Below are 72,089 nucleotides of genomic sequence, written 5' to 3'. Positions count from 1 at the left end.
ATTCAAACTATTTTAACCTATTAGAACTGCATCATAAGGAATCGTGTGTCTATTATGTGAGTTCACAGCTGCAAAACTGTCATCTGTCATTTCTGAAAATCTACCTTCACGAAATCGTCCGTATCTCTTGAACCGTTTGTGCTAGGAGCGAGGTTTAACTTTTATTTTATAGCTAAGATTCTAGGCTTTCCAAAGAACCCAGAACCAGAAGAAACAGAAGACTTTCTGTTCATTATACCTTTTCCGTAATCGCGCTCGATGAACTCAGAAAAAGTGCCGCGATTTGCGATTTGGCTCAAATTTCTTCACTTGTCAAAATAGCAGCTTCTTGCTTTCCTTTGCTGAAATTCGTTTGCAACCTGATAATCATTCATAGATCATTGCTAAAGTGACCCTGAACTAATTTAAAGTAGCTATCACCCACCCTGAATCTCTTATAGGGAATTAAAATCATTTTTAGCATATTTTTCCCTTCTTTGCATACCACATTTAAAGTACTTTTGCCTGTGTTTAAAATCATTCCTGTTTCTCTAAGCTTGCTGGGGGGAACGGGAACTGAATTGCATGTTGATTGTATTCCTGAAAACTGTGTGCTTTTCTTCCATCTCCTTATATTGCATAAAGGGGGGGAGTGAATTGCCACAAGGGGAAAAGTGAACATATTAGCTTTTGTTGAACCCATATCAGTTTATTCCTGTGCTGCATTCTTTTCCATCACTGCATTCCTTGAAACCATAAAAGTATTCTCTGCTACCTTATCCTTTCCATACCAACTCCTAAGTAATAAAATAAGTGTGCTAGTGTAAGATTATCCATTGTTGATCAACATCATATTCTTAAGTGTGATATCAAATATTAATTTATTATAAAAGTGTGATATATATATTGTTTAATTTTCAATAAATCTTTTAAATTGCAAAACAAACCTACTTCTTGGCTCAGTGAGGTCCGGTGGATTCAAAGAGACGGGTGTTATATAAGGGTTTATCATCCAGATTATAACTTGTCATAAAAATATATAAATAAGGGCTTCCTTTGGGCATCCCAGACAAAGGCACTGACTTAGTGGGATTGCTGAATTGAAGTCACTTGACAGATTAGGGGCTCGTCCGGGATTCTGGAGTAGATCTATCACTTGTGCAGATTAATACAGTGTGCTAACTGACAGGATATATAAATTCTGTTGGATCACCACGCCGTGTTACACTGTAAAAACACCCCTCAAAGGAACGCTCTAAGGAAACGGTCTGTTTTGCAAAATAAAATACAAACTTCTGTAAGTCAGGAAGGAAATCAAATTCCAGAATGACGACCTTGGTAGATATCAAAATAGCCAGAGAACACCTCTTACATAAGCTATTTGTGAGAGGTGAGTGGGCTCATCAGGACCAGGCGGTCTGGTTGCAGGCAATCGCACCCCAGATCACTGAAACAGGGTCAGATATATGGAGAGATCAGGGTCCCTTACATGTGGCCCTGAGTGAACTATATATGGCCCCTAAGGCCAAGGATGAGCACAACAAGATTGCCAGGGTAGCAGCATATTTATATATGGGAGCCATACAGGAAAAATGTGCTGAAGGCCAAGATCTGGCAAATAGGCAACTGATGGCATTAGAGAAGGCCCAATCTGACCTGGTCTCTTCTGAGCAGATGCTGCAGAGGAGCCAGGAGTCAGAAAATGATAGTAGGCAGTATATTATTAAAATAAAGGAGGATATGGATATCCTGCAACAGGAAAAGGCCGGCCAGGATACCAGATTTCTGGCCTTGCAGAAGGAGTACCAAGAAGGTTTGGACTCCCTACTGCAGATCCAGAAAAAGCTGGAGCAACAACTAGACTTTAACAGGGCATGCACAGAGCAGGTAGCCACCCTGCAAATCTGATTAGACAGAGCGAAAGAGGAAAGCAATAACTTGATTTTGAAAGACCTGGATACCCAGGCAGAGTTTGATCAAGAACGCCAGAAAGCTGGTGCCTTTCAAAGGCAGAAGGACGACCTGGCGGCACAGATGCAGGCTCTTTGTCAGGAAAGGGACACCTTAGGCCAGGAGGTCTGCCAATTAAAAGAAAAAATTGAAGAAAATTACTTGGCCCTCCAGGGACCTCCCAAAAGATCATCGGAACGTGTTAAAGCACACCAGGAGGGTGGAAGATGCTCTGGCAAGAAAGGAACAGGCCAGTAGGGATGGGACTCAGTAGGTAACCCTCCTGCAGAAAAGACTGGCCCAGTATTCCAGGACCAATCAGGAGGCGCAGAGAGAAAATGAGGCTCTCTGTCAGCACAATGATAGGCTCCAGCAACAGGTAGCCATGCAGGATAGACTGATAGAGTCTAGTAAGGCCTTAACTGAGGAACTGAAAGCGCAGGCTCTTGCATTGCAACAGGGTGCAGGGGCTGACAGAGATGAAGTTCGCTGGGAAAGGGAAACACCTGAGCATAACCTGAGGAGCCCTAGTACCAGAGGCCTTCATCTCTCTCAGTCCTTGGACTCTGCCACCCCCATGTCCCCTGGCGCACATGAGCACAGGGCCACAGGGAGGGCAGATTACTATCCAGCCAAAAGTATGGGGTTCATAGGCCAGTACCTCCCAGGAATGGATGGGCGGGCATCCTGGTATGGGCACCTAAGCACAGTGCAATTTAGTGGGGAACCCCTGGAGAGTAGGCCCACTAAGGGCATCCTGAAAACCTCTGCCCAGTTAGGTCAGTGGGGGGGGCACCCATCAAATCCTGGCAGCAAGGAGGGATCTGAAGACTCCTCTGAGCGGCCCAGGACACAGGAGACTAGGTCCCCACATTCTGCCAGCCATTCCCAGGCTCGCAGAATCCAGGAAAACCTGGAAGATCAGACGGGCACCTCTGGGAGCAGTGCCTCTGAGTCAGAGGATGAGTGGACCAGGGTTACCCGAACCAAAAAGGCCAATAAGGCAAAAAAGGGCATTGCTTAAGGACCCCTTAAAGCAGATCAAGGCAATAAGGAGTGTCATTAGCCCTTATCACAAGAACGCCAAGTATTCTGTTTGGGAACACTTGGAGCTTTATGAGCAAATGATGGAGACTTTCCATTTGAAAGACAGCAGTAGCTGCATTCAGTATGTAAAATGGACATTCTCCCCAGAATACTCCAGTTTATTTGCGGGGCTGGAGGACAAAAATCATTCAAGATGGTCCACCTACAGGGCGGCCATCTTGAAAAAAATGTATGTTCACAGAAATCCCCAAGAGGCTCGTAAGGCAGCCTACAATTTGCAATGTGGGAAGGATCAGGCCCCACAAGAATTTGTGCAGGAGTTAAAGCGTGCTTTTGCACAGACTACAAAAAGGGTACGCACGGACAGTAAAGAATTTGTTTATACGTTTTTCCATGCCTTACCCAAATACATAATGATTCAGCTCGTGAGAGACTTTCACGAGAAAAGATCTTTAGACTGGGTCATTGAGCAAGCCACCCGCATCTATGAGGTGCAGAAACCAGTGGAAAATAAGAATCAGCCTAAAAACCCCAAAACCAACAGCACCCCTGCTGCTGCCAAGGTGGCAGAGGTAAAGGTTGCCCCTGTGTTAGATTTGGAGATGGGGGGCCTAAAAACCTGCCGGCACCGAATAATTCTAAGCCCAGAAGGCCCTCGGGCCAGTCACAGACAGGGAGTCAAGGAGGTAGTCCCACAAATGGGGTCCCTCGCTCCCCTGACTATGTAAGTCCCCGCTATAAGGGAAAGAGTCCAATCCTGGGTTATATGTGGACTCCTCCGGTCCAAGGGGGGGGATCCAACCAAGTACCCAAACCTGGGAACTTCCCGGAGGGCAGAAATTCACCAAATCCTGGGCAGAACTTGTTCCCCAGGTATCCACCCAACTTCCAGCCCCAAAATCATCCATCATTCTTTCCCCAATTCCCTGAGCCCAGACAACCGAATCCGGGAGAGGGGAGGCCAAGGGTGGAGGGGTACCCAAATCTTCCCAACCCAGGGTACTACCAGAGAAGGGATAGCTACCCTTCCCGGGATCAGCCCCGGGGAGAAAATAGAACCCCGTATCAGCCTGAGCGGGTTTCACAGTTAGAGCGCCAGGTCCAAAATATGGCACGGGATCTGGGTCACATACTAAGGGCTCAACAGAACCCCCAGATGAGCATGCCACCGCAGAATGCCCCAACCCCTGGGCCTGGTGCTCCAGAACAATGACGGGGGCAGCACCCCGATAACCCGCCGGTTCCCAGGGAGGAGGCACAAGGGGAAGGGGGGTGTAAAGGCTTGGAGGAAGCTTCCTTCCCCACTTGTAAACAGCCCCTGGAAACCCAGGAATTGGGAACAAAAGAGCAGAGGGGGGTAGGAGAAACAAAGGACCCAAACAGACCCATTTTGTGGAGGAGGTACAGGCTTTCCAATTTGTCGGAGAGGGATCCTCAGAGGATCAGGAAAAATGGGTCCCAAGAGATTCCAACCTAGACTGGGTAGATGTGGGGATTGAGCTGTCGCCGCCCATCATTCTATCCCAGAACCAACAAGACCGAAAACCCCTGGTTCAAACCCATCCTGGTGACTGCCTCCAAAAAGAGGGGGTGGGGGGGTAGCCCAGAACCGGAGCCAGTGGAACCCAAAACCACATCAATAGACTGGGTAGATGTGGGGATTGAGCTGTCGGCACCCATCATCCTATCCCAGAACCAAGAGCATCAAAATCCCCGGGTTCAAACCCATTCTGGTGACTGCCTCCAAAAAGGGGGGGGGCGGCCCAGGACCGGAACCAGGGGAACTCGAATATCCTCTTACAAGTTGCCAACTTTTTCTTGCAGATTCCCACGACTCTCCACAGAATTCTGCCCAAATCTCTTCTCTCCCAATGTCCAAAACCAGAAAATTAGCCCACCAGTTGTCCAAAAATTTGCATTATCTGTGCCCTCTTGAGGAGAAGGAGGGAAGATACTATGCCCCGGTACAAGTACAGGGACAGGGTACAATTTTGGCACTGGTGGACACTGGATCCCAAGCCACTCTTCTGTCCAAAAGGGCCTTTGATGAACTAAATGCAGGAAGGGGGAGAATTAACGTATTCCTCTCACCTCTCTTCCTGGACAACTCCAGAACTTTGACGGGAAGGAAATTCCCATCGAGGGGACTGCAGATTTGGACATCAAAATTGGGCTACACAAGGTGAAACACCCGGTCATAGTAGTGACTCCAGAGGGCACCCCTTGTTTACTAGGGAATGACCTCCTGAGAAGTTTGTCACCCCTAATAGATTGCATAAACAAGGTCCTCTGGACCAAGACTAGCCGACCAATAAAATTAAAGCAGAGTGTCAACCATGTTAGTTTAAAAGGCACCTGCCACATGGTTGAACAAAAATCTGACCAAGTAGAATTTCACTTCCAGAACAACCAAATTCCAGACGTGACAGTAATAGCAGTAGGACAACAGACTGGTGATGAGGGGTCCTCTCTATTTCGGAAAATCAACCTTCCTTCCAGTTTAAGGTGGTATTCCACACTGGAAGGAAACACTCTGAAATTCTTTACCAATACACAATCAGAAACTCCCACACCAATAGTTCAGAAAGATGTGAAATCAGCTCAGAGCCTGGCTGATATTCAGCAAATTGGAGGGCAGTTGTTCATCCCTGTTCAGTTAAATGATTGGAAGGACTCTGTTCTCACCCGAGTGTGTGTGAACAACGGTAAGAGCTTCATCAGCGAAGCCATGTTCCGCCAACTCCCAAAAGATCCAGCCATTCCCACATTCAAACTGATAGACAAATGGGAAATGGACCTGGAAGCACCCAATTCAAAACATCTCCTGCCAAGCAGGTGTATGCTCAAAATCTCCATTGGCAACATGAGCATAGTCCACAATTGATGGGTCATGCGAGACGTCACAGCCGCCTTTTACTTAGGCAGTGATATTCTCAATCGCTTTGCCATTAGTTTGGACCTAATAAACTTCAAAGCTTGGTCCCGATTAGCAGATAATCCCATGGGCTTTGATGATCCAGAAAAAGCATGTAGGTCAGCTCAATTACTACCTTATGCAGTCGAAATTCAGGTTAAAGAGGAAGTCACCATCCCAGAAAGGACCCGACAATTCTCCCTGGGAGTGAAAGTTAAAGAAGACAAAAATTGAAAAACCCTGATGCTTATATTCATCTAAATGCTTCTCCCCAACAGCAAGGGTTGGGGGTAAACCCAACACCATTAGTCAACATAGAACATGATACCATTCCAATAGAGATAGATAACAACCACTTAAAGAGTATCACTCTAGCCGCAGGCACCATTATTGGAATGCATTTTAAAGAACATAAGCATGCAGTTGCACAAATCAAGTTTATAATTTTCGAACATGTGTGTTTTCCCAGAAGGGGTGGTGACCAAATGAAGTTGTTACAGCAGAGAGAAGTGTATTGGATAGCTAGGCTCGATTCAATGTGCCCTCGGGGGATGAACTTAGATTGGGACTTGTCCTGTTACTTATAGAAATGCAAATCAAGTTGTTTCTCACTGTAAATAATGAAGGGTCAAAGATATAAGTTATATACCTATTAGATCAAAGAGGTTTAAGATGTTAACAACATAGACTGAGAGTGTTTTAATGCAATTGGAACATATTCAGTTATCTATGTCTTTGCCCGTGTTAGCCAGCGTTTTTTTGTGAACAAAATGAGAACACAAATGAAATGAGATGCTACTTGTCACTAATGGACTGATTCAGTTTACTTTGTTAACGGAAGAAACTGGGTATTGCTATAACATTGTTAATCTGTGACAGTAATGTAAATGCTTAGATGAATGAAAGTAGGGTTATCACCTATTATAAATGGTTTACTGTGTAGATATTTTCGCAATATGCAGGTTTGCTATAAACAAACACAGACACCACGAGCTGAGCGAGAGTTACTTAGCACGTGTTTGCCACATTTAAATAGAAAGTTTACATCACCAGTGTAGCGTGAAGATAATCACAATGAGTATCCATATACTCACCTAAAATGGCGAGGTAGGAAACAGGAAGTTAAATATATTCCCCCGGAAGTGCAGGCGCAGGCTAGCTTTGGCAACTGAGATGTATGGCTTTACTCCCGAGCACTCGCCACCAACTTTAAACATTCGGAAGCAGCAATTAGTGGAGTTTTGAACAGCTGTCCCGCTTAGCACATTGAAAGGTCGCGGATGAGACAGAAAAGGAAGATTAGAGCTTTAAGCACGCACTAAAGCCGGCGGCTCCTCGCTCCGTGCTGCACGCTGTACATGAAAGAAGGTGAGTCGAACACCATAGTGGCTTACTATTATGAAATGTAGCCGTAGACTCAAATACATCTCAGCGGGTGTAAACAAAGATTTGTATTATTCCAAATAGGTGCAGTTTCACAGCGACGAACAAAATATATAACGTTTGCGTCGCCAAACCAGCAGTGAAACATACACATACGAATTACTGAGGTTGAAGGGATTTCCTCCATTTTTTTGAGTGGATTACAGTTCTTTAACACAGGTATGATTTTAGATTTTTAATTCCGTAGGAGCTAATTTGGACATCTCGATAATTATTCCTAAGCATACTAACAGAGATCTGTGTATCTCATTGCAGACATTGAAGTTAAAGGGAATTGGCTGGAATCAGTTTTGTCAGAGCTGACAAGGGAATATTACAAGTGAGTACACATGCACTATGAGTTCAGAGTACAAAAATTTAAATTATTAGGAGTTTGGAGGGGACCCGGTGCATAACTTTTGCGCCTGTTCCCACACAAACTCTGTAGATGATTGAACTAGGAAAAATATCAGTAGCAGTAATACATATATATCACTTCACAGGGCTTTGAAAAGAATGAAGCTACTTACAAGAATACTATAGTAGCGGTACTTGGCCGCAGGCTGGCTCACAGTGATGGTTGATGGATAGAGCAACGTTTCTCTAATTTGGTTTTGACAAGTGTGCTTGAACACTGACACATTAATTTTTTCATTTAATGTTTTTGTGAAATATACTTTATTGAATTATTGAACCCAAATACTCCTTTACCTGAAGAAGGGCTGCTAAAGGCCCGAAACGCGTAGTAAATAGATAGGTATAGAATAGAACTACCTATCGGATTATTTGGATATATATATATATTCAGAAAAAGAGTTGAGAAAGTTACGTTTTGTTACCTGAAATTATAATTCTTTTATGTTTGAATTTTCCAAAAAAATGTGTATCAATCGTTCATCTAAGTGTTCCCAAAGTTGTGGAATTCTTCACGTATGTTGTTTTTCTGTGAATAATTAAATGAATTTGAAGACAGATCCGCATCAACTTTGTGTGATGTAATGTCTGAACAAAAATGATATATTGAAGTTGAAAATTGTTTTTTGAATATCACTACAGACATAATTGTCGAATTAAAGTGTATAACTTGTTAGTTATTGTGTGTGCCCCTGGTTGTACCCTGTTGTTTCGAGGTACCTTTCTTTGCATACCATTATTGGAATGGTGGTTGATGACCGACATTCCTCCATTGATTTAGGAAATGAACTGTTAGGACCAATCCCCAAGGACTGTTTTGACAGTGACAGTGATGACAATACAACACCAGACAGGATCTTTACCCGGCATGGGGGGAACTTCCTGGTGTACACTTCCTGCCCTTATGGTAAGGAAGATGTGACTTGTGACTTCAGAAGGGATGAGGTGATTTTCCAGGTCCATGAGGGCTGCCTTTCCCACCTGAAGCCTCCAGTCCAAATCAGCACTCTGACCAGTGACTTCTCCACCCAGCTGGAGGAGGCCGCAGAGATAGCAAAACCAGAAGTCTTTCCAGGCTTCAGGAAGATGGTGGAAGAGAGAGTCAACCTAGCTGATGCCTGCATGACTCTGGAACAGAAGCAAAAGTTGAAACAAGTTTTCTTGGATTTCCAAGATCTCTTTGCGGCAGACTCATATGACTGTGGTTGCACCGACATCCACACAACAACTATTACCACGTACCCTGGCATGACTCCAGTGTTTGTGAAGCAATATTGCTTGCCTCTCGCATCAATGGAGTCCCTTACTGAAATAATTAAGAACCTTGAGTCACGGGGAATAATCCGTCCAGTACACAGCACCTTCAATAATCCAGAGCTGGGAATATTGAAGCCAAACGGCCAGTGGAGACTCTGCGCCGACCTTAGGGAGCTCAACAAACGGGTCCATACTTCCCGATGGCCTCTGCCCTACATTGACCAAGGGCTGGCCCAGATTCAGGGGTCACAGGTATTCACTGCAATGGACCTGACCAATGGATACTGGACCGTGCCTGTCAGTAGGGAGGACCAATACAAACTGGCTTTTATCTTTGGGGGCCAGCAGTACACATGGACCTGGACTCCCTTCGGATACCTCAACTCCGGCAAGGAGTTCAACATTTTCCTACACAAGGCCATGCCCGACCTGGGTGCAAGGGGTAACTTGGCTTATGTAGATGATGTCCTCATCAAAAGTTCATCTGTGGAGGAACATATAGCAGAGATCTGTTATGTTCTGATACAGTTGAGGGCCGCCGGAGCAAAACGTTCCTTTCAGAAAGCACAGTGGTGTAGAACCCGTGTTAATTTCTTGGGGCATGAGATTACTCCTCAGGGTCTCTGTCCCCAGGAAAAGAAAGTGGAAGCAATCCAAAAATTGAAGGATCCCACAACTCTGCAGGAACTAAGGAGCCTCCTTGGACTGACTAATTATAGCAGAAAGTTCATTGAGGGCTACGCAGAGATCAATAGACCCCTGAATCATCTTTTTAAGGGGGAGGTCAAGTGGGAATGGGGTCCAGAACAATCCGAGGCAGTAAGACAACTCAAAAGAAGCCTCTCACAAGCGCCTTGCCTAGCTTACCCTGTCAGAAACAAGGAGTTCTTCCTGGAGACAGGGTTCTCTAATACGTGCTTGACGGCAGTATTATACAAAAAGCATGACAAGGTCAATAAAGTAATATCCTATGCGAGCAAAACTTTATCCTCTGTGGAGGAAAAATTCAACGATTGTGAGAAGGCACTCCTGGCAACGGTGTGGGCATTGAAGAATTACCGCCCGTTTATCCAGGGGGAACACATCATAGTGGAGACTCCACACCAGCCTCTGCAATACCTCCAAAGTGACAGAATCTGGGCCGGAAATGTGAGTAATTCCCAAATTACTTCCTGGATTCTGTCAATGTAAGGCTTTCCTGTGGAGGTCAGATATGGCCAAAACAAGAAGAGTCCCCTCGCGCAAGGTCTGGCTGACTTGCATGATTGTGCCAGAGAAAACTGTCTCGAGGACGAAAGTCTAAAAATCAAGGACAACATGGAGGCATACCTTAATTCCTCACACAAAGTCTTTGAAGAGGACAAGTGTGAGGGAATGCCCATTGTCTATGTGGATGGATGCTCTTACCATGTTGACAACAACAGGGAAAAAGAACTGGTGGCCGGTTTAGGGAATGCATGGGTGAAGGAGTCCCCAGAACCCTCCGCTGGGTACAAAATTGGTCCCCGAAGTAGTCAGGTGGCAGAATTGATGGCTGTGCATCAAGCCATCCTCACTGCTGTCCAACATCAACTCCACAAACTGGTCATAATCACAGATTCAGATTATGTACGGAACGGGTTCGTGGAGCACCTGGTTAATTGGAAAACCAGAGGCATGTTATGTGCTACTAACAAACCCTTGAAACATGGGAAGTTAATCCAAAATATTGATGATCTGGTCACATCGAATGGGATGACCATCTACTGGAAAAATATAAAGGGTCATTCCAAAGTAGAGGGACCAGACAAAACTGGAAATTACTTAGCTGATCAGCTGGCCAAAACCGGGGCCATCCAAGGGGATCTAATAGAGATCGAGTCCCTGTTTGGGGAAATCCAGGTCATGACTATCACTAGGTCCCAGACAAATGCTCACGATGATCTTTCAACTGCACAATGGAGTAAGGAGACCCCGGATGCTGATTTGATTATGGCTCAAAAGGGGGATCCAATGATTGGTAAGTTTTACCAACACATTGAGGACCCTGAGAACTTTCCCCTGACGAATACTGATTACATTGGGAAAGAGGACCTTAGAGTGTTGATCAAATGTCCAAAGATTTTCCGAATCCAAGACGGTTTGCTGGTAAGGAAATCCCAAGCTGGCCATGATCAGTGGGTGGTTCCTACTTCATTCCGAAGCCTGATGTTAAGTCACGCCCATGATGCGGCCACCGCCGGTCATAGGGTGTTTCATATAACACTTGAAATCTTAAGAAAGGTTGCATACTGGCCACACATGGGGCAGGACCTCGACCAATACTTGAAGGGGTGTCTTGTGTGTGCACAATTTCAGCCAACATCCCTCACACACCGTGCGCCTCTCCAGAAGAAGGGGATTACACTGCCATGGTCAGATTTACAAATCGACTTCATAGGCCCCGTGATTCACTCGGCTAGGGGAAACAAGTCCATGTTGATGGTCACATGTTTGTTTACCAAATGGGTGGAATGTCACCCGGCCCCAAACTGCAAGGCAGAAACAGCAGCTGCCTTGATGATCAACCACATCTTTTCACGTTTTGGTCTACCCCAAAGGATTGAGTCGGACAGAGGTAGCCACTTTACCAGAAAAGTAATGACTAAGATGTGGGAGATAGTGGGGTTTAAAAGGAAGCTACATATTGCTTACCGGCCAGCCTCGTCTGGTCCAGTGAAGAGATACAACAGAACCATTGTGAGCATATTAAAAAAGTTTGTAGCAGATTCTGGGCCAAGTTGGGATACCCGATTACCTCTGTCCTAATGGCCATTAGATCTACCCCTTTATCTACAACTAAAATGTCACCATTTGAGATGATGACTGGACGCAAGATGGTGCTTCCCCAGCATTTGCTCTACAGGACCCAAGAGCAGACAATGATAAATGCCTCCACAACTCATGAGTATATGAAGAATTTAAGGAAACACCTTCAACATGCTTTTGCCTATGCTCAGCAGAATCTAGAAAGATCAGCTGATAGCATGAAGACCCATTACGATTTGAAGACCACCCGGAAAGAATACAATGTGGGAGACTGGGTCTATCTATACAATTTCCAAATAAACCAGGCCAAACAGCGAAAATGTTTGCCTACATGGAAGGGACCTTTTGAAATTATAAACAAGATCTCCCCAGTTGCCTACAAGATCCGCATCCCCAAAGGTAGCTTGGCAGAAGGGGAAGACAAGTGGGTCCATATAAATCAGTTAAAGTGTTGCCATCCCAGGCACACTCTGCAGCAACTGGAGGAGTCCTCTACAATACCAGAGGGGGCCGCTCCAGAGTAATTCAGTTCCAACCCTAAAATATTCCACATATAGACTATAAAATTCTATGATTCTTGAATGTAAATTGTCTCCTGATTAAAAAAATGTTTATGTTCGTGTCTCCTGATTTAAAAAAAAATGTATATGTTCATGTCTTTTGATTTATAAAATGTATATGCCGCCCCACTATATCAATAGTGGGGGAGAAAGGTCTACGAATAGGTATTGCTGCTTTGCTTTGTCATCCTAGGAGAAGGAACACCTGGATACTGACCACAGAAGACGACCTGGGGTCCGGGAGCAAAGATCCGAGGGGCCCGGGGTACCGCCCAAAACTCCCATCAGGTTTGGTGAGGAGAACTGATCGATCCACCCTGATGGAGGAAAAGATGCTGAACTTTGTCATCTGCGGAATCGGAAGAAGATGATGCGCACATCCCAGCGCGTGGATCAAAACATCCTTTGCACCCGACTCCCCCTCGACTCGAAATCAAAGCGCAGTCGGGCGGGGGGGCTTGTTGGGTGTCCTGACCCACGTTTGGACTATTATGCTGCAACATTTGGTGCTGTGGCCTTAGGAACTCCAAGTAGGCGGAAAAGCCCACATTTGCGCCAGGATCCAGGAAAACCACGCCGTTTTTGCGCACACCAAAATGGTCGCCTGACCTACCACCCACCAGTGCGAGCGTGATGGGCCAGGAGTGCCATGAGTGGAATGTGTGCCAAAGGAAAAACAGCAGTGCCTGTTAGCTCAAAAAGCGCTTTGAAATCACCTTGGTTTCTCTGAAATGCAAGCCAAAAATGCCTATTTTAAACATTGCAAGATATTCAAAAATCTCACTGAACACCAGCAGACATTTGGCAGAATGTATTCTTGTGTGCATACAAAATCTGGAAAAAGAAAGAGCCTAAAATAATGTTCATAATGAAACTGGCTGAGCTGTGGATGTCCGCAGCCTAAGTTAAATTGGACTGAAAGACACTAAAATCTAAATGTTTAAAAAAATGAGTGACCTACTGTTGAGTGTCACATAGTTTGCAACTGTTAAATGTCGTAGTTTTGAACTTAAAATCAGCGTTCTAGCTGCATTTGTAAACATTGTAAGTTTGATTTGGATGAAGAAAAACTGGGAACAAAAGTGACATTTAGCTGAAGCCTGCTTTAAAGAGTTTGAATTCTGCCTGAAAACTACCTCCGACGGGAGTTGAAACTTACTCAACAAATGTTGCCAGGCCTGGCCTGCATTCTCCTGCCCTCACCAAAAGGAGATGACACCTCCCTGATTGAATCAGGGGAGGAGCACCTAGGACTGGAGGGAAACAGAACAATGAGCCTTCCTTGGCTCAGGCAAATGTTAAATTAGGGGGGGTCGTAAATGGCTTCCTCTTGAGAGAAACTGGGAGGGGCAGTGCCTCTGTGAGCAACTTGAGTTGGAGGAAGTGGACAAACCAGAAATTCCACCATATGCTTTGGGAAACCACACCCCTCTGGGCCAGAGCTTAATTTTAAAAAGATGGATAATTCATAGTACGGACTTGTCAAAATTATATAATTAATATCATTATTCTTGTGATTTTTCTGTGCATATTTTAAGAGGTGTTAGGACTCTGTGGTATGTTCTTGGGGGTAGTAGTGGAAAATAAGGTATTACTCCGATTGTCTGTATGTTAAAAATCTGACACTTTACCATCTGATGCCCATATTCCTTGTGCATGTTTGTGTAAATTCTGGAAAAGTTTAGAGGTTGTGTTCTTGATGAAAAGGGCAGAATTCTGTCATAAGTGGACACCGCATCTTACAAAGACAGGGATCGGATGGTTTGGTGCTACAGAAAATATGTTAACTGGACATATATTATTAGCAGAATTGTACACAGATAAATGTGTATTTGGATGAAATATAGATTTGTGTGCAAAGTGACCAGGAGTGGACCCTCTGACTCATAAACTACCTCATCACGATGACACTCCATTTCCTTCCCCCAATCAAGGGGGACAGGAAAACCTGGCCAATGATAAGTTGTGAGGGGCAGGCTTAGTTATGCCCACGCACACACCCATTTTCAAAAGACATAAAAAAGGAACACTGAAACCCAGGAAGGACATTCACTTTCCACTTTCTTGCGGAGCATTTTGTTGGACGACTTAACATCCAGATTCCAGACTTTACATCCAGAGATCCAGAACATAACTACAGAACTTAAAGCAAAGGCCTAACCCACAAGCTGAGAACTCTTCTCAGCAGGCCTTCAGAATCCAGCAATCCAACCAAACTATTCTACAGCCGGGCGAGCTGTTGGATTCTTTGCCAAGAGCATTTGCCGGAACCGGTAGCAGACCCAGAAAGCAGTGCTGTATCCAGAGAGACCAGACCAGATCGCTGTGAGCAGAACCAGTGATCCACACCAGACCAGCAGAGCAGAGCTGACCCAGATAACTGTGACTTCAGAACCAACCGCCCGGAGTCCAGTCCCAACCTGACCAGACCCTGACGGCCTATTTCAAATTCTTAGTGTGAGTACTCAGCCAGAACTGTGCAAAACCAATCTCTTAGTTTCAAATAATCTAATTCAAACTATTTTAACCTATTAGACCTGCATCATAAGGAATCGTGTGTCTATTCTGTGAGTTCAGAGCTGCAAAACTGTCATCTGTCATTCTGAAACTGTAATTTCATTTCTGAAAATCTACCTTCACGAAATCGTCCGTATCTCTTGAACCGTTTGTGCTAGGAGCGAGTTTTAACTTTCATTTTAATGCTAAGATTCTAGGCTTTCCAACGACCCCAGAACCAGAAGAACCAGAAGACGTTCTATTCATTATACTTTTTCCGTAATCGCGCTTGACGCACTCGGAAAAAGTGCCGCGATTTGCTATTTGGCTCAAATTTCTTCACTTGTCAAAATAGCAGCTTCTTGCTTTCCTTTGCTGAAATTCGTTTGCAACCTGATAATCATTCATAGAGCATTGCTAAAGTGATCCTGAACTAATTTAAAGTAGCTATCACCCACTCTGAATCTCTTGTAGGGAATTAAAATCATTTTTAGCATATTTTTCCCTTCTTTGCATACCACATTTAAAGTACTTTTGCCTTTGTTTAAAATCATCCCTGTTTCTCTAAGCTTGCTGGGGGGGAACGGGAACTGAATTGCATATCGATTGTATTCCTGAAAACTGTGTGCTTTACTTCCATCTCCTTATATTGCATAAAGGGGGGGAGTGAATTGCCACAAGGGAAAAAGTGAACATATTAGCTTTTGTTGAACCCATATCAGTTTATTCCTGTGCTGCATTCTTTTCCATCACTGCATTCCTTCACACCATAAAAGTATTCTCTGCTACCTTATCCTTTCCATACCAACTCCTAAGTAATAAAATAAGTGTGCTAGTGTAAGATTATCCATTGTTGATCAACATCATATTCTTAAGTGTGATATCAAATATTAATTTATTATAAAAGTGTGATATATATATATATATATTGTTTAATTTTCAATAAATCTTTTAAATTGCAAAACAAACCTACTTCTTGGCTCAGTAAGGTCAGGGGGATTCAAAGAGAGAGGTGTTATATAAGGGTTTATCAACCAGATTATAACTTGTCATACAAATATATAAATAAGGGCTTCCTTTGGGCATCCCAGACAAAGGCACTGACTTAGTGGGATTGCTGAATTGAAGTCACTTGACATGGTTTAACAGAAAAGGTCATTGATACTCACCGAAACCACGTAAAGGAAATGTAAGTTCCACGGGGGGACACGGGGCCTCATACCCTGGGCTCTCAGGTCTATCCCGCAATAAGGTTGGAGTCGGCCAGTTGCTGACACGACACTGCTCGCACACAACGAACTGGATGGGTCACGACAGTGCCAGGGCACCTGAGCGCTGCCAGGGAGGGGCAGCAGCTGGGTGCAATTGTTTAGTTTTGTTTACTGTTCAAAGTGTTTGGAGTTCTTCACGTGGAATGCCAGAAGCAGTGGAACGGTTGGTTGGGATGGCAGGGAGTAAGCAGGGGTTGATGACACCAGGAAGGAAGATGGGGTGGATGCGTACGCGCTGGGGAGGGAGTGGGAACATGAGGGAGTACAGAGAAAGACACTCCTGCACAACTATGGCGGCTAACATTAAGGTACTAACGTAGAACATACAGGGTATGGGTACATACCCACACAGTAATCGAGTGACATCCTTCCTCAACAGGAAGAAAGTGTCTGTTGCATAACTCCAAGAAACCCATCCAACAATGAGTGTAATGGCAAAGGTGAAAGAACACTGGGGAGAACAAGTGTATGGGGTGGCATACTCTAAGTATGCATGTGGTGTCTTCACACGGATAAATGATGCTGTGCCCTTACAACTCCTAGGGATGGAGGTTGATGCAGATGGGAGGTACCTGATTTTAAGGGGCCATATAGAGAAAACAGAAGTGTGCATTGTTAAATCCTACTTTCCCAATCATGGGATCCCGGCACATCTTAATATGCTATGTGCTAAAATAACCCCATACAGGGTCTGTTTCTTTATCTGGGGAGGCGACTTCAATTGTGTGAGAGATTTGAACCTAGATAGGTCTAGTCCGCCAGTGAACCGGGCACCGACGGCCTCTGTGGCACTGAACACATTGCTATGGAGCCTTGATTTAATAGATATATGAAGGGAATTACACCCTGATGATAGAGGCTACTCCTATTTCTCTCCGTCCCACGGCCTGTATACCAGGATAGATTACCTATTCAAAGGAAAAAGCACCCGGCACAGGTAGAATCGGCACAGTGTCTGGGCAGGTCGGTCTCGGCCCACTCACGGTTAATGCTAGAGTGGAAGATGCTGGATCCAAGGCCCCCCATACCAATGTGGCGCATGCCCGCAGATGCCCTAAAAGACCAGGCTTTCAGAGAGGGACTCAAAAATAGGCTGGAGGAATACATGGAAAGAAATGTAGGTAGCGTGAAAGAGTGGAGTACAGTGTGGGAGGCAATGAAAGTAGTATTGAGGGGGGAGGTAATCACCAGTGCAGGAGGAATCAGGAAATTACTCAGGGCGGAGCTGGAGAGGTGGGAGGAGGACATAAAGCTGATGGAGTCATGCACACTAGGAGGTTGGGAGGAGGAAATTAACCTAGTGAAAGCTAGACATAACTGCCAGGATGCATGGGGGAGGCTGTCAAAGTTTGATTACACCGTAAAAACCACTAGGGCACATGCCAATGGGGACAGGTTGGGCAGACTGTTGTTGTGGCTATGTAAGAGGGAACACCCAAGACACCTAACAGCAGAACTCAAAGACGATGAGGGCACTGCACACAAGTCGCAACAAACGATCAATGACACCTTTTGGAAATTCTATACCCACCTATAAAGCCATGTTACTCTGATACCCCAAGAGGATATACTGAGCACACTGGAGGAGATAGGATTGCCTAGATTGGATAAAACGTAGCGAGAGGTGCTAGAACAGGATATATCAGCTGAAGACATAGGTGAAGCAATGAGATCACTAGCCACAAACAAAACCCCTGGGAGTGATGGGCTTTCCCCAGAGTTCTATAAAACATATGCGGCAGTCATAACCCCGGTGTTCCTTGAAGTGTTTAAGGAGGCACATGAAGCAGGGGTGTTACCATCAAGCATGAGAGAAACACTTGTGATCTCGATACCCAAAACCGGGCAAAGCCACTGACCAATGTGATTCATATCGACCCCTAGTGATGCTAAATTATGATGTCAAGATACTGATGACTATACTGGCTAAGCGGCTGTCTAGGGTTATTGGAGAACTGGCACATGGGGACCAAAACGGTTTCATTCCAGGTCGCAACGCGGCCATGAATTTGTGCGGATTACAGCATGTCATAGCGCACACAGCGGACTTGCAGGCACAATGCGCAATAATCTTGCTAGACACAATAAAAGCGTTTGTTTCAATATACTGGGAATGGCTGATCGCAGTAATGAGTGAGTTTGGGTTCGGTGAACAGTTTATAAGGTGGATAAAGATACTCTACACTGCACCAATGGCGAGGGTCAAATCTGGGAGAGTGGTATCCTCAGCCTGGGATATACAAAGGGGCTCCAGGCAAGCGTGCCCGTTATCACCCATGTTATATGTGCTGGGGCTAGAGTCGATAGCAATTCACCTTCGAAGCAGTTTCTGGAAGCAGGTATTTGGGTAGGAGGTGTGGGCCACTTAGTATCGCTATATGCGGATGATGCGCTGCTATACCTGAGAGATCTGCACAACAACGTCACAGTGATGCTAAAGGTGTTAAATAACAATGCGAAGGTGTCTGGGATCTGCTTTAGCAGAGAGAAATCATGCATATTTCCACTACCTGGCCTGAGGGGTAGAGACGCAGAAGAGTTGCCAGAGGTGGGGATCCGGTGGCAACTGGAATCATTTAAATACTTAGGAGTGAACATAAGACACATGCCTGAACAAATGCATGAGTACAACACAGCAACAGTTGTCAAAGGCCTACGCAAATCAATGACATTTTGGTCCAGGTTACCGCTGTCACTGATGGGCATGGTGGCCATTACCAAAATGATAATTCTGCCAAGGTTCTATTACTTCCACAATGTCCACAGCTATATCAAGACCTCCTTCTTCCGCCTACTAGAAGTACTTCTAAGAGAATTCCTTTGGGGCGCAGCCCGGCACAAGGTGTCACTTGTCACACTAAGCTTGCCATATACAGAGGGAGGGGTGCGACTGCCAGATCTCAAGAAATACTATCTTGCAGCACAACTTAGTTTTGTAGCTAGATGGCTCTCAGATGAGGTTACATCGGAAACAGAATTACTAAAGCAATTGGTAGCCCCTGCTTGCTTAAAGGACATTCTATGGGTACCACTGAGCTGCCTGGGGAACTCCCCTATGATAGTAAAGCTGGGATGAAAGGTGTGGCATAGAGCTGCGACACTGTTGAAACTAGCGCATCCTTACTCACCGGAGACTCCAGTCGTTGCCGATGTCTGCACTGACTGAATAGATAAAGCGGTGGTGAGGCACTGGGAAAGATGCAACATCTATACTTGGGGCGATATGTATGAGGAGGGTGTTTTTAGAGAGTTTTAATCCCTACGGGAGAAAGAAAGGTTGCCTAAGGGGCAGTTTTTTTGGTATCAAAGGGTCCGTAGTGTGGAAAAAGGAAAATGGGATAAATGGCTTGAAGAGCTGGCAATGAACACCCTGATGGCCCTAACCCACAATCTGAGCGATGGCTGGAAGCCGGTGTCCAGGCTATTTGGCCTATTGATAGACAGACCCAACCCCAAAGGCACAAAGCTGCAAGAATGGTGGGAGACAGACCTGGGAGAGGACATAACAGAGAAGGAATGGGAAAGGACGCTGTTATTCCCCCTAGAAGTGTCAAGAAACCCCTGATTTAGGCTAATCCAGCTGAACATCTTATATCGCACCTATATGACGCCACACAGGATAGCTAAATTCAGTTGCAACACTCAGCCACTGCGTCCCTGTTGTGGAATGGGGGAAGCTGGACTGATGCACATGTTCTGGGTTTGCAGGCCTGTACAGAGATTTTGGGCGTGAATAAAAGAGGCCTGTGTGAAAGCTGGAATAGTGAGATATCAGTGGACTCCGAAGGAATGCTTGCTGGGCGCATACCCTAAGGCTAGTAAATTCAAGCACGTGGTCAAGTTCATGGACATGGCATGTATATTGGCCAAAATAACTATTGCAATGGCATCAGCAGGGGGCCCGCAATATGCTTGCTGGCACAAGGAATTTGAGTATTGGGCAGAGGCAGAAACCAGAGTGTGGAGTGATGGGGTAGCCAGGTCAGGGCAGACGCGAGTGCTGGCTATGAGGCATGGAGAACACTGGTCTGGGACATGTTCCATCCTTCCAATGACAAACCCCCTTGAACACACGCAGACCCTCTCCCATTACAGAAGTAATACAGGGATGGTTTAGCACATGTCCCCTCAGACCACTCTCTGGACACGCCCCTGGCAAGGAAATGGTTAGGGTTTATCGCATAGGACCAGGTTCGCTAGGTCGACAGGTCTTTGTTGACCGTGCAGACTTATGTCCGAATTCGGGAAGCATCCTTTTCTGCCTTTCATCCTTACACAGTCGAGAAAATGAGTAACATTTGGTTAGGTAATAGTGAGTCCTATTGGCGCACAAAAGAAAATACTCGAATTAAACGTTTCTCCTTTAGTTTATGGGGACCCTTGCCCTATGCCCACCTGACACAAATATTTTGGCTATACCGCTACCGGGGTGTCTGCCAGGCATCTAGCTACTTGTCTGAGTCTGTTCGAGAGTGAGGGCTCTGGACCCTCCTCTAACCAAGGCGGTGTTGCTTGGAATAGTGTCATCCTCGTTATTAGGTGGCCGGTCCGGTGTTAAGTTTCAGCATTAACATATACTGGCACTTTACCGGACCGGCCGACTACAGGTCTGCCGGTGGGGCACCTGAGTTACCAGCTGGAGGTAAGGCAGGCATCCTGCCGGCAGAAACTGCCGTTATTACCAGCACCAGTATTGCTGGTGCTGCTAATGACGGCAAATCCCCTTATAGAGTCCTACTCCGTGAATGGGGACTAACACTGTCACTCCGGCACTAGTAATCCGGCGGTAATGTCGCTGGGCCAAGTGCCGGAAACGGTGATAACATTTTCTGGTATTCTGGATTTACCGCCAGAATAGCGGCAACCTATTAGGCAACGCGTGTAATGGCAGCACTCCCCATGCCTGCTCATTGCTTATCCCACCGCGAGTCTCCCTGAGCCGTGGGAAACCGGGTGGGAGGATTGTCAGCAATCTGATCGCCATCGGAGCAGCACACACTGTGCAGATTCCCACGCGCCGGAAGTCGAGTTCCATTGTGCGCGCGCAGGAATTGTCATTCTGCCCTCGCTGTTTCAATGACTATAGCAGACTTCTTAGCGTCAAATTCTCTGATTAATAACCCTGCCCCTGTTTGCTGATTTAACAAATTGTTAACAAATTGCTATTCAATTCTTCACTTGAATCGTTCCTCCGAGGAAGGAGGGGGCGTGGCTGTGTTTTAAAATGTTTTAGAAAATACTTTGCTTCTGGCCTCTGCTCAGACAGAACCTTTCATTTGAGCAAGTCTGTTTTGTTTCAGTGTCCCAGGACAACACAGGTTTTTTGAACCAATGTATCACCTTCCTGGCTATAACAAACAACTTCTTAAAGAGTTTACTGATTTTGTTGCCATATAACAATCTCATAACATTTTGGGTGAATTTAATTTGGCGTTAATAGCCACATCAGCTGGCCCTACTGCAGGGCTCAAGACGAGGGCACACACCCCACTTTTTCAAGGTCCCCTCACTTTATCCAGAGGGTACCGTGATGTGCTAATTTCTGGTGACACCACATTCAATTGGTACGTTAAGGACTCCCCCCACTTCTTTTCTTAGGACAAGACCTCTGCCACACTGGCTGTTAAGGGCCCACTGAGGCAGGCCATTATCACTATTAGCAGAGACGCGTGCATTAGTGTCACTTTGTTAAAAGTGGGACTTCCCAATACAATGTGCCCACCAATGGATGACCAAAGGGCGCGCGACAGGGTGGTTGTCACAGTGGCGTTTCCGGTGACATTGAGAGCAGAATAGATTCCGGGACGACATCTGGGGGTCGCATCGGGTCACACCTGCGACCCTTGAGGTGTCCCTTGCTACCCCTGTGGTCTCCCTTGCTTCCGCAAAAAAAAGCTATATCTTTTTTTTTTCTTAATTTAAGCTCCTGAGCTGTGGCCAATGCCATGTGGGTCTTTGTTTCTGGAGTGGCTGACTTTCTTGTTCAGGCCTCTTAAAAAAAACAAGGGGTTTCACAAGTGTAACACTTTTCGCAGTGACCTTAAATAAGAAAGAATAGGAATAACAAATAATTTGTCTTTCTGGAAATCTATACAATAATTGCTAGACTCATTAAAGGTTCATTTCAGACACACCACAGGGGGTGTGTCACTGATTTAGTCTGTTCTTAAACACCTCAAATTCACAATGCAAACAAAAACTTCCAAAAAGCATTTAGTTAAGAATAAGCATCCATTTCGGACTGTGTATTTTACTTTTCACAAGTTGCAGTCTTAGCATGTTTTTTTCTGCTGTGTCTCTTGTTAAGATCATCACAAGACGTTCCATCTCGGTGTACTCGGTCACTTGACAAAATCCTTGTGCCTAAAAGCTTGTGTACAGTTTGGAAATGTTTGACCATAGCACATACAGTGGCCCTTGATTTCATTGTGCCACAATTAATGCTTTGTTGTAATGTGCTGTCTTTCCTGTCTCCATGTCGTGCTGTTCAGGATGTTTGTTTGCATATATGAGGTAACGAGTGCCCAGAGTACGGAATGCAGTGTGAGTGCGCTGCTTTCGCTATTTTTTAATACACAGTTATGAACCCTCCCAAAGGTATATTTCTTGCCTACCTCTGAAGCCTGAAAAGTAGATCCACGCAGGCTTGACATGTGGCCAACTTTGCACCAGACCTGCAGATGAACTGGCCTGCTGTTAAATATCAGTTACCAGTATATTGGTATCCACTACAGAGTGTAATTTGTTTTCTAACTTTGAGACCATTCAGACATGTAATTGCTCATTTTACTATAGCTGTTAAGATAGCTCTGTGGGTTGAGCGCTCACTGCTCCGATTTGAGTGTGTGTGTGTGATCTGCATGTTTCATGTTCGAATCCTGTCAAGGCCTACTCTGCCTGTCATTCTTCTGAGGTTGAGTACTAACACAGCTTGGGTGATATTGGATGTATATTTGTTCTATATAAAGCACTTAAGTGTAAGTGCTATATAATAACACATTATTATCATTTGGCCTTGTGCGTCTGCTTGCATTCATAGTAATTTGGGCCTATACACACTGATATTAACGGTACATATTTCCTAATTGATTTGCCGTGCTAAAATGGTGATTTGATCATCCATGAATCATTCATTTTTTGATTGCTGTCTTGTTTATAATTTGTTATGACATTTCACACTTGGCAAGCACGAATATGGTAATGTTCTTAACATCATTTTTGCGTCCCCTGAGGTGTCTGCTTCTTGTGAGCCTACACAAATCTGGGGCAGAGTTGGTTATTTATCTGGATGAAGTTCTCTATGGGCCACGCAGAGGTGGTGCTACATTTCCACAATCAGGCCAGGAATGTGTGTGTGCCCACACGCATGCGCATACAAACACACACACACATACCACCACCCCCAAAAGTGGCTGTGGAAATGTTTTTCAAAGTTCCCCCATATTACACCATGCGAGCAAGACCAGCCCTTCTGACAACTTCTGGAAACAAGCATTGGCAATGCCAACAGTTTGGGCTTTTGTATAGGCATGGGAAAGGCACTTGCCAGTCACTGCCGTAGTGGTATTATGATATGATATGATAAGTCATTTATAACGTGCCTGTGCACAAGTGTTTCTAGGTGCAACAGGACAAGGAGGGTTAACAGAAGGAGGACAAACAATGATCTTACTAGGCCTTTTGTCATTCAGATCACGCACGTGGGGTGAAGATGGGAGGGGAGAAGTGCCAAAGGGGGCTAAAGGGTGAGGAGAAGTGCAGGTGACTCATAAGGTGCTGCCAGAGGGTGGCTCTTAAGTGCAAAGAGAAGGGACTGTAGGGTTGCAGATACAGACCCTTAAGTGCTGGGAAGCCCGGAGGCAGTGCAAGGGGAACTGGACATGCAGGAGCCTGGGCCCGAGTTCAGGGGTGGCCAGGTGTCCAGTGTGCAGCGCTATCAGGGCCATTAGCAGGGGAGAGGAAGAGAGAAAGCTGAAGCAAAAAATAAGGTCTTGAGTTGCTTCCGGAACCAGAGATCGTTTTGCTCAAGTTTGAGAGAAGCAGGGAGGATGTTCCAGAGGGAGGCTGCAGCAGAGGAAAGAGATCTGCCCCCCATTCTCTGCTTGGAAAAGCATCTGATCCTCAAAGACTTGGAGGTGGATGAGTTGAGAGCTCGAGAAGGAAGATATTTAGGAAGAACAAGTTGGAGGTAGTGTGGTTCAAGGCCCCAGAAAGCATGCTGGACGATGAAAAGGGTCTTGAATTTGATCCTTGCAGCCACAGGGAGTCAGTGCAGAGATGTCAGAGCTGGAGAGATACAATCACTGGGCTTGAGGCCAAGGACAAGTCTCGCAGTCCTGTTCTGGATGAATTGTAAAACTGAGATGTATTAACTACCCATTGATGGTAGCAGGTGCAAAATGGTGTGAGTGCCTGGGCATCTAATAGCAGTGCCTAACAAATGCCTAATACGTTTACACAAGCCATAACCGTTGGCTTTGCCAGTGCTTGTTTTAAACAGGACTTCAGTGAAGGACATGCATAGTGCATATATATCCAGTGGCTCAAGGTAGAACAGGAAAGAAATCTTTATTACAGTAGTAGCTTGTTTATATCTCCAATTAAGTCATTAACTCTCAGATGACTGCTTTGAACAAACATTGGCAGGCACTTCCAGTTTCATGTTAAGGCTTGGTTAAAGCAAGCTCAAAGAGTTCACATAAGGTGGTGTTTGGGGGGGGGGGCAGAGGCAGGAATGGCCATAGGGATTAGCATGTCCATGGGCATGCAATGGGTGGGAAAATAATCAAGGCGGGTAACGTTCGATTTATTGCGAATATCTTACTGTGTGCATTACGTTGATTCATAGGGAGGAGATTCAAGTCAAAAGTAAGAAGGTATGGAGCGTATGTTGTTATACCGTTCGGATACATGTAGAATGCGCAATGAGATTAGACAACAACGAGGGGCTTAATATGCTTACAATGATGTTTTGTTTTATTTTATTATTTTCTTTCATTTAAACAATGTCAACCTCTACAATGAACTATGTTATGCATATGCATTGAATATATTATTATGTGTTATGACTTATGTGGTTAACATAGCCCTAAGGATGGAGTATTGTACTACGAAATGCATTGGTTTGTAGCTACTTTTTGACTTAGGAGTCAGGTTTGCCATTAGCCTGTCAAACTGGAATATTAATTATGCCTCCTATTGTAACGATTGTATGTATATTGGCCTACGCCAAGTTGCTTAAAATTGTACGCAAATAACTCTCTTAGGCAAGGTCTTGACCTTAGAAATTGATGTAAGCTGCCATCTTAAATCAAGCCTCCATTTTAGGTTAGAACCGCCATTTTGGAGTTTTGTACAAAGTCACCCTGCAATCTAAAATGGCCGTCTCGTGTGCTCTTATTCTTGCCCTAACCTCTTCAACCTCTGTAGGAGAGTAATGTCCAACCTGCCTTCAGGCTACATGTTAGGGTCATGTAGACCTTGTCCTTTGTTGACCTCGGGAGCAGGGGATTACCTGAATGAGCAATGTTAAACTACAAGTATGCAAGAACAGTAAAGCTATCCAAATACGATATGTGAAACATTTGGTTGATCTGTTTTAAAATGATACGTAAAGAGTGTAACGTTAAATTAAAGAATAATGGAGTGTGTTAATAAAAGTATTCAAACGTAAACCGCATGCACGAGATATGTAAATTAGGAAAGTGAACCTGGCGCGACCCTAGCCCAATGTATTATTAACTTGTAAGAGGCTGGACATCATTTTTACAAATTGTATAAATACGTCGATGTCCAACTAGGAAATTCTGTTCACTGCTCACATTGAACCCTGGTGGTGGTCTCTGTGATGTATTGACGGCCAAATAGCTATTTGTGTACTTTGTTGAATACTGTTCAGTTTTGTAATAAAGATTCTGGGAATCTTTACAAGCCTGTGTCGGTGTATTTTCCTTTGCTTGGTATTACAGCCGTAATATTGTATTTTTTATGATTCCACAGATGGTGCCCGAATAGGGACCCTCAAGATTGACTTCGTCTCGTTGAAGGTTGGCTCGGCTATCGGACCGGGATCGGACGGTGCCAACAGAAACGGCTACTCTAGACGAGAAGCGAATTCCTCGACGAAACTGCACGATCCGATCCCTGAACGGTGAGCTGTAGCCCGAGACGATGTCTTGACGAGGGTCCATATATTTGAGGTGGGTAAATTTGCCGAAAATCACCAGACACGTGGGTCCTTAGCATTGTCCTTAGTAACCAGATCGGGCCTCCCAGTCCTTTGGTCAGGCGAATCGTGTCCTATTCTTAATCTAACCCTGACATTTTGAATTTGGAGCATTGTACTCACGAGTACAATTATTTAACCAGGTAACACCAGAACTTGGATATGCCTGGGAAATTGTCTGCCTGCTTTCGGGCATTATTCCACAGCGACAGACAATCTTTGGAAGATAGCCGTCCTGCACCACAGGAGGGGTCGCCGGCATTTACTATGTACTGTAAGAAAGGCTTTGGTAGTATAGCATTTAATGACATTTGGCACAGACAGACCAGACATAATTCTAATCTTCGGTGGCCAACCAATGGTAGTTTTGAAATCCCTCGTATAGAATATTTAGAGTCTGTATTAGTAAAGAAAAAGGCTAGACCTGCAGCATTTGACGCATTGCACAGTTGCAAAACAGAAGCTTTGCAGCAACAAAAGAGTAGAGAAAAACATATGCATAGACATATGACAAGTGTCGAAAAGGCACGGTTATATGATCAAAATAAACAATTGGAGTTAGTTAGGAACACGGACAGGGCGTTTCAATTAGGCATTCAGAAAATCTACCCTTCAAAAGATTTTCATACGTCAGATGAATTGATTAATAAACTTTTGCATGAACGAAGGCCCGATGCCTCCGCGCCACCTCTGTATGTCCCTCCTCCTGGCGCTTTGCCCCTTCCCGTTGTTGTTCCCCCTCCTATACTTCCTCTGGTCCTCCCTGCTGTTCCTCCTGTTGTTCTTCCAGCTGTCGTTCCTTTGCCTACCCCCTTGCCTTCACCTGTTGATATTCAGCATGTGCCTACTCTTCTTCTTCCAAGTGATTCTGCATCGCTTATAGTAGACCAGGGAGCGAGACCAAGGGTTGTGACTCGTAATACTGTGTCCCCAGACAAAAAGAGTGAATTGATTGCTTGGGCTAAACATTGTATGGAGAAGGGTGAACAAGCCAATGTTTTTTCCACACTTGAAAATTGAAAAAGTATTCCTGAGAAAAATGTTTTTATTGAAGGATTAGGGACTCATTTGAGTATAATGTGGAATAGACTAAATGATGTAGATTTCCCACAAGGGTTACAGGATTTGAATGCCTTAGCGTTGTCCAGAGATACTGCGGAGAAGGTATATGAGCATGTTGAGAGGATTTTTGAGTATAGGAAGGAGTTGGAAGAGTAATAGAATGAGGAAGCAGATGGTGGTAGTTTAGGTATTATGTACTTACAGAAACGGTTTTCTCCTCGCCGAGAATTAAAAGGAGAGGAAGCGCGAATTTGTATAAAGGATGCGATAAGATGGATTTCGGATATGTCGATAACTCCAGGTGAAGTACATAATACATATAGTCAGTATACGTTAGAAATGCAAAAGAAAGTGATACAGGTGATGGTAGAGCACCTGCAGAATGAGTGTGTAAGAAGAAAGATTTGTTGTCCCGCAGAATTGTTGAGTGTTTATAAGAGAGCCTTTTCGATTTATACTTCTTCGACTGCCTTAGCGCTTGATTTGGCTCTGTTGCTTAGTACGTGTTCGGAGCTGCCTACTTCTCAGTTGCCTATGAGAGAGGTCCCTCCGACATTTGTCCCAAAGGTTGAGGTTGCGGCCTATGCTGCACAGGGTATACTCGCTGTGAACATTCCCGCACATTACATATCACAGTTTGTTCATGTCCCGTTTTCAAGACAGGAAGTGAACACCATAAAGCAATCTATTCCCGATATAAGAAAGAATCCGACCGGATTCTATAAAGAAATAGAGTCAGTCTTACAGTCGTTGGTATTCACCTTAAGTGATATTGACCTATTATTTCCCGTACTCCTGCCAGTTGATTTGTGGAAACAGATTAGGACTATAGATGACATACCTGGGTTGGCAGATACATGGGATAACATGGTTAGGCTAGATAGAGAAAGACCAGCTGGCGAACAACCATCTCAAGTGATATTAACCTTGCCTGATAGAATTATTGTAAAATTGAAAACTATGGTTCCTGAAAAAAGAATCATTTGGGACAAGCTTACGGCCTGTGTCCAATGAAAGTCTGAGGGTGCTACTGATTTCTTCAATCAGTTTGAGCAGGTATTCTCAGATTTCAGTGGACAAGACTTAGGCAAAGAGTCAGGGAAAAGGCTGTTTGTCGACAAATTTGTACGTGGATTGCTGCCTGACATCCAGTTACAGATTATGTCTTCTGAAAGCGCTTGGCAGGCGAAGTCTCAATCAGAAGTACTGCATATGGCTTAGTACTATGAAAATCGTGTAAATACTGAAAAGGAAAACTTGAGAAAAAGAAGGGTGACCTGAAAACTAAAGTTTTATTACAGCAGATTGTTAGAAGCCCTAGAGGGGGTAATCAATTTAGAGGTCAGTACATTCCACAGGGAAGAGCGCCCTTGGCTCCGGTAACCATTAACCAGTGTGCCTATTGTCGGCAAGAAGGCCACTGGCGCGCACAATGTCCGACCTTGCAACAAAGGTCATTTGGGAACATGGGTAGATGATCCAGAAGTCGCCCAGGTGCAGGGGACCCTGGGAGAGGTCAGTTTGCAACAGAATCACAGCAACCTCCTTCACAAAATAAGCAAGTTTCGAATGTGGATAATAGAAACATTTTTGATCACCCTTCTGCCGCGTACCTCTCTGAAGAGCTTCCTTTTGTAATATTCTGTTTCGCTAGGATTGCCGAAGCAGGATTTGGAACCTACGCCTATTCCCGTTCATCAGAAAGGCCCCTACGTTGAGATGGCGGTGGGAAATAGGAGGCATCTATTTTTAGTAGGTACGGGAGCACAGAAATGTTCCATTGATCATTCACGGGTTCCAAATATTCCCCTGTCAGGGCAGTCCAACATTTCCGCAGGGTTTCCAGGCACACCTGTAGTTTGTTCGGTCTCTTTGCCGGTACCGATAACGCTGGGTCCCTTCACGGAACAGTGTCCATTTCTACTTACCACAAACTGTGGGGAGAACTTGCTGGGGCTAAATTTGTTGAAGGCATTGCATGCAGTAATACATTGTTCTCCGGAGGGAGTTCGGTTAACAATTTCACCTCAGCAATCACTAGCCTCTCGGTTTTTCACTCGACCTTTACCGCCAGAATTTAGTAATGTACCAGAATGCTTATGGGCAATTGATGATAATGATGTGGGCATTCTTCAAATTGAACCTGTTAAAATTATTTTGAAACATGGAGTAAAATTGCCTCACATCCCGCAATATAAGATCTCAGTTGAAGGCGAACAGGCTTTGAAATGTATAGTTTCTGATTTTGTACATCGTGGAGTAATTGAGGAGATTACGGGTAGCATATGTAACAGCCCCATTTTGCCAGTATACAAAAAAGGTGATAATGCGATTCCCTTTCGTTTTATAATGGATTTACGCGCTATTAACAAAATTGTGGCTTCTCAATTTCCTATTGTACCTGATGTTACAACGATACTAACCATGATTCCGGCTTCTGCCACTCATTTTAGCGTTGTTGATCTTAAAAACAAGTTGTTCAGTGTTCCCATACACAAGGATAGCAGGTATTTGTTTGCGTTTACCCTAGGTGGACCCTCGTTTGCATTCACTCGTGCACCACAAGGCTACACTGAGAGTCCACGTATTTATAGTAGGGCATTGAAAGAGCAGCTCGATACTCTCGAGTTGCCTAATACTTGCACATTACTACAGTATGTAGATGACCTCCTCTTGGCTGCTGATTCTGAGAGCACCTGTAAAGAAGGCACCGTGTTGTTGCTTTGTCATCTAGCAAAACATGGCCACAAAGCTTCACTTAAAACATTCCAATATTGTTGTCAGGAGGTCGCCTATTTAGGCTACCTCCTGTCAAAGGAGGGAAGATGGCTGACACCTGAACGAATAAAAACTATTTCTGGCATGTCTGTCCCAAACACGCAGAAGGAAGTTAGAGCCTTGATAGGTATGGCTTCTTTTTGTAGATTGTGGATCCCTAACTTTTCGTTAACGATTAAACCAATGCTGGCTTTGACAAAGAAGGGCATTTCTTTGCCATTGCCATCCATGGACTTTGGAACACCAGACAGCATTTGATTTGCTCAAATCTGCGCTGTGTTCAGCGCCGGTTTTAGGAACTCCGAATTATGACAAGGCCTTTGTATTGTTTGTGCATGAACGTGATGGATGTGCTTTGGCTGTATTAACGCAGGAGCATGGAGGGAAGAATCGGCCGTGCGGTTACTATTCCTCCACCCTTGATCCTGTAGCATGTTCTTTGCCAAGATGTTTGCGCGCTGTTGCTGCTGCGTCTGTAAAACAGAGTGAGGGAATGGTCCTGGGTCATGCGTTAACCCTAATGGTACCTCACTCTGTAGATATTTTATTGAATAGAACTCAAACACAACACCTCACTTCTGCACGATTGACAAGATATGAACTAATCTTGTTTGCCCCCCACATTCAAATTCAGAGGTGTTGTGTATTAAATCCGGCTGAACTTTTAGCTGTTTCGCAAGATACTGTTGATGGTGACGACACGTCACACGATTGCCTCCATATGACAGAACAGGAGACTAAAGGCAGAATTGATCTGAATAGCCCACAAGGAGAGCTATTTTGTGATGGCTCTTGTTTTAAACTTCCAGACGGTGCATCCACGGCTGCTTATGCTGTCACCACTCTGAGCACAATTGTGGAAACTAAAAGAATTATGCATAACTCTGCACAGGCCGCAGAAATTATAGAGTTAACTTGAGCTTGTGAACTTTCTGAAGGGCTTACAGTGAATATATATACCGATAGTCAGTATGCTTTTGGGGTGGCCCACAATTTCGGTAGACTTTGGAAAGAACGAGGGTTCTTGACCTCGCACAGGATGAAAATCCAGCAAAGCACTTTAATAGTGCGATTACTTTCAGCACTCGCACTCCCTGTTCAGTTAGCTATCATAAAATGTTCAGCACATCAAAAGGTTACCGATGATGTAGGAAAAGGGAATGCTTTCGCCGATCAGATAGCTAAACAAACTGCCACTGATTTCATTTCAGAAATGTATGCTGCAAAAGAAATTGTAAACGTTTGCACTTTGGGTGAAAGTATCGATGCTGTAAAAGATATTCAAGCAGATGCTACCATAGAGGAAACTAAGAGATGGATCGAGGGTGCAGGAAGATTGGATGACGATGGGTGTTGGGTAGACAATATTGAAGGGAAATGGTTACTCACTGACGCCTACATTACAATGATGGTTATTATGGCTCATGGTCCGACACATGTTTGTGCGCGAAAATTGACAAAAATGCACAGTGTATGGGCCAATGATAAGATTTTCAAAACTGCAGAGCGTTTTGTCCAAAGCTGCATGGTCTGCTTGCAGCACAATGTAGGAAAAGGTACCTCGACTCCTAGAGGAAGTTTCGCTCCACCTTCTGTTCTGTTTGAGGTTATTCATTTTGGTTTTATTGAAATGGAACGTTGTAACAATCTGAAATATGTGTTGGTTGTCATTTGTGCCTTTAGTAAGTGGGTCGAGGCCTTCCCGGTTAGAGATGCAATGGCCATAACCACGGCAAAAACTCTTTTGAAAGAGTTTTTTCCTAGGTTCGGGCTGCCGAGAGTCATCTGGTCAGATAATGGGCCACACTTTATTGCCACTGTAATCCTACAAATTTGCAAAGGATTACAGATTGACAAGCGGTTCTATTCAGCCAGACATGCCCAAAGTGCCGGATTAGTGGAAAGGCACAACGGCATTATAAAGAACAAACTCGTTAAGACGTGTGCTGGCACCAAGCTAAAATGGCCGTAGGCCTTACCGATCGTCTTACTGTCGATGAGAACAACCCCTCAAACTAAGACTGGGCTCTCTCCCTTTGAGGTGGTAATGGGGAGACCTGCTAATATTTGGGTTATGCCAAAAAGTCACTCATTGCGGGACATAGAAAATGTGCTTCTTTCAGATTACTGTAACCAGTTGACTAAAAATCTGTTTTCAATTTATCACCAGGTGCAAGAGGCATTACCTGTGCGCTACGAGGGTCCTGGTCACAGTCTACGACCGGGGGACTGGATCCTCATGAAGGTTTTTGAGAGGTCGTCTTGCCTTGCACCTCGGTGGAGGGGTCGCTACCAAGTCCTGCTAGTCACCCAGACTGCTGTGCGGGTAGTGGGTCGTAAGAACTGGATTCATGCGACGCACACCAAACGGATCCCACAGCCCGTGCCATACGATACAGAAGACACAGAATCCATTCCCACTGTTGTAAGTAGTGTACCTGAAACAGCAACAACCAACAAGGGAGAATCAGAGACCGCTAGAGAATCCGCAAGGCCAGACAAAACGGCCATCTTGTCTCCGTACTCCCCAACAGTGGAACTTCCGGCCTTTTCTGATCCCATTTTGCCACTTCCGGGAGGAAGTGACGACACTTTGTCCTCACCAGAAACTGCAATATATAATTTGCGCCCAAGGAAGTAAATGTACAGCATGGTCTGACTGTGCGATTGAGAAAATCATTTGAGGGCTTGCCTTTTGGCCTGAGTGTACGGGAAGATTCTGTTGGCTAAGGGTTGTGGGAAAGACATTAAGAAGACGTGCGACTGGAGTCGCCAGCAAACGAACAATTGGTGTTTTTTCGGTTGAAGACGACAATGCCTGCACCCGCTACCGCTCATACCGAACTTTTAGATAACATTTGACTAGCAGAGACAATGATGAAGCATGTGAAGGGACCCCCAAAGTGTATTGTTGCCTTTTCATGATAATTACTGGATTTTTAGTAACTTTTGGGTTTGGGTTATGGTATCTGGAGGAAGCATATCCGTTAGAGGACTTTTTACCTATTGAAAATGTATCTGTTATTCCCACTCCTTCCGTGCAATTGCATACTATCACCTAGAGATTCTTTGCATAGACGGAACTATCAGAATAACACTCTTTTGTTAATAATGAATGCAATCATGCAATTTTTAATAAGACCAATTGCTGGATCTGCTCGCATCTACCGCAACATGGGGATAAGGGGCTAGGTTGGTATATTTATCCCTTACCTTTGACAACTGCCTGTTACGCTTCTCTTAGAGCAATATTTTTTGGTCGATGGAATGACAGCATCTCAGGGAACTTTGATGGTACAAATTTAAATAGTTTTGAAAAGAATGTTTTGATGCCCCTGGGATGCTCTCTTTTTGCAAATAGAAGTAAGCCAAACGTTGCTTCTGTTAGGCCCTCTGATAGATTGTCTCGTCCCTTTCAGTCTTTAATCTCTTTCAAAATGGCTCCTATAGGCAATAAGGATGCCACGCCTCCATCTTATTCTGTTAATCATAGCCCCGATTCAGTATCCTTCTGCATACAGAGGAATGGAGCACGGTCAATGGGTAATTTTAGAAAGTGCGCCAACATTGCGAATTTGACTAGTGAAAACAGACCTCTGTACGTAGGCGAACCTGTCTATTTTGTTTGTGGTAATGTGGCATTTCCATGGTTGCCCAGGGATTGGCAAGGAACCTCTTATTTAGGGATTCTATTACCTGGGGTATTTATTGCCAGTACTGTAGAAATTTCGAAGACTCGTCCACGCAAACTCTAGAAGATATTATGAAATCCTTTGTGCCATTTTTTGGGCAAATTACGAATTCAGAAGATATCAGGGGACTATCGAGAGTATTGGAGAGAACCATCAACCGGACCACTGACATACTCTATAATATGACGTTAGAGCAGAGAGCGATAAGATTAGTGGCTCTTCAGAACCGGATGGCATTAGATGTCATTCTGGCCGAGCGTGGAGGAGTATGTAAATTAGTGGGGTCCGCTTGCTGCGTTTACGTACCAGACTCCTCTCTGACGATCTTTAGGGCTATCCAAAATCTACATGTTCTTAGTTCAGAAGTACATGTTCCTGAGGGAAACTGGGAACTTAGTACATGGTTTTGGGGCCTCCTATGGTCATGGGGATGGAAGTTGTTCTCGGCCCTGCTGATTATCTTGGGAAGGTTTCTGTTTCTTTGCTGTTGTATACAGTATCTCCCTGGTATATGCTCAGTATTAGGGGGATGTTGCGCGCAAGCAACAAGTGTACTAGGGCATAAAATATACGCCCCAGAGAAGGTTTCCAAAGAGTATGTGTTAAAAGAAACTCTGGTGTCAGACCTAATGGCAATAGATATGTCAGACAATGATTCAGGGTGTACGGACGATGACGTATGGAGTTACTTGCAAGGAGATGTTAGCACTTGGCATAGGCCAAAAGGAGGGTTTGTCAAACTGGAATATTAATTATGCCTCCTATTGTAACGATTGTACGTATATTGGCCTGCGCCAAGTTGCTTAAAATTGTACGCAAATAACTCTCTAAGGCAAGCTCTTGACCTTAGAAATTGATGTAAGCCGCCATCTTAAATCAAGCCTCCATTTCGGTTAGAACCGCCATTTTGGGGTTTTTGTACAAAGTCACCCTGTAATCTAAAATGGCCATCTCGTGTGCTCTTGTTCTTGCCCTAACCTCTTCAACCTCTGTAGGAGAGTTAATGTCCAACCTGCCTTCAGACTACATGTTAGGGTCATGTAGACCTTGTCCTTTGGTGACCTCGGGAGCAGGGGATTACCTGAATCAGCAATGTTAAACTACAAGTATACAGGAACAGTAAAGCTATCCAAATACGATATGTGAAGAGTGTAAAGTTAAATTAAAGAATAATGGAGTGTGTTAGTAAAAGTATTCAAACGTAAACCGCATGCACAAGATATGTAAATTAGGAAAGTGAACCTGGCGCGACCCTAGCCCAATGTATTATTACCTTGTAAGAGGCTGGACATCATTTTTACAAATTGTCTAAATACGTCGATGTCCAGCTAGGAAATTCTGTTCACTGCTGACATTGAACCCTGCTGGTGGTCTCTGTGATGTATTGACGACCAAATAGCTATTTGTGTACTTTGTTGAATACTGTTCAGTTTTGTAATAAAGATTCTGGGAATCTTTACAAGCCTGTGTCGGTGTATTTTTCTTTGCTTGGTGTAACAGCCGTAATATTGTATTTTTTATGATTCCACAAGCCTACTTGGCTTACAAAGCATAGAATAAATTATTTTTTACAAACTGGTGGATATTTGAATTAATGATACCACAGAACACAAGGATGTTAGAGTGTGACATGTATAAATCATACAGAACAAACAACAAGAAGGAGATTTGAGACACATATGTAAATACTTGTAACTCAGATTATTGAGTTTGGTGAGAGCATCAGGCAATACCAGGTGGTTTCACTTGGTGTTGATTAGTGGAAATTATCAAACAACACCTTCAAGCTCTGTGTCTCCCTCCCCCCATATGCCATTCCTCCCTATCTGTACTCCATTGCAAAGGTTTCGGCACATCGGTAGCGCAATCAACACCTAATAGCCAAACTAAATTGGGTCAACATTTTGAATTTGAAAGCACATTGGTCCATATATAGGGGTTAAGAAGTAGTTGATAATAACTAACGCATGGCACAACATTTGTTAAGAGTGAGGCATTCCATACTGAAAGCTTTATAAGAATTCTTTTCTTCAAAGGAATGTGGGGGATGAGAAGCGATGAAAAGAAGGGTACAGGGTTCATTGGTGAGAGGGTAATTAAGAGGAGAAGAATATGAAGGTTCCCATACAAAAGAGGCCCAGGGTGCAGAGGACCACCGAGAAATCTCCTGAGTTCCCTGTAAATGTCTTTCCGCAGTGCAATGTTGCAGTAAAAAGCAAGTAAAAAGCAAGATAGTGAGCTAAAGACTCTGGGTAAGTCCGGGTAAGTCCCTCGTAATCAGGACTAATGTCTGGCAGATGGACTCCCAGGACCCCCCTTGTCAATTTGCACAATTAAGTAACTTTGGGTCTCACCCTAAGTTACTAGGGGAATGCAGACGTGGACCACTTGCTCACTATTCTTAGATAGGCACAGCTCCTCCCTACTGATGAGGTCCAACCAGACCGAAACACGTGTCTGGGGATGCTGTTGGTACTCTTGTTCAGAGGAGAATTGCCTAGCATTTCGGTGCTGGACTGCCCCAGGGCAGGACAAAGACTGATATGTTTGGGATATTTCTTCTCTGTGAAAGATAGTGAGCTAAAGACTCTGGGTAAGACTCTCCTAACCAAGACTAATGTCTGGCAGATGGACTCCCAGGACCCCTCTTGTCAATTTGCAGTAAAAAGCAAAGGCAAGCACTGGGCTGTATTGGGAATAGTGGTGATGGCTCCTGCAATGCTGGTAGGGCTGTAGGGTGGAGAGCAGAGAGGAGTACATGGCCCTATCTTCTTATATGACCCTGACACTCTTAATTGGACTCAGCATTTTTATGGCCAGTTTTGTTTATGTTCTAAATAAATATTTTTGGAGGGGGCCATCCCAAAATTGAGAATTTGATTTGATTTTATTTTGAATTTGTGATGCACTTATCTCAAATGGACCTGTCAGCGAACTGTATCTAGGCGCCGATGGAATAATATAGTACTAGTAACTTAAACTATTCCAGAATAGACAGAGGACTACGCAAACAAATACGTTTTCAGATGTTTACGAAAGATGGTTAGAGAGTTTATTTGACGTAGGTGTATCGGTAGAGAGTTCCATGCTTGAGGGCCTGCAAAGGAAAACTGTCTGTCACCCCAAGTGGTGGTTCTAGAAGAGGGGACTGCCAGCAGACCTTTATCCATCGAGCCCAGAACACGAGAGGGTCGGTGGTTTACAATTTTAGATGTTAGATAGGCAGGGCCGCTGCCATGAATGGACTTAAAAACGAGGCACAACCATTAAAACTGTATTTGCTCCTGCACTGGGTGCCAATGATGGCTCCTCCGATAAGATGATATCGATATTTTTTGAGGCAATGAGAATGTCAATCGCACTGCGGAATTCTGGGTAACCTGAAGACGTTGAAGTTGATATTAAGGTTATCTGACAAACAGGCATTACAGTAATCCAGCTTGGTGTTTGTAAGGCATTCCACCACAATAGGACGATCCTTCTCAGAAATGAGCGGGAGTAGTGGTTTAAGAAATGTCATCTGATAGTAGCATGTCTTGATTATCTGGTTTGCCTGCAGAATACAGCTCATATTAGATTGCCAGATGACACCAAGATTTCTTACTGTGTGAGCATAGTCAGCAGCCAGTCCAAACAAGGTTGGACAGGGTATTGAGTCCAGTTCCTTGCTCAATTTCTTTTTAGGACCAAAGACAATAATCTCCATTTTAGAAGGGTTTCATTGGAGTTTGTGATCCTGCATCCAAATCTGAATTTTCTCAGTGCAGTTTAGCATGCGTTTGATTGCCTCCACTGGCTGTGTTAGCCGAACATATATTTATGTGTCAATTCCATATAAGTGATAACACAGATTGGATTGAGCAAATATATTAAGTAGTGGACGTATGTATGAATTAAACAGTATTGGAGACATGGATGAACCCTGCGGAACTCCACAACTGATAGGCAGGGATCCGGACAGGTATATGCCCGCCTTAACTTGCTGCACACTATTAGACAGAAAGGATGTAAACCATTGACTAGCTGAATCAGACATCTGTGCCAAAGATGAAAGTCTGGTTTGAAGTATACCAAAATCCACTGTGTCGAAGGCTGCCGACAAAGAAAGCATGGCCAGCATGCTAATATCTCCTTTGTCGGCGGTCATCCCAGACAGTGAGTAGTGCGGTCTCAGTCCCGTGACCTGCTCTGAATCCAGATTAGTAAGGATCTAGAATGTCACTTTCCTCCAAAAAAGCGTGTAGTTGGGAGGTAACAACCTTCTGCAGGATTCTTGCAGGCCACAGGAGAACAGCAATGGGCCGATAGTTACCTAATACTTTCTGATCCGAAGAGGGCTTTTTTAGAGTTAGATAGGATGTTTTTTATTTTTTTTATGAACCCTGCGGAACTCCACAACTGATAGGCAGGGATCCGGACAGGTATATGCCCGCCTTAACTTGCTGCACACTATTAGACAGAAAGGATGTAAACCATTGACTAGCTGAATCAGACATCTGTGCCAAAGATGAAAGTCTGGTTTGAAGTATACCAAAATCCACTGTGTCGAAGGCTGCCGACAATCTAAAAAAGCCCTCTTCGGATCAGAAATTATTAGGTAACTATCAGCCCATTGCTGTTCTCCTGTGGCCTGCAAGAATCCTGCAGAAGGTTGTTACCTCCCAACTACATGCTTTTTTGGAGGAAAGTGACATTCTAGATCCTTACTAATCTGGATTCAGAGCAGGCCACGAGACTGAGACCGCACTACTCACTGTCTGGGATGACCGCCGACAAAGGAGATAGTCAAAAACTGGGATGACCGCCGACAAAGGAGAACAAAAACTTGTGTAAGCAAGACATCCACCAAAAGCTGGATAGGTTTGCTCAGATCATGAACATGCTTCTTTGCCAAATATGCCGGGATAGGGTCATAATTATGCATGGTAGGTTTTAACAGGCCTATCAGGGATTCAATGCTCTCAGTTGTGATTGGGGAAAGGGTACATTTGGGTACATTCTTTGGATTATCCAAGGCTATATTCTCAGTGGCTACCTCCGTGGGTGATGTCATTTTATAGGCATCAAAGCCATTTCGAATTAAATTGATTTTATCTGTGAAGAATATGTTAAAATCCTTAGCTATCTTTTGAGATGTTGGAAGATCCCATTATGCAGCTATAACATTACTAACTCCGTTTACCAGAATAGCAAACTAGCCCTCTGCTCCACCATTCAGGATAACATGCTAGCCCTATTCCCAACCATTCAGGATAACATGCTAGCCCTCTGCTCCACCATTCAGGATAACATACCAGTTCTCTGCTCTGCCAATCAGGATAACATGCTAGCTCTCTGACCCACCATTCAGGATAGCATGCTAGCCATTCTCTCCACCATTCAGGATAACATGCTAGCCCTATTCTCAGCCATTCAGAATAACATGCTAGCCCTATACTCCACTATTCAGGATAACATGCCGGCTCTCTGCTCTGCCAATCAGGATAACATGCTAGCTCTGTGATCCACCATTCAGTATAACATGCTAACCCTCTGATACACCATTCAGAATAACATGCTAGCTCGCTGCGCCGCCAATCTGGATAACATGCTATCCTTCTGCTCCTTCATTCAGGATAAAATGCTAGCTCTCTGCTCCACCATTTAGGATAACATGCTAGCTCTCTGATCCACCATTCAGGATAACGTGCTAGCTCTCTGCTCCACTATTAGGAATAACATGCCAGCCATAAACTCCACCATTCAGGATAAAATGCTTGCCCTCTGCTCCACCATTCAGGATTACATGATAGCTTGCTGCTCCGCCAATCAGGAGAACATTCTACCTCTCTGCTCCATCATTCAGGATAACATACTAGCTCTCTTCTCCACCATTCAGGATAACATGCTAGCTCTCTGCCCCACCATTCAGTGTGGCATGCAAACTCTCTGCTCCACCATTCAGGATAACATACTTGCCTCTGCTCCATCACTGAGGATAGCATGTTAGCTCTCAGAATTCATCAAACAATTTGAAAAGAAAATAAATCGACCAGGAGAAAATGCTGAATTTGGCACTGAAAAAAAGAACAAAAAATAGAATATTGAGTAAGGGGAGCATGGGTGTGCCCTGCTCTTCTTACTTGGCAATAATGGAAATTAGGGGGTGGAGTCCCACGCTTCCCTAAAAAGGAAAAGGAGGACAAATTAAAAAATTTTTTTAAAAAGCACCCTTCGGCAGAAGTTCGCCTCTCAGCGGGAAGGTGGAAATTACATTGCAGGGAAAGAGCTGTGCAGAGGAGTAGCAGGTAAGTCAGCTGCAGAGGTAAGTGTGGATGGTAAGTGGGTGGAGGGTGGGGGGATAGCGGGTGGGGGTGATTTGCATGATTAATTCGTAACAGGCCTTTCAAATTCATCATTTTCGAATTCAACATTTTTGTGTACGAAATAATCACATAGATCCTAGCTCTCTGCTCCACCATTCAGGATAACATAGTAGCTCTCTTCTCCACCATTCAGTATAACCTGTTAGCTCTCTGCTCCACCATTCAGTATAACATGCTAGCCCTCTGCTCCACCATTCAGGATAACATGCTAGCTCTCTGCTCCACCATTCAGGATAACATGCTAGCCCTCTGCTACACCATTCAGGGTGGCATGCTACCTCTCTGCTCCACCATACAGGATAGCGTGCTAGCTCCCTGCTCCACCAATCAGGAAAACATGCTAGCTCTCTGCTCCAACATTCAGGATAACATGCAGGCTCTCTGCAGGCTCTCTGCTCCACCATTCAGGGTGGCATGCTAGCTCTGTGCTCTGCCATTCAGTGTAGCAAGCTAGCTCTCTACTCCACCATTCAGGATAACATACTAGCTCTCTTCTCCACCATTCAGGATAACCTGCTAGCTCTCTGCTCCACCATTCAGTATAACATGCCAGCCCTTTTCTCCACCATTCAGGATGACATGCTAGCTCTCTTCTCCACCATTCAGGATAACATGCTAGCTCTCTGCCCCACCATTCAGGATAACATGCTAGATCCCTGCACCACCATTCAGGATAACATACTAGCTCTCTTCTCCACCATTCAGGATAACATGCTAGCTCTCTTCTCCACCATTGAGGATAACATGCTAGCTCTCTGCTCTATCATTCAGGATAACATGCTAGCCTTCTGCTCCTTCATTCAGGATAACATGCTAGCTCTCTGCCCCACCATTCAGTGTGGTATGCAAACTCTCTGCTCCACCATTCAGGCCAGGATTACATGCTAGCTCTCTGCTCCGCCATTCAGGATATTATGCTAGCTCTCTGCCCCACCATTCAGTGTGGCATGCAAACTCTCTGCTCCACCATTCAGGATAACATGCTAGCTCTCTGCTCCATCATTCAGGATGGTATGCTAGTCATCTTCTCCATCATTCAGGATAACATGCTAGCGCTCTGCTCCACCATTCAGGATAACATTCTAGCCCTCTCCTTTGCCATTCAGGATAACATGCTAGTGCTGTGCTCCACCATTCAGGATAACATGCTAGCTCACTGATCCACCATTCAGGGTGGCATGCTAATTCTCTGTGCCACCATTCACGATAACATGCTAGCCCTCTGCTACACCATTCAAGATACATGCTGGCTCTCTGCTGCACCATTCGAGATAACATGCTAGCTCTTTTCCCCACCATTCAGGGTGCATGCTAGCTCTCTGCTCTGCCGTTCAAGGTAGCATACTAACTCTCTGCTTCACCTTTCAGGGTAGCATGCTAGCCCTCTCCTCCACAATTCATGATAACATGCTAGCTCTCTGCTCCACCATTAAGGATAACGTGGTAGCCCTCTGCTCCACCATTCAGGGTAACATGCTTGCTCTCTTCGCCGCATTCAGGATAACATGCTAGCTCTCTGCTCCACCATTCAGGATAACATGCTTTCTCTCTGTTACACCATTCAGGGTGGTATGCTAACTCTCTGCTTCATCATTCAGGATAACACTCTAGCTCTCTGATCCACCATTCAGTGTAACATGCTAGCTCTCTGGTCCACCATTCAGGGTTGTAGGCTAACTCTCTGCTTCAACATTCAGGAGAACATGCTAGCTCTCTGCTCCACCATTAAGGATAACGTGGTAGCCCTCTGCTCCACCATTCAGGATAACATGCTTGCTCTCTGCTCCGCCATTCAGGATAACATGCTTGCTCTCTGCTCCGCATTCAGGGTAACACGCTAGCTCTCTGCTCCGCCATTCAGAAAAACATGCTTGCTCTCTGCTCCACCATTTAGGATACATGCTAGCTCTCTGCTCCGCCTTTCAGTGTGGCATGCTAGCTCTCTGCTCAACCATTCATGACAACATGCTAACTCTCTGCTCCACCATTCAGGGTGGCATGCTAGCTCTCTGCTCCACCATTCAGGATAACATGCTAACTCTCTGCTCCACCATTCAGGGTGGCATGCTAGCTCTCTGCTCCACCATTCAGGATAACATGCTAGCCTTCTGCTCCACCATTCAGGATAACATGCTAGCTCTCCGCTCCACTATTCAGGACACCATGCTAGCTAGCTCTCTGCTGCACCATTCAGGTTAATGTGCTACCTCTCTGCTCCACCATTCAGGATAACAGGCTAGCTCTCTGCTTCACAGTTCAGGGTTGCATGCTAACTCTCTGCTCCACCATTTAGGGTAGCATGCAAGCTCTGTGCTCTGTCATCCAGGATAGCTGGTTTGCTCTGTGCTCCACCCTTCAAGATATCATGTTAGCGGTGTGGTTTGTCATTCAGTGTGACATCCTAGCCCTCTGCTCTACCATTTAGGATAACATGCTAGCTCTCTGCTCCACCACTAAGAGTGGCATGCTAACTCTCTGCTCCACCATTCATGATAATATGCTAGCTCTCTGCTCCACCAGTAAGGGTGGCATGCTAACTCTCTGCTCCACCATTCAGGATAACATGTTAGCTCTCTGTTCCACCATTCAGGATAATGTACTAGCTCTCTGCTCCAACATTCAGGATAACATGGTAACCCTCTGCTCCACTGAACTGGATAGTCCAGCCCCTTTGATGAGTAGCAATTATCCTGGAGATGGATGGGGATGCAGACTTTACTCATACATCAACAATAGAGCTGACTCAGGAAGTTGACAAAGGGAAGACTGTTTTAATAACAATTTTCCAAAACAGGGAGCATAACGAACATCAAGCAATCGCTCGATCCTCTTAATCAATGCATTTGCAATATTCGTCATCAATGACGTTACCCTACATGTGTACTAATGTCATCCTACGTGGCAGACTACAAAAACGTATAAGCATGAGTGATTGGCTCTGAGTGAACATCTAAGTATATAATCCTTACTAGTCTAAGACAGTGTAACTATGTGATTGGTTACTTAACATCAGATGGGGCAACTAAGCCCTCCTCTAAAAATTACCACTACGAAAGTTACTAAATACACAACGTCACATTGGTTTACACACTATAGGACCCCTACATACACTGGTCCTCTACAATTGGTTGACACTCTATCCTCCTTCAATACTTTTCCACCTACGTTAGCAGCCTGCAGGCTGGCCATCCATATGCTGGTGAGTTCGCCTTAACTTTAGCTTCCCACCAATTAGCATATCAATCTATCATCACCTCAGTGGTCTACTGTCAATTAGGCTTTTGAAGCTCGTCCTTGAAAGTGTTCTTAGCTCTGAGAAAATGAGGGAGTGAGAAGCACAGTTTGCCTTTTGGCGTAGGTGTGACCATCTCGTTCATCCAACTTCATGCTTCCATGTGACTGGAGACCATGGAATCAAGCCTTTTTGTGCATTTAATATTATTTTTTAATAAACCTCTGACGTCTTACTTGTTATGTTCGTGCCTTCTGAACAGGAGTCTTGTTCTTTCACACGACTTTGCTTTTTAACTGTGACACACTAAAATGAGGCCTTTTTTGCTACTGTCCAACCTGCTATAATACGTTTAGTGGAAACATCCATAATTCTCTCATTCCAATATATGTATACGTTGGCGCTTGCCGCAATCTATTCACTATAAGCTTAAAGCTAGCTTCACAATTACTTTGCTGCTTGCGTTTCTTTTGCATCTGTACACGTGTAAAATAACTTGATATTTTCATCTGTTTCTGTGGCATAAGCTTATTCACCTTGAGCCCAAGTTGTCACTTATCCTTATTACTTTCTTGATGCCTTCTAGAATATCTGCATTCTCTGGTCACTGCATCTCTTTTATGTACGTCATCTTCAGTTCCATGTAACATATACTGGCAATGGTTAGTGACATTAGCATTCATCCTTGCCGCTTATTGGCTCTGCTTCTTCAGGGATTTTATTCAAATGGCCTTCATATTTCTTTGTGTACAGATATGGTTTTCTCAATGGGTACCTTGGCTCCCAGATTCTCCTAGGTACTGGCCCTTTCACTGGTACTGGACTGAGTCCATACTCCGCTCTTTGTTGATTAAACTGTTCTGTAAACCTCACATACTCTGGTTTCGAGCATACAGGTAAAAGGGGCGGGTCAGTTGAGGTGGGGTACTTGGCTCCTCCTCTACACTCCCCCCTCTGGGCGATTCATTGAACACTCCCACATCATCCTTCACATCCAGACAGCTTAGCCTGAAGAAAAGCTTCTTTGGGACCCATATCTTTATGACTCCCTTTAGGCATTCTGCTGTTCTCACATGTTCATCTTTGTTCCATGTCATGAGACTACATTGTCCACTTGGACTACAGTAGATCCATCGTCCCACATAATTCTTGTGATTCTTTGGATACGGGAACTTCGTCCCCTCAGTTGCATTCACAAAGTCTCTGATTTCTTCATCTGTCAGGTCTTTGGGCTTCCACCCTGATTCAACATCTATCATAATCTTCATCCCTATGGATTTCTTTGCTGTCTTCTTGCATTGTGAGATTATTATCTTGATCACACAAAATCCAAGCAACACCAACACGATCAGGGCTCCAAGAAACTTGATTGAACATGTCTGCCATCCATTGTGGAACCGAAGAGAAGAGTGATCCGAATCAACTGTCATCAGCAATGTCTTCCACTTCATCTATCACCTGGCCATGAAGTTTTGTCAGCCTGTCTATGGCCAATGTCTGTTCCATTCTCGTCATCATGAGAAGGTATAAATGTGCAACATGATTCTCCGATTTTTGCACCGGCACCTCCATCCATTGCTGTAATCATATTCAAGACGTATTTGTTCTGAAGAGTCATCAGTCTTATAGCTCTGATCTCTTCTCTGATCGCATTGAATCCCTTTATTGCAGTGTTAATTGTCTGCAGCAATTCCCATGTGGTGATCTGGAGTCACTTGGTGTTTGCTCCAACCTGGATACTCGGCATGAAGATCAACGTGAACACAAATGAGGTCAGCCCGTGCTCATAGGGTATGGCATTAAAATCTTCTATTGACTTAGCTGAGAAATAGTTCTCTCTCTTCATCTGCTCTATCAGCTCCACAGGTCTCCTCTTCCTCAGGTGAGCATCTGCTGTTGGAAAATTATCAATGTGCAAATCACATTTTGGAATCACCAATGCTGGAACAAGGACATTCACCAAGGTGCATATACCTCCCCAGATTTTGGGCAACCTCATGTATGCCTTGGATCCACAAGCCCAATAATGATCCATGATCACTGCTGTACCATGTACCATTCCTGGAACATCAAAGATTCAGCAACAATTCTTATTCTCTCCAACTCTTTTTGTGCCATTGTTCTTGAAGCACAGCTTCGAACTTTCCAGAGGTACTATCTGCAAGGGCCGTCCTCTATCTTCGACCCAAGTCAGTAGCTTAGCAAGTCTTGGCCATAATGGCTTGCAGCCATTCTGCACAATGTCTATGACTGGTGTAAAACATCCAATGATCACCCAGGCTCTACAGATGACTACTCCTTCTTCCCATCCATCTGGTGATAACACAGATCCCCAGATCTGCATTTGTCCTCTGTTCTTCAATCTTCAAATGTCCTCTGCAGATTTGCCTGCAACCTCCAGTTTCTTGTTCACCTCCCATCTGATTCCAGCTCCTTTTACTCCAGGCTTCTCATATCTGATCACATGATTCTTAGTATGGGCTCTGTTTCTTTTTTGGTATCCTGCACATAGTCATCTTCATCTTGATCTGTCCATTCAGTTTCCCATTTGAGGTTGGCATCTCGACCCATGAACTGGCCTTTGGTTTTGCAAAGTGCTATGTGTGAAAGACAATGAACTGTCTGGATATCTATTCCAATAGCTATGAAGATTTTAGACTTCCCCACACTGTATGGAAGGAATGCACACACAAAGCATTCCAAATTTGACGTCCTTCTTCCCACTTCTTTCATGTGTTGATACCAAATGTTATCTCCTAAGTGAGGTGTACTGTCCAGATAATCATTGTAAGTGACTCCAATCAAGCAATCCCACTAAGTCAGTGCCTTGTCTGGGATGCCCAAGGGAAGCCCTAATTTATATATTTTTATGGCAAGTTATAAACTGGATGATGAACCCTTGTATAACACCCCTCTCTTAGAATCCCCCTGACCCCACTGAGCCAAGAAGTAGATTTGTTTTGCAAATTTAAAAGGTTTATTTGAAAAATTAAACAGTATATATATATCACACTTTTATAATAAATTAATAATTGATGTCACACTTATGAATATAATGTTGATCAACAATGGGTAATCTGACACTAGCACACTTCTTTACAATCAATGAGGAGTTGGTATAGGATGGATAAGGCAGCGAAAATACTTTTATGGTTTCAAGGGAAAAGCAATGAGGAATGAAAGGCAGTACAGAAATAACTTGATATGATTTTAGCAAAAGATAATATAATCACTTTTTCTCTGGCAATTCATCCCCCCGCCCTATGCAATGTAAGAAGATGGAAAGAGGAGCACACAGTTCTCAGGAATGCAATCAAACACAATACGAAATTCAGTTCCCCCCCAGCAAGCTTAGAGGAAAACAGGTAGAAGTTTGAAACACAGGCCCAAAATGCTTTGAATGTGATGACAATGCAGTGAGAAATGTGCTAAAAATGCTTTTAATTCCCTCTACAGGTTCAGGGTGGGTGATATCTAGTTTCTATTAGTTCAGGCTCACTTTAGCAATGCTCTATGAGTAGCTAGCAGGTTAAAATGAATTTTAGCAAAGGAAAGCAAGGAGCTGCTGATTTTTACACGTGGCTGAAATTGTGCAAAATGTCAAATCGCGGCAAATTCAATCGCGTGCGTTGAGCGTAATTACGGAGGCCCTATAAGGAGTAGCAAGTCCTAGCACAAACAGTTCAGGAGATACGGGCGATTTAGTCAAGGTCGTTTTTCGGATTTAAAATTTTAAAGCTCAGAATGACAGATGACAGTTTTCAGTTTTAAAGATGACAGAATGACACGATTCTAGGAGGCAGTTCTAATAGGCTTAAATAGTTTGGATTAGATTATTTTAAACTAAGAGATTGGTTTTGGCACAGTGAGTACTCACACTATATTTTTGAAATAAGCCGTCAAGATCTGGTCAGGTTGGATGGGACTTCCGGCGGGTGGTTCTGAAGTCCCAGCTATCTGGGTCAGCTCTGCTCTCTGGGTCTGTCAAGCACCGGTTCTGCTCACAACGGTCTGGTTTGTGGTTCTCTCTGGTTCTGGATACAGCACTGCTTTCTGGATACTGCTACAGGATCTCGCAAAAGTTCTTGGCAAAAAATCCAAACAGCTCGCCCGGCTGTTGAATAGTTTGGTTGGTTTTGAGGCCTGCTGAAGAGGATTCAGCTTGTGGATTCAGGCCTCTCTGCTACAAATTCTGGAGTTAATTTCTGCTACAGGTTCTGGAGATTGATGGATTTGAAGTCTGGATCTCTGGATGTGAAGTCTCAAGTCTCCCGGCAAAGCGTCCCGCAAGAAAGTGGAAAGTGAATGTGTCCCTACCTGTCCTGCACTGTCTGCTTTTATGTGTTTAGAAAGGGGGTGTGTGCATGGCATAACTGAGCCTGCCCCTCTCTACTTGTCATTGGCCAATTCCTCCTCTCTCCCTTGATTGGGGGAAGGAAATGTGAGTCAGCATGATGAGGTCTGTTTATGGGTCAGAGGATCCTCCCCTGGTCAATTTGCCCACAAATCTATATTTGATTCAAATACATATTTCCCAGATACACAAGTGGTTGACATTACATGTACATATTACAGATGAATTAAGACAGGTCTCTGTTCAAGCCCCATGTTCCTGCGAGCTGGGATTCAGAAATGACAACATTTTGGGCTTTTTGGTCGGTTTGCCAATATCGGACATTTACCAAAAATTACACAAATGTGCGCAAGGAGTATGGACATTAATTGATGAAGTGTCAGATTTTTAACATGCAGACATTTGGAGTAAGACCCTATTTTCTGCTAGCAACCCCCCAGAATACACCACAGGGTCCTAACACCTCTTAAAATGTGCACGGAAAAATCCCAAGAATAATGATATTATGTATATAATTTTGACCAGTCCGCACTATGAGTTATCTATCTTTTTAAAATTATGCCCTGGTCAAAAAGGGGTGTGGCTTCCCACATCACATGGTGGAATAACTGGTTTATCCACTTCCCCCAAGCTCAGCTGGCTCTCACAGGCACTGCCCCTCCCAGTTTCTCCCAAGACGAAGCCACTTTACGGCCCCCCCAACATAACATTTGCCTGAGTCCAGGACAGGGCTTTCTTCAACTTCCTGCAGTCCCCTGGTACTCCTCCCTTAATTCAATCATAGAGGTGTGATCTCCTTTTGGTGGGGGCAGCATGATGCAGCCAGGCCTGGGAAGAGTTGTTGAGCCAGTTCAACTCCCGTCGGGGGTAGTTGTCAGGCAGAATTCAATTTCTTTAAGTCAAGCTTCAGCTAAATGTCCTGTTTGTTCCCAGTTTAAATCAAACTTACAATTTTTACACATGCAGCTAGAATGCTGATTCTAAGTTCAAATCCATGACATTTAACAGTTGCAAACTATGTGACACTCAAAAGTAGGTCACTCATTTAATTTAAACATTTCGATTTTAGTGGTTTTAAATCCAATTTCAATTAAGCTGCTGACATCCACAGCTCAGCCAGTTTTGTTATAAACATTGTTTTGGGCTCTTCATCTTCCCAGATTTTGTATGCACACAAGAATACATTCTGCCAAATGTCTGCTGGTGTTCATTGAGATTTTTGAATATCTTGTGATGTTTAAAATAGGCATTTGAGCTTGCATTCAGGGAAACAAAGGTGATTTTAAAGCGCTTTTAGTCTAACAACACTGTTATTTTTCCTTTGACACCACCTTTCACCCCTGGCGCTTCCCGTCCATCATGCTGGCACTGGTGGGTGGCAGGTTAGACAACCATTTTGGTGTGCGCACAATCGCGTGGTTTTCCTGGTTCTGGGATGGAATGATGGGCGGCAACAGCTCATCCCCACATCCACCCAGTCTATTGATTTAGTTTTGTCTGGGATAGAATGATGGGCAGCGACAGCTCATCCCCACATCTACCCCGTCTAATAATTCAACATGGGTCAAAACCCTTGACATCATTCAGTTCAAAATCATCTTCTTGAGCGTTCCTTTTAGTACTCATTCTCCTCATGTTACCTTCCATATTCATTTCATGACATGTACCAGCATATCTTTCTTTCTGGATAAATCATAGGCACATCTATCAGTATACGGGGTACACCTACATGTGTTCCTTGAGTAGGAGAAATTTCAGAATGCCTTTTCTGCTCAGCAGACCATTTAGGCATGAAAATGTCTCGCAAAATCTCCATCTGTGCTTTCTTTTAGGAATTTACTTTGGATTATTGTGTTTGCATGCTTTACCTGTATAGGCTCATCACCTAACAACCTCTTGTCTCGCCTGTCTTGCCAAGCCTGCTTTTTGTGTCCAAACAAAATTTATACAACCTTTCTTGCATGTGAATGATTGCTAATGACACTTATCTCAGACTCATGTAATTGGTCATCTTTCTTTGGAACATGAATAACAACATAGGGCCTTGGGTGTCTAGTAGTTGCCCCAATTGTTCCTTCCTTCTGCTCAGGAATATTCACTGGAGTCTTAGCTCCATGTACATCAATGTAGTATGACGTTCGAACCGTGAGCGAAATCAACACTGTGATAAACAAAATGCAAGCAGAAATGATGCAAAGGTATGTTAATTTGCAGCATCTACTTTGTGGACAACATGGATTTCTCTCTGCATCAGGCATTACGAAATTACTGTTGGTGCTGCCCATCTTTTACTACCTAAGAAAGGAAAAAGTAATCTTTGATACATCTGCATCATGCACTACTTCGGGAAGTTGCTGTCTTGACCTTGGCAATTTCATCCTCGATCCACTGTCTGTTTACTGGATGACAAGAACAAACTCTCAATCTTTTTCTGGAACCAGTTTTAAACCACATGAAATGTAGACGTCTTTCCAGCAAGAAGAAAAATCACTCTCCGTATGTCTAGACTGGTTCAATGACATACACTAGCTCCCTGTCTACTCCTCGAATTTGCTTTAGCCCAGATGACATGATGAACTTCTTTCAACATGAATCAAGAGTCTGTCTTTTATCAGCAACCTCTCGATCTGTCCCTCGAAAGAAAGTCTCACACCACCATCCTGTGAGTTCACTCGGAGTATAGGCTCACTTGAATTATAATAACTTCCAAGATCATATTCAGAACAAAGAAAAGATCTTCAAATACGATCCTTGAAACGTTGTCATTAGATAACACCATGGGCAAATTCAAACAAAAACTCAATGTGAAAAGAGTCGGAATACTGCACTCTCTTCCAATTGTCGAAACCACGATCAGAATCTGGCATATTCCTCTTCTTATCAAGGCTTAAACATGCCTCAGTCCAAAGTTTTTAACACGCTCCTCTGCTTTAAGACAAACAATTTTACTTTCACCCTGAAATGACAACACAGAGTGTTCGTATTAGCTTCCCGTAACCCTTTCAGAGTTGGCTAAAAGAGTGTCCCGAACCAAGCCACAGTCCAATTAACTCTTTGTCTTTCTACTTGTCAGCTTCTGCGTCCTTCTTCCTCGTCATTGATCCCGTCTGCACATGCTGTGGTTCTTCCCTGATGCTTGTACTTGCTTCCAGTAGGGATGCGGGCAGAGAGTTTTTTCCAGCAAATATCTTAACATCGCTGAGGAATATCCAAGCACGCCTGCCCTGCATTTTGCCAACAGACGGCATAACATCTTCCACAATGAACGGACCGTTGAAACGGGGATCGTACCACTTTTTCCTCATGTGGTTACGTATCAAGACCTCATCTCCGGGGAATAGTTGGGGAAGACAAAATTCTTGAGATTTATTTGTTGAAGCATCTCCTTATGTGTTCTGTACTGCCCTGCACCCTTGTCTGTCGCTGCAGCTGTCCTGAAATGACAGAAATACTGGAAGTCATACAGTTCAAATAGTCACACATTTCCATTCAAAATAAATCTGCAGTTGACTGACCATCACTTCTAATTCTGGATGGAGGTATTAAGGGTGTTCTCATTCGCATCCCAGTTACTATTTTGTGGGGTGTGAGATGGTGCTCAGAACCCGGTTGGTTCCTTAAAGCATATCATGCCAGTGGTAGGCAATGCAACTACCCTTTCTTTAAGGTAAGCTTCAATTTGGCTTCAATTTGGCCATTGAGCCTCTCACAGATCCCATTTCCTTGCAGATGACAAGACGAAGAAAATTTGTGCTTTATACCAAGCAAAAAGCTGATTTGCTCAAATGTTTTATTCACAAAATGTGGGCCATTATCTGCCCTCATAACTTCACATACTCCCCATCTGGGAAACACTTCCCGCACTAAGAATGTAGCTGCACAGGTAGAATCTGGGTGTGTACAGGGACCTGCTTCAATACACCTTGAAAAGGGACACACTACAATGATCATGTATCTATATCCATTACATAATTGTATCATATAGACATATTCGATGTGTAAATTCTGAAAGGGCCAGTGGGTTTCGGAATAACCCCCCTAACTGTGCGCAGAGTATGCCCAGCTGTGGATTTTTGACAAACTATACAATTTGTCATAAAAAATGCAACATGCTCTAACAGATTTGGCACAAACCAATCTTCAGAAATCGCTGCCGCAAGGTTCTCCCTAGTTGTGTGCGCAGGGTATTGTAGCTGTTCCAGCGCTACCCTCAATAAGGCTACAGGCATCACCAGTTTGCCAGTGCTGTCTTGTCACCACAATGCTTCAGAGGGGTTTAGAGAACACCTCTTCGTGTCCACAAATCTTTCTCATCTTGAGGTGCTTCCCCCTGAACATCCATAAGCTGCATTTTTAACAGATCACTATATTTTTCAACCACGTTCATCAACACAACCATTTTCTCTTTTACATCAGGTGTTTCAAAAGTCATTACGTTTTCTGAACAAGCAGCAAGTTTTGCCTCATCATCTGCTGCTTGGTTTCCATGTGAGATCAAATCTGCCCTTTTAGTGTGAGCTGCCCATTTAACGACCGCAATAGCCACTGTGAGTTGCAGTGTCTCAATAAGCCTGTCCAATAAGGCGGCATGCTGCACTAGCGTGCCATCAGCTCGTAGGTAACCCCTCCTTTTCCAACGTGCTAACCCTGTGTGCACCGTTGACGTCACAGCGGTGGAGTTGCTGTACACTGTTAATTCTTGATCTGCATGATTCTCGAGCCCGACAATCAGTGCCACTAATTCAGCAGCTTGTGCTGAATAGTGAGAGGGGAGTCGTGCACTTACCAATGTCTGAAACTCCCCATTGGCTGTGTGCTTTACCACAGCGGTACCCGTATAGCTCTGTCCATCATTTTGATTGATTCTTGAAGAACCATCAATAAAGACAATTTCTCCGCCTGGCAAGGCATATTTTTTTACTTTTGGAATTTCATCATAGAACTCTTCATAGTTTGATCAATCATGTGCATGCTCATCCTCTGCCAGTTCAGCTACAAACATGGCAGGATTAACCACTCTGCATCAAACTATTTTCATCGCTGGACTTGATATGACTACCTCGTAGGTAGAAGCCCTTTGAGAAGTCAACGTTCCTTTTGGTTCTCTGCGTAAGGACTGCAGTCATAACAGTGCCATCTGTATGCGAGAATAAAAATAATTCCTCAGCATAATTAGGAATCCCTAAAACTGTAGCTGTGCAAATTTCCTTTTTTCATCTCTTCAAACCCTTCTTCCATTTCCTTAGTCCACACAATTTTTTCATGTGTTGCCTGTGCTTTCTTTAAAGCCTGCAATAAAGGCCTTATATATGAGCTGTAGTCAAAGACCCATACTCTGACATAATTACATAATCCCAAGAATCTATGCATGTGCTTTATCGTGTGTGGTTTTGCAGTTTTCAAAATAGCCTCAGCCCTCTCAGGAGTAACTTTCTTTCCTTCATGTGAAATCAATTGGCCAATGTACAACACTTCTTGTTGACAATACTATAACTTCTCTTTGTCAACCTTATATCCTTTGTCAGCAAGTATAATTATCAGCTGAACAGAATCACATCTGCACTCTTCCTCTGATGTGCTGAGAACCAAAATGTCGTCCACATATTGCAGGACAACGCTTTCTAAATCGATATTGCTCAAGTCCATCCGCAGGACTCTATGGAAAATTGTGGAGACTCACAATACCCCTGTCGTAAACAAGTGATTTTCAGATGTGTTTGTCTGAATGTAAATGACATCAGATCCTGTGAAATATTGTGCTTCAACAGGTATATTGAATAGAATTATAGACGGGTTAGGAACTAGAGGGAACTCGGCTTCTACAATCTGGTTTATCGGCCATAAATCTTGAAGTAGTCTCCAAGACACCCCCTCCCTTTTTTCACAGGATAAATTGCCGTATTACATGGTGGCTCGGAGCAAACAAATTACTCATGTTCTTTTGGAAGAATTATTCTTATTTTATCACTAAGATACCCTGATCCATCATGGCGGAAATTGTCTTAAAAATGCCTTTATCTGCCTCTCGAGACATGGATACTGTCGTGCTCGAGGTAAAATTGCTCTTGCTTTTAATTTAATCTTCACTTCTCCAACCCCCTTCAACAGGCCTACGTCATAGGGACCTGTAGTCCATAGTGAAGCTGGCACTTTTGCCATATCTTCATCGAAATACTCAGGGCGTTGTTGTGCTATCATCATTTTCTGAGGCACTTCTCATTTGATTGCTTTTACCCAATAAGTAATGTTCATGTCAAATATCACTTTGTCATCAACTCGATGATCGCCAAATAGATCATCATCAGTGACGTCAGTTAATCTGTAACCTTCCCCAATAGTAATTACTGCACACCATTGTCTGCCTTTGTCATCATTGTAATCAAGCAAAGCCATTTCACCTTGCACTATGGCTGCTTGCAACGTTAAGGGAAAAACTTGTTCTTCCTCTACTCGCATAGGTATTTTTGGCCTAAACAAAAATATGTCAGGTATTCTCATTGCTCTGCCCACTAGGCCTAGCAGAGATGGCAATAAAATGCGTACTCCATAATGAAAAACTTCTGGTATGGCTCTCATGGCTATTTGTCTTGTAAATGCCCTAATGATTTCGCACACTTTTAAGTAATGCATTCCTGGTGTTGAGCATACTATGCCTTCATCGGTGAACGAGATTGTCATGTTCAAATTCATCATTAAATCTCAACCCAATATATTGACAGGTGTCTGCCTTCAGTTTAGCAGAGGCACCTTCATTGCGCATTCTCCTATAGAGACTGGTAATTCTTCAGTGAAAGGAACTCTACGTGTAGCTCCTGAAAAGCCTTGAGTATTCATGGCAGTGCCAGACATTAAAAACTTTCCTTCTCGTATATATGAGTGCATTGCACCTGTATCTACTAAAACCGAAAAACTCTTGCCTCCTATATTGACGCCTACCCTCAGTTCCACGTGAGGGTTCGGTGTCACAGATAGTACTGAACACATCACGTCTCCCATTGAGCTGTCCTATTGCGGGTACAGCCTCATTCTGTTACCTGTGAACAGATTCCATCCATCGGCAGTGAGACCCCCATTCTAGGAGTTGTTAATTGCCCTGTACTCATGCTCTGTTGGATCTGCATGGGCGCATGCTGTGACTGCCCTTGTAGTGGGGCCACTTTTACCTGCTGTTTCTGCAAGCCTTGCTGCATTCTCTGCGTTTTCTGCTGCTGCATCATTTGATTCTGAGCAAACCCATCACCACGCTGCTGCGAATATGCAGGCGGGTTTGTAGTCCCCCCCTCTTAAAAAAGGATTGTTTCACACAAACCCTTGACTTCTACACATACAAGCAAAATGCCCTGTCATCCTGCATGTCCAACATATAGGTGGCCTCCTAATCTGCCCATCCTGTATGTTTTGATCATCATTTTGCATATTTTGAAACCCTCCTTGATTGTTCTGGAAGCCTCCCTGATTATTCTGCCAATTTCCTTGATTATTCTGAAAACCTCTTCCTCGAAATCCACCCCTTCCTCATTGAGTAAACCCATTATTACTCTGATCAAACTGCCTTTGGATATTCACCTGTGGCATATTTGCAATCTGCTGTGAATTTGATCCATCTACACTGGTCAACATCGCCCCTTCAAGAACATACTTAGACAGTTTTTTCTGCACTAATTTCGCCTCCTTGATCTTTTGGGCATCGTCTTTTTTATGATTCTTTTCCTGCAAGAGCCTGCAATAATTCTCATTGGTCAGCTGTATCTCTGACCATGGTTTTGACTCAATACCTACTAACTTATTGAGCTGCTTCTGTACAGGGTCTGGTAGCCCTTGGCACAAAATACGATAAAACACAGGTATAGATTTTCCCCAAGCCTCTCGTGTCTCCGGGCTCCATGCCTCTTGAAAATTCTGAATGTAAACAAGTGGATCATCTCCATCCTGCATCTTCTTTGTCATTATAGCTCCCATATCAGACGTGTCCGGATACAGTACTCTAAGCGCTTTCCAGACTGCTGCCCTATAGTTATTGAATGGTGCTCCATCATGAGCAGTGTTGAATGTAGTCACAACAGCATATCCTGCCCTTGTCCATACGTCATGAGCTCTCTCACCACGTATGGCAATGAAGAGACCCTTAATGTCCCCTATAGCACTGTGTTTCCTCCCATCATTTTTTCTTACTCATGTATTCACTTTCCAGCACCATAAGTTAAACTCAGGAGTTTACACCTTAAATTATCCTTGTCCATCTTGGGCCAAGGTATACACCGTGGTCTGTTCCCTCCTTTCTCTAACAAGGGAAATTGTGATGCCCCAAACTCATTCTCATCTCTCATCATTTGTCTGTCCACCGCAGGGACAATATTACCACATTGTCTTCTTCCTGGTAACGATCTTAATCTGCTCATATAAGGCGGCGACTCCCCCCCTCACCATGGAGTTGCCTTTTAGGTTTGTTTGGCTGTGTCAATGGTTCTGATGCCCTAGTTACAGGGGTGTTTAAATCTGACCATCTGACTTCTTTTTCCATTGAAAAACATCCCTCAGGACCGCATACATTCCCTCTTTCTTCCCCATGGAAGGTGTCTCTGTCTTCGTCTGACATATCCTGTGCCCAACTCGTGCAACTTCACTCCTCGTCATCTCTATCTAGAGTCGATCTATGTAGAGACAGATCTTTTAGCCTCATACTACACAAGGCTCCCTCTATGTCATATAACTGAGTCTTTCGAGTCAATCATTTTTTCCCTTTCCTTTTAATTCTTTCTGAGATTTCATATCATGATATACCTTATCGATCGCCTACCCAATGCTCCTAGAGTCAAACTCGTCTTCTAGATTTACTCTAGACGGGCCTGGTAATGACTCGTATTCTGGGGAAAATTCCTCTATGTCCTCCCATGCTACTTCTGGCTCAGGATTTCTTATCTGTTTTTCCAAGCGATCGAGATCGCGTGCTCTCTGCCTTCTTTTACGTTCCATATCATCGTCAAATTCTCTTTGTTTCCTTGCTTCCTCTCTAACTCTGTCTTCTTCTATTTTCATCATATCCCTTCTCTCATTTGCCCTGCGTATTTCCTCTTCCTTTCGTCACTGTATTCTCTTATCCCTTAACTTCTGTTCCGCTGCTTCTATTCTTTTTCATCCTAACCTCTCCTGCTCATCGATCGCTCTCTGTCTGTTATCACATTTTCTTTGTTCTTCTACTCTCTCTTGTTTTCTTGACGGCTCCTCTTGGTATAACTGCTCTCGTCTTTGTCTATCCTTCCTTTTCGCTCCTTTGTCTTTCAATAGTTCTTCTCTTTCCTTATCTTTTTTATCTTGCTTGTCTTGATCTTCCCGTTGTCTTACATCCTCAATGCCTTTACCATCGAGTTTAAGTAAAATCTGACCACCCATCCATTTGTTCTGTAAAAGCGCTATCTCATCAGCTTTTTCTCTTTATTTCGCTTCCTATATCTAGAGATGTGCTTGCTCTATCACTTCACTCCTTATCGCGACTCGCCTTGTCCCTCAGGATCTTAGAGATTACATCTCTCTCAGTATTTTTCTCTGTGCCTTCGTCACTAATTTGAACAGGTGACTGATATGCTCGGTTGCTATACCCTGTTGCTGCCTTAAATTCCCTCAATAGGTATAGCCCATCATTTTTCTTGTTCTCGTCTCCTATTTCAGTTGGGGCGGGGAGAGCAGAGGGCTCCTCACCCCCCTCTTTGCATACATTAAGTATCCAATCTATAGGAGGCGGTTCATCTCACTCCTCTTGGTACATCTTCCAAAGCTCTAGACTAGCTAATCGTTTGCCCAGCTTCTTTCCCGTGTATACTACATGCAAATATGTTGACATATGCTGCAGGACTGTCTTCGACAGTGACCCTCCTTGAGGCCACAGCATGAACATTTTATCTGCGGTCCCTTAAACCCATTCCGTGCTATACTGTCTAAGCTTGTGTGCATGCTTTTCGGCAACTGCTTGCAGAGGTGCACAAGTTTCATAAAAATAATACAATATGAGCAAGCACTAATCGTCACAGCAACAATCCCGCTAACCAGAATTTTTACTTTAATCATGCTAAAAAGCAACCATCAGGTTCAATTCTAGCCAATCAATTTATTTTTTCCACTTATGACGTCATCGCTTCAAAAAACCCACATGAAACAGACAAACTCAACCGGTTACATAAATCTTGTACGATATTTTCTCTAAGACTAGTCTTGCCCTCTAAAATACTTCATATGAAGTGCAAATTACCCCTTTAGATCTGCCTTTAATCAGATCCGTCGTCTACGTGTTCCACTATGGGACTCTGGGTTCAAAATTTCTTCTGTTACGTTTGTGAAAAACACAGGGCGTATTCTCTTATCGTGGCCTCTCTTACGATTATATATTGCTCGGCCACACTCGAGTCAATATCTCATTCCCCACATAATTATTTTACACTCTTACTCTCACGTTATATTTTATCCCACCACCCTCCTTTACTTACTTTTTCCTTTACTCATCACCCATGCTTTTGTCAACTCACTTCATTTTTACTCACCAATATCATTTTCATCTTCCGACTCTCGGGATCGTCCGCCGTTTTTTTCTGCCTCTTCAACCTTCCGTTCGATCCGCTTCATGTAGAAGTGGGAGGGGATTCTATGGAAACTATGGGACCCGTCACACCCGGTCTTGCAAGATTTTTAAATTGCACTAACCACTATCTACGGGGAGCATCACATCCTTTCAACAGAATGGCAAAGGTCGTCCGATATTGCCGAAACTCTAAAGTTTACTCAATGGCTCTGAACCATCATCTCTCTGCTACCAAGTGAACTGGATAGTCCAGCCCCTTTGATGAGTAGCAATTACCCTGGAGATGGATGGGGATGCAGAATTTACTCATACATCAATAATAGAGCCGACGAAGTTGACAATAAGAAGACTGTTTTAATATCAATTTTCTAAAACAGGGAGCATAACGAACAATCGCTCTATCCTCTTACTCAATGCATTTAAGAAAAAACTGAATGAACATTTATAAGCAATATCCGTCATAAATTACGTTAACCTATGTGTGTACTAACGTCATCCTACATGGCAGACTACAAAAACCTATAAGCGCGAGTGATTGGCTATGAGTGAACATCTAAGTATATAATCCATACTAGTCTAAGACAGTGTAACTATATGATTGGTTACTTAACATCAGGTGGGGCAACTAAGCCCTCCTCTAAAAATTACCACTAGAACGTCACTAAATACACAACGTCCCATTGGTTTAAACACCATAGGACCCCGACATATGCAGGACCTCTACAATTGGTTGGCACTCTATCCTCCCTTCAATACCTTTCCACCTACGTTAGCAGCCTGCAGGCTGGCCATCCAGGTGCTTGTGAGGTCGCCTTAACTTTAGCTTCCCATCAATTAGCATATCAATCTATCATCACCTCAGTGGTCTACTGTCAATTAGGCTTTTGAAGCTCGTCCTTGAAAGTGTTCTTTGCTCTGAGAAAATTAGGGAGTCAGAAGCACAGTTTGCCTTTGTGCGTAGGTGTGACCATCTCGTTCATCCAGCTTCATGCTTCGTTGTGACTGGAGACCATGGAATCGAGCCTTTTCGAGCATTTAATATTATTTTTTAATAAACCTCCGACGTCTTCCTTGTTATGTTTGTGCCTTCTGAACAGGAGTCTTGTTCTTTCACACGACTTTGTAGCCAATGTCAGTTCAGCCCAGTTTGATAAGACCTTGGCTGCTTGGCTCGTCCAGCCTCGCCTTCTGAAATACACTTGTAATTCAATCTTGCCTTTTGACTGCAACACACTGAAATGAGGCCTTTTTTGCTACTGTCCAACCTGCTATAATAGTTTTAGTGGAAACATCCATAATTCTCTCATTCCTATATATGTATACGTTGGGGCTTGCCACAATCTATTCACTATAAGTGTAAAGCTAGCTTCACGATTACTTTGCTGCTTGCGTTTCTTTTGCATCTGTACACGTGTAAAATAACTTTACATCTTCATATGTTTCTGTGGCATAAGCTTCTTCACCTTGAGCCCAAGATGTCACTTATCCTTATTACTTTCTTGATGCCTTCTAGAATATCTACATTCTCTGGTCACTGCATCTCTTTTACGTACGTCATCTTCAGCTCCATGTAACATATACTGGCAATGGTTAGTGACACTACCATTCATTCTTGCCGCTTATTGGCTCTGCTTCTTCAGGGATTTTATTCAAATGGCCTTCGTATTTCTTTGTATAAAGATATGGTTTTATCAATGGGTACCTTGGCTCCCAGATTCTCTTAGGTACTGGCCCTTTCACTGGTACTGGACTGAGTCCATACTCCGCTCTTTGTTGATTCAACTGTTCTGCATACGTCACATATTCTGATTTCCAGCATACAAGTAAAAGGGGCGGGTCAGTTGAGGTGGGGGTACTTGGCTCCTCCTCTACACCACCATTCAGGATAACATGCTAGCCCTCTGCTCCGCTATTGATGATAGCATGCTAGCCCTCTGCTCTGCCATTCAGGATACATGCTAGCTCTCTGCTCAGCCATTCAGAGTGCCATGCTAGCTCTCTGCTTCACCATCCAGGATAACATGCTAGCCCTCTGCTCTACCATTCAGGATACATGCTAGCTCTCTGCTCAGCCATTCAGAGTGCCATGCTAGCTCTCTGTTTCACCATCCAGGATAACGTGCTAGCCCTCTGCTCCACCATTTAGAATACATGCTAGCTATCTGCTCTGGCTTTCAGGGTGGCATGCTAGCTCTCTGCTCCACCATTCATGATAACATTCTAGCTCTCTCCTCCACCATTCAGGGAGGCATGCTAGTTCTCTGCTCCACCATTAAGAATAACATGCTAGCCCTTTGCTCCACCATTCCGGATAAATGCCAGCTCTCCGCTCCAGCATTTAGGCTAACATGCTAGCCCTCTGCTCCACCATTCAGAATAAATGCTAGCTCTCTGCTCCACCATTCAGGATGACATGCTAGCTTTCTGCTCCACCATTCAGGATAACATGCTAGCTCTCTGCTCCAAAGTTCAGAGTGGCATGCTTGCTCTCTGCTCTGCCATTCAGGGTAGCATGCTAGCTTTGTGTTCTGCCATCTAGGATAGCCTGTTAGCTCTGTGCTCCACCCTTCAAGATATCATGTTAGCATTGTGGTTTTGGTCAGTGTGACATGCTAGCCCTCTGGTCCACCATTCAGGATAACATGCTAGCTCTCTGCTCCACCATTCAGGGTGCCATGCTAACCCTCTGCTCCCTCATTCAGGATAACATGCTAGCTCTCTGCTCCACCATTCAGGATAACATGCTAGCTCTCTGCTCCAAAGTTCAGGGTGGCATGCTTGCTCTCTGCTCTGCCATTCAGGGTAGCATGCTAGCTTTGTGTTCTGCCATCTAGGATAGCCTGTTAGCTCTGTGCTCCACCCTTCAAGATATCATGTTAGCATTGTGGTTTGCCATTCAGTGTGACATGCTAGCCCTCTGGTCCACCATTCAGGATAACATGCTAGCTCTCTGCTCCACCATTCAGGGTGCCATGCTAACCCTCTGCTCCCTCATTCAGGATAACATGCTAGCTCTCTGCTCCACCATTCAGGATAACATGCTAGTCCTCTGCTCCGCCATTCAGGATAACATACTAGCCGGCTAGCTCTGTGCTCCACTCTTCAAGATATAATGTTAGCAGTGTGCTTTGCTAGTCAGTGTGACATGCTAGCTCTGCGCTCCACCCTTCATGATAGGCCTGTTAGCCCTTTACTCCACCATTCAGGATAACATGCTAGCTCTCTGCCCAGGCATTCATGGCGGCATGATAACTCTGTGCTCTGTCAGTCAGGGTAGCAAGCGAGCTTTCTGCTCCGCCATTCAGGATAGCATGCTAGCTTTATGCTCCCCCATTGAGCTCTGTGCCCCACTCTTCAATATATCATGTTAGCAGTGTGCTTTGCCATTCAGTGTGACATGCTAGCTCTGCGTCCGCCCTTCATGATAGGCCTGTTAGCCCTTTGCTCCACCCTCCAGGATAACATGCTAGCTCTGTGCTCCACCATTCAGGGTAACATGCTAGCTTAGCTCTTTGCTCCACCATTCAGGATGGCATGCTAACTCTCTGCTCCACCATTCAGGATAACATGCAGGCTCTCTGCTCCACCATTCAGGATAACATGCAGGCTCTCTGCTCCACCATTCAGGATAACATGCAGGCTCTCTGCTCCACCATTCAGGGTGGCATGCTAGCTCTCGGCTCCACCATTTAGGATAACATGCAGGCTCTCTGCTCCACCATTCAGGATAACATGCAGGCTCTCTGCTCCACCATTCAGGATAACATGTTAGCTCTCTGCTCCACCATTCAGGATAACGTGCTAGCTCTCTGTTTCACCATTCAGGTTAGCATGCTAGCTCTCGGCTCCACCATTCAGGGTGGTATGATAGGTATCTGCTCCACCATTCAGGATAACATGCAGGCTCTCTGCTCCACCATTCAGGATAACATGCAGGCTCTCTGCTCCACCATTCAGGATAACATGCTAGCTCTCTGCTCCACCATTCAGGATAACGTGCTAGCTCTCTGTTTCACCATTCAGGATAACATGTTAGCTCTCTGCTCCACCATTCAGGATAACGTGCTAGCTCTCTGTTTCACTAACCAGGTTAGCATGCTAGCTCTCGGCTCCACCATTCAGGGTGGTATGATAGGTGTCTGCTCCACCATTCAGGATAACATGCAGGCTCTCTGCTCCACCATTCAGGATAACATGCAGGCTCTCTGCTCCACCATTCAGGATAACATGCTAGCTCTCTGCTCCACCATTCAGGGTGGCATGCTAGCTCTCTGTTTCACCATTCAGGATAACATGCAGGCTCTCTGCTCCACCATTCAGGATAACATGCAGGCTCTCTGCTCCACCATTCAGGATAACATGCAGGCTCTCTGCTCTACCATTCAGGATAACATGCAGGCTCTCTGCTCCACCATTCAGGATAACATGCAGGCTCTCTGCTCCACCATTCAGGATAACATGCTAGCTCTCTGCTCCACCATTCAGGATAACGTGCTAGCTCTCTGTTTCACCATTCAGGATAACATGTTAGCTCTCTGCTCCACCATTCAGGATAACGTGCTAGCTCTCTGTTTCACCATTCAGGTTAGCATGCTAGCTCTCGGCTCCACCATTCAGGGTGGTATGATAGGTATCTGCTCCACCATTCAGGATAACATGCAGGCTCTCTGCTCCACCATTCAGGATAACATGCAGGCTCTCTGCTCCACCATTCAGGATAACATGCTAGCTCTCTGCTCCACCATTCAGGGTGGCATGCTAGATCGGTGCTCTGGCAGTCATATGGGATTCATACATATGCGATATATTGTGCTTTTCTGACATTGTACAACGCTCCACCAAGCTACTCGTGGACAGGTTGACGGATTAGTAATTAATATGAATACAATATTTCATAGGTGGCGTGTGGTGGCCGGGAGAGGGAGGTAAGCTTTTGAAAGAAAGGCCCAGTGACTTAGTAGCATCGAAAGCACAGCGTTTACATTCCTGTTACTCGCAGACAGAGCTGTCCAGAGTAATACTTGACTTTCTCGCACTTTACTGTACGATTAGGCCTGGAGCTTTTCACAGAGCTCAAACTGTGCGTGTATGTGTGTGATGAACACACGACAGGCGTGGGGGTTTAGTACACACGTTATTTCATAAAGTTAATCACATTGCATGGCGGGTACGTGGTCGTTTTCTGATCAATTGAAATTCTCGTATTTTTCATGTTATATTAAACATTTAATAATTCGTCAGCCTAACCCGGGGCCATCATAGGACACAGAAAAACGAGAGTGCAACAGAATAAACAACAACAAAAAAACATGAAATGCAGACTCACGCGGATTCTGAAATCCACAATACAGACTCTAGTAGCCTTGTGGCGAGCGAGGGCTGGCGTGAAGATTCAGAATAAAAATCATGCACTCAAAGCACATTTTATTTTCATTATGGTTAATATGAGAATACTAACTTTACCGGATGTATATTAAACAAACATAATGCTCTCTCTCTCTTTCTCTCTCCCTTTGTCACTCCTCCTCTTTCGCACTCTATTTTAGTCTCTGCATGTCTCTCTGTCTCACCTATGTCTGTGGCTGTCTCTCTGAGGGTGAAGGTCGTGTTGCCAGGTGGGTGAGGGGCTGTTTGCGCGCCACTCTAGATGCTGCTGACAGCAGCGGGACCAGATAAACAAGCATTGGCAGTGCCAACAGTTTGAGCTTTTGTGTAGACATGGGGACGGTATTTTCCAGGTACTGCAGTAATAGTACTAACTGGCCTTTACTGGTAGCAGCTGGAAAATGGTGCGAGTACCTGGGCATATGATAGCGTTGCCTGGCAAAGGCTTAACTAATTCCTAAAGACAAGCCGAAACTGTTGGCTTTGCCAATGCTTGATTTTAACTGCTGATAATTCAAGTGGCGAAAGGCAGACCTGGTTAAGACATTTGCTATTATGCGAGTAGCGTGCTGAGCACCAATTAAACAATGAGTTCTCATACGACTGATTGAAAAATCCATGGCAGGCACTTCTAGTGCAAAATATGATTTTAAGGCTTGATAAAGAAAGGTCACAGAGATCCAAGGAGGGTGTGTTTTGGGTGAGGAACGGCATGAAGTGGGTGGGAGTGACCAGACGGATTACCCCGGCAATAGGCAATGAGTGGGTGGGTAAATAGCCAAACAACACCTACAAAGCTTTTTGTATCTCCTTTTTGTATCTCCTTAAATGTCATCTCTCCCTAGCTTTACTCAAATACATCAGTTTCGGCTAATAGATGGCGCTAGAGTGTCACCTTATAGCCAAACCTAAAAACACACACTTACTGAAAAGGGGAGTGCAATGTTTATCTATGGTTAAACGTAGAATGAGACCACCTGTGACAGAGAGCCCCTCCCCACCGGCCTCTCTCCCACCCCCACCCCCCCACAAGGTAGGGACCAGCCTGGTGTTTTGAGACATGCATTGTCATTGTGTGTTTCCTGTAGGGATTTTACCATCACATTGAGGGCACTGTGGAGGGTCAGAAGAAGGACACGGACACAGTGTTGACATTTCTATTTGTATGTTTACTAAATGATAAGAAAAGGCCTAACTTCTCCTATTGCTATGTGGGTTGTCCCTGCCTATATAAATACCTAAGGTGTTTGTCCGTCGTCGGGAAGTCACAAAACACAAGAAAAGTCTGCTGTCCAAAAACTAATTCTAACTGACCTACTATTATAACAAAATCCTGATTGTCTATTCTCTCAAGATGTTCTCCTTGGCTTTAAGCTTCTTGTAGGTTAATTTCAAATAGTCTCTGTTCACCCTCTGTATAAGTTCTCGTAACTCTTTCACCCACTCTTTGGGGTTTCTCTTCTTTGGTAGCATGTATTTCCTCAGCTCTGGTATTCGTTCTTGATAGTTAAGGTTCCCTCTCCCCTGGGGTGGTTTGTTTGGCTTATCTCTACCCGTATGGGTCTCTCTTGCCCTCCCCTCATAGGATTCTCCTCATGGTTTACAGCCTCTTCCTCTTAACTTATATAGTCCGCTCCGCTCTTCCCTGGGTATTTGTATCTCAGTCTTCCTGATATCTCTTGCAGCATTTATCATGATTCGATCTTTCTCATTATTATAGTTCCACTTCCTTGACATCCATGTTACTGTCTCGTCAATTCTACTGAGACAAGTCCCGACTATTCCATAATGATCCCCCGGCAGCCTCCCGGGTTCTCCCGTTCTCCCTGTTACCTTGGATTCTGTTGGGTGAACGTCTCCGGAGCCTCTCTTCACTCAAGGTGTGTTTGGTTGCTTGTTTTCTCAATGTCACCATCTTCTCTGGTGTCTCGCTCTCCATGCGAGCTGGTAACGCTGTGGGTATCCGGACGATTTTGATGGCATAGTGGTTTTGGGGTTGTTCTGTGGTCGCCCTGTCCACCACAAAGTCGTCCTGGTCCCGCCACAACCTTCTGTTTCTCTGGTTCTCCCTCTCCATGGACGCTGTATGTCCGGTGCTTTGCTGTTGCTCCGAGAGCAGTTTCCAAACTTGTGGGCTCTGTGGCTCTCAAAGACTCCCCCCCTCTCAGGCGTTATGCTGCCAGGGAGCCTCCCTTGATTGCGTACGCATCCCTCTGCCTCGACGCACTTCGGCGTGTCCTCCTCTGCCAATCTCCTTGTCCCAGATAAATGGAGATTTCTGTTTAAAGGGATAGGTATGCTTTCTTAGTTGGTAAAAGTATATTTTAGTTTTCTCTTGAACCAAATCTCTGGATTGTATACTGTTCTGTGCATCTGATAGTCCCATGTATGCCCCCATGGGGTATAACTTAGGGAGTTCCTCACAGGAACGAGAGTCCTTGTCCCCAAAGGAGAGTCTCTCCCAGTGAGGTCCCACTTGCCTTGACCCCTAGGCAGGATGTTGCGGAGAGGGCTGACTGCCGTAGCCTCACAGGGAGGGGGCTCCCCATTGGGGAAAAGGGACGAATTCCCTCGATTCATCACCACATTTTGTCCTTATGAGGGGAGAGAAGCAGTGGGATGTGTGGATACGCTCCGCTGCGGAACGTGGGATCTGACAGACTTTGTAAGGGACCAAAACACCAGGCTGCAGGGCCTACAGTAGAGTTTGTTATTGTCTATTTTATTTTTCATTTTTGTTGTTTCTCATCATGTAACTTTTGCTTCACAGAAGAAACAGATCATTGGTTTTAAACTGAGCACCACCCTTTCCAACAAGGAAGGACATGTTGAGAAAGGGAATAGTATACATTATTGGCAAAAAAAGCTATTAAAAAGGAAAATAATGAAATTGTATTTATATTGTAAGCCAGTTATTTTGAAAATGTTATAATAGTATTTGTAATGATAACATCCAGTATATATTGTAGCCATAAGATTGTCACATTTTCTTACTGAGCAAATCACTATGTCATATTCTATAATAATCTTTTTTTTTTTGGATAGATTATCATTCCTAGATGGACATTCTGGTACATTCCTATTGTACTTTAAAAATAAAACCCTTATGAGAATGAGGAATGGGACGAATAACACCGATGAGGGTTCCTGGCTGCTTTGCATAAAATCAAAGATCATTTTCAGAACATAGGAATTACCGCAGATCTTTATATTTGACACATATGTCTGTGATGAAAGGGTTCCATGCTTGATGTTTCATGCATGCTGAGTTGCTAATGCGCAGACATCGCAAGAAAATGATATACATAGGATTCACAATTACTACTCCTTATAACAATTTCATGAATCATCATTTGATTCAAATATGTAGACCTCACATAAACACGCATTTAAAAAGTGAGAATTCTTAATTAAAAATGTACGTATTATAACAGAAGAGTTGTTAAAGTCTACGCCAGCCTCACAGGAACAGGGTAGACGAGTGATTTGTATCTGACATCAATAAATAGTAAAAATGTAAGTATTTCGTTTCATGGCTCCATCACTCATAATGCTTTTCACTATGGCTGCTACAAGGAGATGAACTTCAAGGGGCGCCTGCTAGGTCATGATGGTACATGTGTGGGTTGTACACTTAAATCACCTTGCATCACATTTAATCTTAGCATTTTGTATTACATTTTTAAACTCATAATATTGTAGGTGTTTGATCTACATCTATGTATCTATTACTGGTGCATTAACCAACTGAGCCACCTCGCTGATTTGGGGTTATGTCCATGGACGGAACAGGCAGTGGTGTTTTATGCTTGCTCAGAGAGGGCAGTGTCAGCAGTCTCGGAACTTGGAACCCTGTCATGGGAGGAGGCGCAGTGCCACCCAACCACAGGCTGTAGCAAGGTCCTGCGGCCAGTGTCAGCGCTGCCACAAAGGACCTGCTGTCCGCCCTCTGTGATCCTAACGCTTGGAGAAGGCACTGGAGGAAGTGGCTTTCCTCGTGGCGAGTCATTCTCTGCCAATGTTCCCCCAGGTCCTCCCTGTGGGATGTGAATGAGTGCAATGTAGCCTGATGTTTGTGCTGCGGGCAACAGCACAGCTGGGGGAACCTGTGCCGCACATTAAAAGTAAATAACAGTTCTAATTGTGGTGGAAAGACAACACACACTCTGTATCAGCTGGACTGGGGACATGGGCCCCTTTACCTGACCCCAACGCTCATATGTTTGGATATATTGCAAAGCTTCAAGCACCTGCAGAGATGCATTTCCAGGACTGCTAAAAGGAAACCGTGTACGGTGGAGCCTACTGTGTTTCTCTCTCATGGCTGTGAGTGCCATGTGCAGAATAAAGGCGTCTGCCACATGTGGCTCTCCAGATCTGTAGGACTACGACTCCCATGATCCCTCACCCTGGAGTTTGCTGGTTATGCAGCAATATCTGAGTTTTGTTGACCTATAAGTGGGGTCCACAAACAGTAAAGGCGCCTGCCACCTGCGGCTTTCCAGGTGTGTAGAACTACGACTCCCATGATCCCTCACCCTGGAGTTTGCTGGTTATGCAGCAATATCTGAGTTTTGGTGAACTTACAGTGGGGCCACAAACAGTACCATGTGCAGAATAAAGGCGTCTGACACCTGTAGCTACCCAGGTGTGTAGGACTACGAATCCCATGATCCCTCACCCTGGAGTTTGCTGGTTATGCAGCAATATCTGGGTTTTGGTGACCTTACAGTGGGGGCCACAAACAATCAATCAAAAGCCACACAATTAGCTACAAAGCACTGGAGGGATACAGTTGCCCGGTGATATAGTTGAACTATCAAATGTTTGCCACATAATGATTGTTGCCCCACTGGATTTTTCTCCCTAGTGTTCTAGATTAGTCTGCTGCCCCATTGTTAGCAAGTGTTTGCACCAGAATAATTTCACCCTCTATTAGCAGGTATTGCCTAAATTATGCCCCCCCCCCATAGTACACTACCATTGGTCTCTGCCTCGTCTGTCCATCTTCGTCCACGTGGGTGATGTTGCAGCCATCACTGGTCAGCTGATGATCATGTAGCAATTAAAATACTAACTAAGCAAACACATCTATCTCTATCTACCAGGCACCTGGCACAAAGCAGACAGGGGCCCGGTGAGAACGCCGAGGTCGCACTAGCTAACACACACTTCTCTTGCTCCCAGATAGGCTGGCATTCCTCCAAGGTCTCTCATCCTTATTCGGGGCTATAATTTAATTCCACTCTACACCTTGCAGCACAAATCAGGTGACCTAGGAGTGAAGGTAGAAGGGTCCTACTATCTGATCTTTTGATCTATCGGGGGTCCAGCAGGTTTTATGGCCTGGGGTGTGGGATTATCTGGTACATTGAATTCAGGGGGCCTGAAACCAAAGCAGTTGGGACTATAGTTTAGGATTAGGGCTGGTGGGCTCTCCTTCTCATGTGATCCTGCTGTTCACAGGCATCCAGCCCCCCTGTGGCCTTGCAGGGCACATTCTTCCCAGGGCGCGAAGGTTGGCAACATTTGAGGACAATGAAAGGTTTTATGGATTTTTGTAGCTCTGGGCTTTCTCATCAGTGTTTGTGATACAACCTATTCCTGCGCTCATGTTCACGGCCTATGCCTGGGGTGCTGTCTGCCGCACCACGTTTAGCTGTGTGCTATAATATGGCTGCTAATATCTAAAATGACTGCTATTCCTGTATGCATATTACACCTACAAATATGCACAATAATGTAATCATGTGAACGCTGATAAGGGCACTCCCTCCTCCCTGGTCTCTTACATTACTGTTAATGTCCTTTGCCTTATTCTAAAGCGCTTGAGGGTGTGGGACGAATATGTCCCCTTCAGCTGTTCCATCATCATTTGTCGCCTGCAGTGATTTTGCTCTATGGAGTCCAACATTAATTTGTTTCATAAGGTGTTTGCTTCCAGATATATCAGAAGCTCCAAGTTGTCTACCAACCTGCCAACACTTACATTCCCTTCTTCCATGCTGAAAAACACACACACACAAACACACACACACACAATCACAAGTGAGTGCAAACACGCACACACAAACACAAACACACACATCTATTTAAAAACACTCCCCACAGACATCATACAACATAATTCTACACTTCTACAACAGTTTATATCCCACTGCCCCGATGACTAGCACTAGTTGTATGCAAAGATCCCATTTGGACACATGTACTTCTATGCACACGACACAGAGCACCTGGAAAGAAGACACAGAGCCAGGGTACTTCAGGTTTGCATGCACAAAACAACAGCAAAGATAGCTTGCATTTCTCTTTTCTTACCAACAACCTAACACACACACACACAAATCTTTTTCAGATCCACCAGAGCACCCTGGAAGCATGCAAATGGCAGTGAATAATGGTGTAAATCCCAGTAATGTAATATAGCATAGCATCTATATATATACAATGCTTAGGGATGTTCCTGTGCTCAGAGGATGCAATTTATCAGTGTTAGGTTGCCCTCTGCTGTCCAAATGGCAAAGTGCACTCACTTCAACAACAGCTACCATTTCAACAAACAGAATGAGCACGGTTCTACGTAGTCAAAGTTACTTCTTTCCATCCCCTCTTCTCTTCACACAGGGTTCCAGTGTCAATGAACAATTAATGAGCTAAAACAGAAAATAGGTGCTGTAATTATGCTACTACGCAATCTTATGCCATCACAAGGACTCTGCAATGGAACAAGGTCAACAATTATGCATCTACAAAGGTACATCATAGAGCCCTGTGTGATCAATGGTACTTAGATACTGTTCTTATACCACGCATACCTCTCTTTCCATGTGATACATTTTTCCTTTTCAATAACCATTAATAAGCCACAATGACCTACGCCCCCTTCCTGGAAGCGATCAGTGGTAATTCCGATATTTAAGAAGGGGGACAGAAGTGACCCTATGAATTATCGACAGATATTGACCTTTAAGATATGCTAGAATGGTGTAGGTTATGCCGGGAACAGCTAGTAACATAACAATAATGATAATCAAAAATATGATAAGAACATAACAGAAACATAACAATAAACATAGGAAAATATAAATGGAACAATACATAAACCATGTGTTCCCCAACACAAAATGATGCAATGTGACTCCCAGACAGTGCTGCATTGGCTAGCTCTTTGGTTTAAGTACATACACTGAAAATGTAAACCAGTGCCGGTGAAGGACTCAAGCACACAAGTGTCGGATCCTAGGTGGACCATGTGGAATAATGACAAATTACACTGGATACAATATCTTTACTAAAGGGAGATTGGATATGGCAGAAAAATGCAGTCAATCTGAGTCCAGCCCTGCCACACCCAGAGCAACTGCAGGGCTCTCCAAGCTCCAACCTGCATCTTGTAATACCGAAATGTGTGACCTTCAGTACTTGGTGAGGCAGGAGAGTGCCTGCGGTGTGCCCCCCATAGTGATTAGATGGAGGATTCTGGGTGCTGGCCGAGTGCACTGCCCATGCAGCCCAGTCGAGCTAAACTCCATTTAAACTTGCTGGGTTGTCCAACTCCAGGCCTCGGGGGGCCGGAATCCTGATGGGTTTTCAGGATATCCGTTATTAATATTCATGAGAAAAATGTGAGAATCATTGTATGCAAATATATCTCATGAATATTGAAGGAAAGTCCCTGTACGCGCACGTCAGAGAACATTCAACCCGCTAGGGAAATAGACCAAGAGATAGCTTTGCAAGGATAACAAGGTTTACTCGTACAAAATACAAATATCAGCAAAGAATGCAGTTGCTCGAGAGCGCTCTGGTGTTACATCATCAAACATGGGGTTATAAGCACAAAAAGCGTCATTGCTATATGAGACATTATGGTGCTCCTGATTGTAGGCACCCTACACAAAGGCTTGCTCCATAGGGGATGCCAAGCATTAATTGGCCGGTTCTTCTCCATCGATCTGGCTCCAGGTTGTTCAGCTGGGTTCATCCTAGCGGTGAAGGTCAGGGCATCCATAAACCTCATGGTTTCCTAGCTAAGATAAACAACTAAGACGGACTATTCATTCCCTGTGGCAGGCACCTGGGTGGCACAAGAAAGGTGTAAGATACAGTCATGCTGACCCATACATTCAAGGCTCCATTGATCCCACAGTCCCCGCACCTAATGGTTCCCCCCTGGGGATTGATCTTTGATTTACCCTTCTCTTTATCTCATGTTACTTGGGATGTGTGTTGCTGCTAGAGAGAAATACAGTCATGTGGTCTTTAGATCCTTTGGTGGGTGCTTTACGGAGGTTAGGACTTGGAGGTTGGGTGCTTATCAGAGAGC

The sequence above is a fragment of the Ambystoma mexicanum genome, chromosome 4q (genome assembly GCF_040938575.1).
Source record: "Ambystoma mexicanum isolate Mex_15411 chromosome 4q, UKY_AmexF1_1, whole genome shotgun sequence".
NCBI lineage: Eukaryota > Metazoa > Chordata > Amphibia > Caudata > Ambystomatidae > Ambystoma > Ambystoma mexicanum.
The sequence above is the reverse complement of the archived record's forward strand: the minus strand, read 5'-3'. Positions refer to the sequence as shown.